At 43.0% G+C, this 72,089-nt stretch overlaps 4 protein-coding genes across 4 annotated transcripts; all 4 read left to right on the forward strand.

Moving 5' to 3' along the window:
- The first annotated feature begins 1,167 nt into the window (after positions 1-1,167).
- LOC142198647 (olfactory receptor 2G3-like) lies at positions 1,168-12,461 on the forward strand. Its single transcript, XM_075269675.1, has 5 exons — positions 1,168-1,257; positions 1,450-1,564; positions 1,631-1,708; positions 10,519-10,574; positions 11,844-12,461. The coding sequence occupies exons 1-5, from the start codon at positions 1,168-1,170 to the stop codon at positions 12,459-12,461; spliced, it is 957 nt and encodes a 318-aa protein (XP_075125776.1).
- Positions 12,462-20,039: 7,578 nt separating this feature from the next.
- On the forward strand, positions 20,040-22,333 carry LOC142198648 (olfactory receptor 10V1-like). The gene is made up of 3 exons (XM_075269676.1): positions 20,040-20,067; positions 20,582-20,637; positions 21,719-22,333. The coding sequence occupies exons 1-3, from the start codon at positions 20,040-20,042 to the stop codon at positions 22,331-22,333; spliced, it is 699 nt and encodes a 232-aa protein (XP_075125777.1).
- Positions 22,334-30,997: 8,664 nt separating this feature from the next.
- On the forward strand, positions 30,998-36,014 carry LOC142198649 (olfactory receptor-like protein DTMT). Its single transcript, XM_075269678.1, has 3 exons — positions 30,998-31,108; positions 31,301-31,559; positions 35,326-36,014. The coding sequence occupies exons 1-3, from the start codon at positions 30,998-31,000 to the stop codon at positions 36,012-36,014; spliced, it is 1,059 nt and encodes a 352-aa protein (XP_075125779.1).
- A 7,951-nt stretch (positions 36,015-43,965) lies between these two features.
- On the forward strand, positions 43,966-44,886 carry LOC142198650 (olfactory receptor 10T2-like). Its single transcript, XM_075269679.1, has one exon. It carries the CDS (start codon positions 43,966-43,968, stop codon positions 44,884-44,886), a length of 921 nt encoding a protein of 306 aa, XP_075125780.1.
- Positions 44,887-72,089: the final 27,203 nt, after the last annotated feature.

The following is a 72,089-nucleotide window of genomic DNA, read 5'->3' on the forward strand; positions in this document are numbered from 1 at the left end:
TGGTCTTTTGAATCAACACGGACGCAAGAGGTCGGGAGACAACAGCAATTTATTGTAATCCACAAAGTTAGTAGCCGGCAGCGGTCACATCAACCGTAATAACAATAAGTTCACAGAAGTCACAATCCAATGATAACTTTGGTTCCTTGGTCCTGTAACTATATCCTGGCTCTCTGCAGAGCTGTGCACAGGCCGGCTAACACATACTAACTCCTAGCTACATCTATATACTAAACTGTTACTTCCTATACCTGGGGGTGGGAAGGGCTGAGCCACAGATCCTTCCCCCCTCACCTATGCCAAGGAGAGCAGACTCCCTGTCTCTTTTGAACAATGCACAGTCCAACATCTTCTTGGAGACACGGATCAGATTATCTCCACCCATTGTCCTCACTGGTCCTCACTAGTTAGAGAGATTTGCATACAATGTGCTAACACACTAGACCCTAATCAGCCAACTACACACTGATGTTTACAACAGGTTAGAGAATACATTCCACATGAAATATATATTACACATTGCCTATAGTATAGACTCTAACCATCCCGTGACACCTCCTATATATGTGTTCTCAGCCCTCTGTTTGGTGCCTGAACAATATGACCTGACCTGACAGAAGGTTCTCCTCTGATCTGCTCTGTAATTTCATTCTTGGATCACTTCTGACTATGTAACAACTGATGTTCTTATCCTGCCTGTTACTTTTTTCTGACCTTGGCTTGATCCTGACCTTGGAACCTTTTCTACCTGCCCTGACCACCTGCTTGTACCTTTCATTCTTTTACCTGGTGCTCGGTGATTTGCCCTGGCCTTTCTTGATCCAATGGGGTAGCTGCTGTAAATTTAAGGACAACCCGAAGAGATAGCGAACTGGCAACAGTCTTGTTGCAGAAAATTCAGATCCATTTTACAGGCATTAAAGTGAGACAACACCATTAGTGGTGGCCAAGTCAAACCCGTTTGGTAGTGCAGTGTGTCCACTACCCAATAACCATGACATATATCTTTCCTTCTCATTGTAAAGGTAAACACGATGGTGGATTGTCTCCAGTTTCAGTCAATACTTCCTATGCTTAACTCAATTTCATGTTAGCCCTTAGTCTATATTGATGACTATATATATTATTATAATATTGTATCATATGATGGAGATGCAAAATCGGACCATGATCGTTACAAAATTTATTCTACTTGGATTTACGACGGACCCAAAGATAAATGCTGCGCTCTTTGTCTTATTCTTTATCATCTACCTGGTAACATTGGCTGGAAACATCCTAATAATATATCTATTCATCACCAACCCCAAGTTACGTAAACCCATGTACTTCTTTCTTTGTCTATTATCCATTCTTGACTTGTGCAGTTCAACTATAACTTTGCCCCGATTGTTGGCCGATCTCTTCTCTACTGAGAGGACCATCTCATATATGGGTTGTGCCCTTCAGATCTATGCCGTCCTTGTGGTAAATAGTTCAGAGTCTCAGATTCTTGTTGTGATGGCCATTGATCGATATATCGCCATATGTCACCCCCTTCACTACCCGGTCCTCATGCGTTGGAGTAATTGTTATAAGCTGGTGATTATATTATTCATTTTTAACTTTAGCCTTATTGTTGTCCCTTCAGTTTTGTCCCCTATTGTTCTGTGTTATAACCGGATCAACCATTTCATGTGTGAGCTCATCGCTGTAGTAAAATTGGCGTGTGAGGACATCTCTGCCAATGAACTTCAGATATTTGCAATCAGTTTTATTCTTCTCCTCCTTCCTCTTGTACTTATCTTATTGTCTTATGTTTGTATTATATGCTCCGTACTGAAGATTCGCTCTGCGGGAAGGTCTAAGGCTTTTTCCACCTGTACGTCCCATCTCGCGGTGGTGATTTTGTCTTTTGGGGCAGCAATATTGCTTTATCTTGGCCCCTCGTCCGTGTACTCTACAAACCAGGAGAAATATACCTCCACATGTTATGTTATTATATCCCCAATGCTGAATCCTCTCATCTACAGTCTCAATAACAAGGAGGTTAGAGATGCCTTTAAGAAGGCTCTTACAAACTCTTGAAACCTTACAAAGAAAGGCTCAGGACTTTAATCCATTCCCATCTATACCTTACAGTGTTGGCGAAAAGTATTGGCACCCCTGCAATTCTGTCAGATAATACTCAGTTTACTCCAGATAATGATTGCAATCACAAACTCTTTGGTATTATTATCTTCATTTAATTTGTCTTCAATGGCAAACCACAAAAAGAATTGTCAAAAAGCCAAATTGGATATAATTCCACAGCAATCATAAAAAAGGGGGTGAAAAAAAGTATTGGCACTGCTTGAAAAATCATGTGATGCTTCTCTAATTTGTGTAATTAACAGCACCTGTTACTCACCTGAGGCACCTAACAGGTGGTGGCAATAACTAAATCACACTTGCAGCCAGTTGAAATGGATTAAAGTTGACTCCACCTCTGTCCTGTGTCCTTTTGTGACCACATTGAGCATGGAGAAAAGAAAGAAGACCAAAGAACTGTCTGAGTACTTGAGAAGCTAAATTGTGAGGAAGCATGAGCAATCTCAAGGCTACAAGTCCATCTCCAAAGACCTGAATGTTCCTGTGTCTACCCTGGGCAGTGTTATCAAGAAGTGTAAAGCCCATGGCACTGTGGCTAACCTCCCTAGATGTGGACGCAAAAGAAACATTGACCAGAGATTTCAACACAAGATTGTGCGGATGGTGAAGAAAGAACCTCGACTAACATCCAAACAAGTTCAAGCTGCCCTGCAGTCCGAGGGTACAACAGTGTCACCCCGTACTATCCGTCAGCATCTGAATGAGAAGGGACTGTATGGTAGGAGACCCAGGAAGACCCCACTTCTTACCCAGAGACATAAAAAAGCCAGGCTGGAGTTTGCCAAAACTTACCTGAGAAAGCCAAAAACGTTTTGGAAGAATGTTCTCTGGTCAGAGGAGACAAAAGTAGGAAAAGGCCTCAACATAGAGTTTACAGGAAAAAAAAAGAGGCCTTCAAAGAGAAGAAGACGCCCCCTACAGTCAGACATGGCGGAGGTCCCTGATGTTTGGGGTTGCTTTGCTGCCTCTGGCACTGGACTCCTTGACCGTGTGCATGGCATTATGAAGTCTGAAGACGACCAACACATTGTGCAGCATAATGTAGGGCCCAGTGTGAGAAAGCTGGGTCTCCCTTAGAGGTCAGGGGTCTTCCAGCAGGACAAGGACCCAAAACACACTTCAGGTCAGCACTAGAAAATGGTGGTGAGAGAAAGCCCTGGAGACTTGTAAAGTGGCAGCAATGAGTCCAGCCCTGAATCCCATAGAACACCTGTGGGGGAGGGGGAGAGATCTCCTGGTGGCAGTTTGGAGAAGGCCCCCTTCACATCTCAGGGGGGACCTGGAGCAGTTTGCCAAAGAAGAATGGTCTAAGATTCCAGCAGAGCCTTGTAAGAAACTCATTGCTGGTTAGCGGAAGCGGTTGTGCGCAGTTATTGTGTCTAAAGGTTGTGCTACCAAGTATTAGGCTGAGGGCGCCAATACTTCTGTCCGCACCAGTTTTGGAGTTTTGTGTAAAATGATCAATGATTTGACTTTTTTTTCATTCTCTTTTGTGTTTTTTCATTGCAAGCAAAATAAATGAAGATATTACCAAAGAGTTTGTGCTTGTAATCATTATCTGGAAGAACACGAGTATTATCTGACAGGATTGCAGGGGGGCCAATACTTTTGGCCAACACTGTATATAATAATGGTTTCAATCAATTTCGTCCATTTTACAAGATATATATATTGGCTAAGTTCTTTGAGTTTGCAGAGACCATGTTTATAATGTGTGTTTGTAGGGTCTTGCAATTCTCCCCTTAGGACAGATGTTGGACTGTCACCTGCCTGATCCTCTCATCATTCTGATCTCAGGTTAGATAAGTCATTGTCTACTGAGAACTAGAGATGGGTGAACCGATTCGTCAAGAACTGGGTTTGACCTTAATATGTCAAATTGTTCACTTTTTAACTGAACCAAACAAATGCTGATGTGTTTCAGGAGTCATTACAGTAATGGTGGAGATAGTGAAGGTCCGGTCCAAAAAACTCCCGTGTTAACCCGGCCTAACAAACCTATTCAAGTGAATGGGTTTTAAAACTGACCACCGGGTTTCTGTCCCCTGTCCAGTTTCGCCGGGGCTGAAGATAGAAACCCGATGGAATGTACAAACTGGACACCAGACACAAGTGTGTACGCTCCTTAATGTTTTTTTACGATCTGTTTATCAATACATAGAGTGAAAGAATGTTTCATCGGAAAAAAAATTTGCTTCTTGAATGTTTTTATCGTTGCTGTTCAAGCTCCTATCTACAGTATTACAGCCCGTGCAAATTAAAAAAAAAAATAAAATAAAAAAAAAAAAAAAAACATTTTAGGTGAAATTTCCGTTTACAGTGCTGCAATGTGCTGCCGCCGCATTTATTTTTTCCCACAGTGCTTTTTTGTAGTGGGTCGTCCCAACCTTAAGAAATTTTTTGATTGTCGTTCACCCAAAATATAGGCTAACACTCCTGGGGGAAAAAAAAAAACTTGTTATTGAATGTTGAGTGTATGAGAGTGAAAGAGTGTTTAATCTGAAAAAATGTTTGCTTCTTGAGATTTTTTTGGGGGGTTTCTGCTAAAACTCTTATATACAGTATTGCAACTTGTACAAAATTTTAAAAAAATCCAAAATTTAAGAAGACTTTTTTTGTTCCTGTTCATGCAATATAAGGATTAACAAAAGGTATAAATCTAATCCTGATGGAGGGATGAATCTGAAAAAAATATATATATTTGCTTCTTGAACATTTTTTTGTATTTAAGCTTGTGGAAATTTTAAAAGAATCTGTTACATAATTACATAGTTACATAGTAGATGAGGTTGGATAAAGACATTAGTCCATCAAGTCCAACCTATAGCCCTACAATCCCCACAGTGTTGATCCAGGCAAAGTAAAAAAAAAACCATGAGGCTCATGCCAATTGCCCTATTTCAGGGGAAAAAAAATTATTTCCCGACTCCAAATCTACCAGTCAGTATAAAACCCTGGATCAGCGTGTCCTTAAATCTAGAGTCCATAACCTGTTATATTTCAAGAAAGACATCTAGGCCGTCTATGAACTTGTTCAGTGAATCCACCATCATCACTTCCTGGGGCAGAGAGTTCCAGAGCCTCGCTGTTCTTACTGTGAAGAATCCCCTTCTATGTTTCTGGTGAAACCTTCTCTCCTCCAGACGTAGAGGATGTCCCCTTGTCACTGGTCTAGGAGTAAAAATATCCTTAGAAAGTTCTTTGTATTGTCCCTTCATGTATTTGTACATTGTTATTAGATCTCCCCATAGACGTCTTTTCTCTAAGCTGAATAACCCCAAGTTTGTTAACCTCTCGTTGTCCTCCAGTCCACCCATTCCCCTAATCATTTTGGTTGCCCGTCTTTGCACTTTTTCAAGTTCACTTATGTCTTTCTTGTATATCGGGGCCCAAAATTGTGCACAAAGTGTGGCCGTACCAGTGATTTGTATAGAGGCAGAACTATGTCCTTGTCATGAGAATCTAGACCTCTTTTGATGCATCCCATCATTTTATTTGCCTTGGCAGCAGCTGCCTGGCACTGGGCACTAAAGGTAAGCTTGTGTCCACCAAAATCCCTAAGTCTTTCTCATTGACAGTCTTACCCAGTAATTTACTATTAATTACATTGTCAGACATTTTATTACGTCGACCAAAGTGCATTACTTTACATTTGTCAACATTAAACTTCATTTGCCAAGCCATTTTTTGGTTGTCATACATCCAATATACACTCTTAGTCTGCGCTAACCTGAAAAAAAATCTTTTTTTTTTTTTTTTTTTTCCGCTGTGCTCACAATACGCAAAGTGAAATAGTAGTTAATCTAAAAAAAATAGATTTTTTAAATCATTCTTTTTGTTGTCGTTGACCCAATATACAGTCTTATACTGTTAGTCTGCGCTAATCTAAAAAAACAAACAAACAAACAAACTCTGGGTATTTAATGTTCTTTTTTTCTGAGCAGCTTGCCAATACACAGAGAAAAAATGGAAAAAAAAAATTTGCTTCCTCAATTATTTTTTGGATTCCTGCTCAAGATCATATCTACAGTATTACAGCCTGAGCAAATTAAAAAAATAAATATACAAACCAAAAAAAGGCACATTTTTTGTTGTCATTCATCCAAAATATAGGCTAACTCTCTTAGCCATTGCTAAACTTAAAAAAATCTTGTCAGTGAATTTTTTTTTTCTCTGCTCACAATCCGCAGAGTGAAAGAGTGGTTTAATTATCTCGCTCATCTCAGTCAAGGAAAGGCTATTGCATTCAAGAGTGATGGGATCTTAAGTCAGGTTTCTGTATGTTCCTCCTACTCCTACCTATTGGTAGATAACACATAATTTAAGAGAGTGCCTTTCTGTACCTCAACTGTGTCTCCTTAGTTTATGGAGTCTTGAAAAAATGTATTTCTTCTAGTCAGATCAGTCTTCTCTCCCTCTTTTTGATGAACTGGTTAGTTGATAGGAAGATGGATGGAGCTAAATACAGGGCAATCCTGGAATAAAACCTGTTGGAGGTTGCAACAGAAGAAGATTCAAGTTCCAGCAAGACAATGAACCTAAACCTACAGCCAGAGCTACAGTGAATGGTTTAGGTCAAAGAAAAGTCATGTGTTGGAATGGACCAGTCACGGTCCAGACCTAAATCCCATTGAGCATCTGTGACAAGACATGAAAATTGCTGTTCACAGATGTTCTCCATCCAATCTGGCAGAGCTTCAGCTATTTTGCAAAAAAAGAGTGGGCAAAAGTGGGTGGATTGCTGTACTTGGCCAACATGGTTATCGTCATCATGATTTTTTTTTTTTTTTATAAGATTGTGAGCCCCACATAGACATGACAATGTACATTTTTTCCCCTATCAGTATGTCTTTTTGGAATATGGGATAGAAATCCATGCAAACACGGGGAGAACATACAGACTCCCTGCAGGTGGTTTTTTGCCCTCAGCAGGATTTGAACACCAGGACCCAGCGCTGCAAGGCTGCAGTGCTAACCACTGAGACACCAAGTGGCCCCTTGTCATCATGATCTTGAAGCAGATAAGGGTCAACCTCCTGCACAGGCAGTGCCTGTAAGGATTGGAGTCAGGGTCAGGCAGTGCAAAGTGACACAGCTGGGAAAGCAACACTGTGCAACTAATGACAAAAGGGGTCACAGGCCCTGCAGCTATAACTATGCTGTAATATCTGAGATGAGGCAGACCAATGCACTTCCTAATTGAAGTGCGCCTACCACGGCTCCTAACCTTCTATCCGGCGGCTAGGATAAGGGGAGAGGAGGCCCTGAAAGTCCTAGGGACTGGAGTCACGGGGGTCACACCTAAACAGAAAGCACAGTGTAAATGCAATGCAAAACAAAAGACTAAACAGCATGGAACCAGGGAGGACCACAAGTCCCTGCAAGACACAGAAGAGAAGGCGAGGTCAGACAAGCAAGAGGTCAAGCCAGGAGATATAATAAAGGTACCGAATCAAAAGACAAGGGATAGTCAAAAATACAAGCCGGGTCTAAAAACCAAGAAACAGACTGAATACAAACAGACAGGGAATCAGACTGAGCAGAGGAACCAGGAACCACAAAGTGAATGGCTGGCAAGGATCCATGCCTGGGTGGGGTTTAAATAGCAGCAGAGAACACACCTGATGGCTAATGACATGGAGACTGAAGGCAAGGAAAAGATTAACCCTTAATGACCTAAGCACACCCAATAGAACTCCTAACACGTCTCCCAGGGAGACGCCGCGCAGCAAGGAGACCGCGGCGACTCCGTATCCTGACAGTGCCTATAAGAAATCAAGGGTTTCATTCAAGGAAGAATCTTCTTCTTACAGTCTAGGTGTCTTAGTTCCTCTAACACCCTGACTCAGATATTCATTCTCCTCCATCCACCAAAAAGATGACATTGATCAAGAGGTGGAAACTTTTCATCCTCTTTCATGGGCCTAAGGGTTTCCTTACTATGGAGGGATCACATTGCTGATGCTGCAGTTATCCCTGATGACATATTTGGTGGCTTCCTCAAAGGGCTTGAGCCGACAGACTTTCCTCAAGAGACTTCAATGTATCTTGAAGCTACACATTGTCCCTATGGTCTTCTGCATGCCACAAAAAATTCATCCACCTTTTGCGGCTCACACAGATACTCCAGCATGCTTAAGGTAGAGCCAGCTAAGTAATCAGAAACATGATCTCCATTCTCAGGAAGTCCAACAATCCTGCGGCTATTGGTGGTGTAACCAAAACCAATTGCAGTGTTGCTCTTGCCACCCACCTGCTTATTGTTATTACTTGCACAAGTGTTTCCTCCTCTCCATTTTTGTGTTTGTCCTTTTTTCCATACTTTTTTTTTACTAAACACAGTGCTTACTATAGTTAATGGAAATTTGGCAACAATTCTTGTACTCTGGGTATGTCTTTTTGATTTATCAATAAAAAATTTCAATAAAGTTTTTGCATTTGTGCGACTGTTACGGGCTTCGGTTTTACGGCATTCACTGTGCTGCCAAAATGACATGTCATCTATATTCTATATTTTGGTATTATTCCCGGGATACCAAATTTATTCGGTTTTATTTACATTTTAACCCCTTAACAAAAATCCAAAACTGTGTTAAAAAATGTTTTTTTTTTTTCTAAAAATCACCATATTCAGTGAAAAAATGGTGGTTTGGCACTTTTGACTTTTTTTCCCTCTACGGTGTTTTTACCGTACAGGAAAAATATTTTAGTAGATTTGAAGAGCGGGTGATTTTGGACACAGAGATACCTAATGTGTAGGTGTTTCACAGTATTTACGTACTTTTATATGTTGTAAGCCGATGGCTGGTCAGTTAATGGAGGGGTGTACATCTCACCCAGACTACTCAGGTGGGTGAGATGAGAAAACTCCAGGAATGTTTGTTCTCAGCAGACAACTTTCATTTGCTGAGCATTTTGGTAAATGCTCAGTACTGGGCTGGATTTTTAGGAATGGCAGGTAGAATTGGTAGTGGGACCTGTCATTCCACCCCCCTCCAGTCCACACTTTGGGGATTATCCGGCAGTGACTCAGCTGCAGAGAGTCTCCTTGTCAAGGAGGCTTAAGAAGTCATCTCTAGCAGCAACACTTTGTCAGAGCTTGGCTGGAGAACCAACAGAGAGGTCATATTTTTGGAGCTGTGTCCTGAATGATTCTATTGGCTTTTTGGACTTCTGTTATTCTAGGTGAGGTAACCTATTCTATGTTTAGTTAGAGCCAAGCCAGGCAGGGAGTTATTTTTGCATTGTTTCCTTTTGTTGCTGCACTATCTTTTTGAGTAAAAACAAACTTTACATTTGTTTTGAACTAAACAAATTTGACTTGTGTGTCTGCCACCCCAGCTAGCAACCCCAGACCCTGACAATGTGTTCAAGGGAAAGGGGGTGGTTTAAACTTTTAATATTTTGATTTTTTTTTTTATTTATATTTTTACTTTTTTAAAAACTTTTTTTTAAATTTGTTAGACCCCCTAGGGATTCAATCTGAATTTAACTAAACCAAAAACTTTAAGGTGAACTAAAATATCTGCCAAGACTGGCATAGTACAGAAAATACAGAGGAGAGGAAGGATCACACTTGTCTATGACGTTGGTTGGCTTATGGCCTTTAAGTTTCATATGAGACTTGACCATTAAATAAAGACACACAAGGCATGGTTACTGACAAATCTATTCTAAGCCTTTCAGAAGACCTCAGAAGTGTTTTACAGATACATGAAGCTGGGAAAGGTTAGAAGAGATAAAAGACCTGGATGTGCATCAATACATTGCTAGAATGTACTGAGAAAGTCCCAGACTGTTGCGACACTTCCTGGGAGTCCTATTAAGATCATTACAAGAGCACAATGGGAAATCAGGAGAGAATTGTCAGATGTAAGGGTTCCCTTCAGCAATTTTTCTAATTTATGGTGAACATTAATTGATCTCCAGTGGTTAAGGCTTCCATAGAACATCTTTATAAGCCCGGGTCTCATAACAGATGTGGCCGGAGCTGGACGAGATCTGAGAATGCTGCATATATTTATTTTATGAACAGTAGATGTAATCTGTGTATTTGTCCTTTGTCTTTGCTTCATCTTCATCATATACTGTCACATAGTTTAGTTGTTTCTTTGCATTGAATGATCTTTGGACAGGAGAGTTTAAGAAAGCAAAAAAATAAAAATAAGAGCAGATGAGGTGAAAATCCCGAGGTTCTCCAGTATTGTGTAATGTCTTACCCATGACTTCAGATCTTTTATGTTAGCCCTCTAGATCTAGTCTTAAGTGTTGGCTACTTTTTATCTTTGCTCCATTAGGACACAGCTATGATTAGTGACTTGGGTTACATTGTCTGTCGGACTCCGGTGTGGTCTGAAGACCATCTCTTATCTCACTTTTTTTCTGCAGGTCTGCTTGTTCAGTTGTCATCTAAGGATGAGCACAAGCCCACCATAAGTCCAAAGGTAGGTTAGTACAACATCAGCCATATATATATATATATATATATATATATATATATATATGATAGACCTTACACTATGTTTGATGAAGGATAAGGACTTCTCCTTTTACATGGATTAGACCATAACATTTACATTTCCAAGACAAGAATTTTTTTCTTCCAGCTATTGGAAAATAATAATAAAATACTGTCTATAATATTACACTAGTGGTTCTCTGCTGCCGGCATTTTCTTCACACAGCGTGCACCAGCTCTCCTCTCTCACACTCTTCTCCTGCTCCCATCTAGACTCCTCTTCTGATGCTGCACCTATAGGGTGCCCTTACCAACTTTGTGTGTTTCCTAAAGGGTCAGTGCATTCACCAGTAATTGTGTCACCATCTAATACCTGCTGGCCATATCCTATATATGTGTGCTCAGCCCTCTGTTTGGTGCCTGAACAATATGGCCTGAGCTGACAGAAGGTTCTCCTCTGGTCTGACCTGTAATTTCATTCTTGGATCACTTCTGATTATGTAACAAACTGATGTTCCTATCCTGCCTGTTACTTGTGTCTGACCTTGGCTTGATCCTGACCTTGGAACCTTTTCTACTTGCCCTGACCACCTGCTTGTACCTTTCATTCTCTTGCCTGGTGCTCAGTGATTTTCCCTGGGTTTTTTTGAGCCAATGGAATAGCTGCTGAAAATTAAAGGACGACCCGAAGAGATAGCGAACTGGCAGTCTTGTTGCAGAAAATTCAGATCCATTTTACAGGCATTAAAGGGAAACAACACCATTAGTGGTGGCCAAGTCAGACCAGTTTGGTAGTGCAGTGGGTCCACTACCCAATGACCATGACACATATATTTTTCCTTCTCATTGTAAAGGTAAACACGATGGTGGATTGTCTCCAGTTTCAGTCAATACATCCTATGGCTTACTTAATTTCATGTTAGATCTTGTCTATATAAATACTATTTATATGATGGAGATGAAAAACTGGACCGTGATCATTACAGAATTTATTCTACTTGGATTTACGACGGACCCCAAGATAAATGCCGCACTCTTTGTCTTATTCTTTATCATCTACCTGGTGACATTGACTGGAAACATCCTAATAATATATCTATTCATCTACAACCCCAAGCTACGTAAACCCATGTACTTTTTTCTTTGTGTATTATCCATTAATGACTTGTGCAGTTCAACTACAGCTTTGCCCCGATTATTGGCCGATCTCTTCTCTCGGGAGAGGACCATCTCATATCTGGGTTGTGTCCTCCAGATCTATGTCTTGCTTTTGGTAAATAGTTCAGAGTCTCAGATTCTTGTTGTCATGGCTTATGATCGCTATATCGCCATATGTCACCCTCTTCACTACCCGGTCCTGATGCGTTGGGGTAATTGTTATAAGGTGGTGACTCTAGTCTTCATTTATAACTTTATCTTTAGTGCTGTCCCTTCAATTTCCTCCCCCATTGCTCTGTGTTATAACCGGGTCAACCACTTCATGTGTGAGCTCACTGCTGTAGTAAAACTGGCATGTGAGGACATCTCTGCCAATGAACTTCAGATATTTGCAATCAGTTGTATCACTCTCCTCCTTCCTCTTGTACTTATCTTGTTGTCTTATGCTTGTATCATACACTCACTACTGAAGATTCGCTCTGCAGGAAGGTCTAAGGCTTTTTCCACCTGTACGTCCCATCTCGCGGTGGTGGCTTTGGCTTTTGGGACAGCCATGTTATTATATCTTGGCCCCTCGTCCATGTACTCTACAGACCAGGAGAAATATACCTCCATGTGTTATGTTATTATCACTCCAATGCTGAATCCTCTCATCTACTGTCTCAATAACAAGGAGGTTAAAGATGCCTTTAAGAAGGCTCTTACAAACTCTTGAAACCTTACAAAGAGAGAGCTCAGGACTTTCATTTTAATCCATTACCATCAATTTGATCCATTTTGCAACATATATATATATATATATATATATATATATATATATATATATATATAAAGTGCATTGAGTTTGCAGAGACCATGTTTATAATGTGTGTTTGTAGGGTCTTGCAATTCTCCCCTTAGGACAGATGTTGGATTGTAACCTGCCTGATCCTCTCATCATTTTGATCTCAGGTTAGATAAGCCATTGTCTACAGAGAACTAGAGATGGGTGAACTGATTCATCAGGAACTGGGTTTGAGCCGAATATGTCACATTGTCACTTGCAATATTTAGGAATAGGAGGAGAATTTAGTCATTAGCTGCTTGCTAATACAGAGAGAAAAAATGAAAAAAATACTTGCTGCTTCAATCATTTATTTTGGTTGCTGTTCGAGCTCGTATCTCCAGTATTACAGCCTGTGCAAATTAAAAAATAAATATACAAACCAAAAAAAGGCACTTTAAGCCATTTTTGGTTGTCATTCGCCCAATATACAGGCTAACACTTTTTGCTGTTGCTAAACGGAAAAAAATCTTATTGAATGTTTTGTTTCTGCTCACAATCCGCAGAGGGAAAGATTGGTTTAAGTATCTCACTCATCTCAGTCAAGGAAAGGCTATTGCATCCAAGAGTGATGGGATCTTGAGTCAGGTTTCTGTATGTTCCTCCTACTCCTACATATTGGTAGATAACACATAATTTAAGAGATTGCCTTTCTGTACTGTCAACTGTGTCTCCTTAATTTATGGCACCTATTGAAAAATGTATTTCTCCTAGTCAGATCAGTCTTCTTCCTCTTCTTGATGAACTGGATGAGAAATCAGCAAGTGTACAAACAGAGGAAAAAGACATGATGCTTGTTGGGGGTGGAGGTAGAAGTGGCAGTTTTCCACAAGCCATAAAGGGGACACAGCAAACATGTTGAAGAAGATGCTCTGCTCAGATGACACCAAAGTTGAACTTTTTAACCTAAATGTAAAGTGCTATGTGTGATGGAAAAGTAACACTGTAAATCCCCCTGATCACACTATCCCCACTGTCACACATGGTGGGGGCAACATCATGTTGACCAGGGACAGGGAAACTGCTTAGTTTATGGGAATATGGATGGAGATAAATGCAGGGCAATCCTGGAAGAAAACATGTTGGAGGTTGCAACAGAAGAAGATTAAAGTTCCAGCAAGACAATGAACCGAAACCTACAGTCAGAGCTACAGTGGATGGTTTAGATCAAGAATATGCATGTGTTAGAACGGCCCAGTCACAGTTCAGACCTAAATCCCATTGAGCATCTGCAGCAAGACATGAAAATTGCTGTTCATGGACATTCTCCATTCAATCTGACTGAGCTTCAGCTATTTTACAAAAGTGAGTGGACAAAAATCTCAGTGTCTAGATGCGGAAATCTGGCAGAGACCCCAAAAGACTTGTAGCTGTAATTGCAGGGAAAGGAGGCTGTACAAAGTATTGACATAGGGGGCTGAAGACTTTTGCACGTCACACTTTTCACATTTTATATTGTATGTACAGTGGCATAACTAGGAATGGCGGGGCCCCGTGGCGAACTTTTGACATGGGGCCCCCCCGACACCGAAGATCTCGACCGAGTCCCTCCTACACATTCCTGCGCGCTCTATTATGTTCCATAGTGGCCCCTGTACACAGTATTATACCCAATAGTGGCCCCTGCACACAGTATTATACCCAATAGTGGCCCCTGCACACAGTATTATACCCCATAGTGTCCCCTGCACACAGTATTATACCCAATAGTGGCCCCTACAGGACTAAATACTGTCACGTCACCCGCTGACCGCTATACCAGGACAAATTGTGGATAAAAAATCTGGTCATGTGCATTACAATTTAGTAACTCCATGTGCCTCATATTAATAGCAGTTAACCCCATCATCTCCCTCACATTAACCCCTGTGTGCCTCACCATAAGAGTTACTGATGTGTGAGAGACATGGAGGTAATAATAAAGTATCTTCATTACTATTACCCCCATATGTCTCACATATCAGTAACTCTTATGGTGAGGCACACAGGGGTTAATGTGAGGGAGATGATGGGGTTAACTGCTATTAATATGAGGCACATGGAGTTACTAAAACACAAGTAATCACCCCATATGCCTGACATTAATAAGTAACCCCAGTACGTACCTGTGTAGCTTTAGTTTCACTTTCCTTCTTCCTTTCTTCCTCCAGTGCAGACGGCAGGAGCTCGGCAGGGATAAGCCCCGCCTCCTCCTCTCATTGGTGGGCAGAGGACAGCAGAGAAAGGGAGGGGGGAGAGAGGGGGAGAGGGAGCGTCCTGAAGCGCTGACAGGAGCCAGACCTGCAGCTCCTGTGTCTCAGCCGTTGCTGCAGCTTCGGGGCCCCCGATCATTATACTCAGGGGTCCGAAAAGACCTCCGAGAATAATGATAGCAGCGGTAGCAGCTGTCACCGGGCCCCTAATGTCCCGGGCCCTGTGGCAGCTGCTACCGCTGCTATGGTGGTAGTTACGCCACTGTGTATGTATCATTTTCCTTCCACTTCTCAATTATCTGCTACTTTGTGTTGGTGAGAAATGAAAATCTCAATAAATTACATTTAAGTTTGTGGTTGTAAGGTGACAAAATGAGAAAATGTTCAAAGGGGATGAATACTTTTGCAATCCACTGTGAGTGCTTTTTTGATCTCTTGTAGATCTGGAAATAGGTGGATTGAAAGGAGTCTGACAATTGGGTTTGTGGACGTTAATTAATTGAAAGTAATAATGATTTGAGAGACCATCTGGTCCATGAGGTTTCCCCACGGGGTGGGATTTGCGAACATCTGCTACCTACAATATGATGGTCCAGGTCAAAGGACATGGAAACTGTAGAAACATGTGTTGCACTTCAGCAGGGTATAATATGATGGAACAGGCCACAGAACATGTCTGTCTGAGTAGTGGCATTGGTGGTGGTAGGTGGTAGGCACTGGTAGGCGCTGTGTGGCAGTCCAGCAGGACATAAAGTGTTGGACCCGGCTGCAGGATATGTTGCTGAGTGGTGGCAATGGTGGTAGTTGTGGCAACATATGTGACAGTGTGGGAGGGTGTAATATGATGGAACAAGACACAATAAATGTCTGGCTGAGTGGTAGCAGTGGTGGTAGCTGTGGCAAAATGTGTGGCAGCGTGGGAGGGCACAATATGATGGACCAAGACACATGACATGTTTGCCTGAGTGGTGGCATTGGTGGTGGTAGCTGTTTAGGAGTAGCAGTCAGAAGTACAGTAAATGGAAGATGATGATCAAAGGACATAATGACCCTGACCCGGATATTCATCCTCCTCCATCCACCAACAAGATGACATTGATCAAGAGGTGGAAACTGTTCATCCTCTTTCATGGGCCTAAGGGTTTCCTTACTATGGAGGGATCACATTGCTGATGCTGAAGTTATCCCTGATGACATATTTGGTGGCTTCCTCAAAGGGCTTGAGCCGACAGACTTTCCTCATGAGTCTTCAATGTATCTCGAAGCAACACATTGTCCTTATGGTCTTCTGCATGCCATAATCATTCACCACCCTTTGCTGCTCACACAGCTACCCCAGCATGCTTAAGGTAGAGCCAGCTAAGTAATCAGAAACATGATCTTCATTTTCAGGAAGTCCAACAATCCTGCGGCTATTGGTGGTGTAACCAAAACCAATTGCAGTGTTGCTCTTGCCACCCACCTGCTTATTGTTATTACTTGCACAAGTGTTTCCTCCTCTCCATTCTTGTGTTTGTCCCTTTTCCAGACTTTTTTTTTTTTTTTACTAAACACAGTGCTTAGTTATAGTTAATGGAAATTTGGCAACAATTCTGTGGGTATGTCTATTTGATACATCAACAAGATATTTCAATAAAAGTCTTTTTTTTTTTTCTTTTTTTTTTACATTATCTCAGGCTAGACTGTATTGAATGAACACACCAAAAAAAAAAAAAAGATATATATATATATATATATATATATATATATATATATATATATATATATATATTAAGATTAACAGAGGCTGCACTATTGTGTTTGTCTAAATGTGCAGTTGTGCATACAGAGAAACGCTTAAGATTTTTTTTTTTTTTCGGATTTTCAGATTAACAGCCATGATCATGCAGTGTATTTGGCCACCAGAAGGGAAAAACAACCCATGAAATTACAAGATTATTTTTTACTAGCTTGCAAACATGCAAGCTAGTCTGTATTTTTGATAAACAACAAAAATAACGTGTATATAATGCAGGCAAAATCAGCAATTTGCTGTTACAAAAGAAGTATGTATTTAACCCCTTCCTGCCGATGGTATTTTTTGATTTTCGTTTTTCGTTTTTGACTCCCCTCCTTCTAAACCCCATAACTTTTTTATTTCTCTGCTCCTAGAGCCATATGAGGTCTTAACTTTTGTGGGACAAATTTTTTCTTCATGATGCCACCATTAATTATTCTATATAATGTACTGGGAAGCAGGGAAAAAAATTCAGAATGGGGTGGATTTGAAGAAAAAATGCATTTCTGCGACTTTCTTACGGGCTTTGGTTTTACGGCGTTCACTGTGCAGCCAAAATGACATGTCCCCTATATTCTGATACCAAATTTATATAGTTTTATTTACATTTTGACCCCTAAAAAAAATTCCAAAACTGTGTTAAAAAAATTTTTTTCTAAAAGTCGCCATATTCCGACGGCCGTAACTTTTTTATACGTAAGTGTACAGGGATGCATAGGGCGTCTTTTTTTGTGGGGCTGGGTGTACTTTTTAGTTCTACCATTTTCGGGAAATGTTATTGCTTTGATCACTTTTTATTCAAATTTTTATCAGAATCAAAACATTGAAAAAATGGTGGTTTGGCAGTTTCGACTATTTTTCCCGCTACGGCGTTTACCAAGCAGGAAACATATTTTTATAGATTTGTAGAGCGGGCGATTTTGGACGCGAAGATACCTAACATGTATATGTTTCACAGTTTTTAACTACTTTTATATGTGTTCTAGGGAAAGGGGGGTGATTTGAACTTTTAATTCTTTTTATATTTTTTTATATTTTTTTTAATTTTTATTTTTTCATTTATTAGACCCCCTAGGGGTGTTGAACCCCAGGGGGTCTGATCACTAATGCAATGCATTACAATGCTAATGCATTGCAATGCATTGCAAAAAAGCATCCTTTCTTTTGCAGGCTGCATAGACCAGCCTGCAAAAGAGAGGATTTGCAGACAAGCCTGGGAGCCTGTACAAGGCTCCCGGCTGTCATGGCAACGGGACGTCAGCCCTGGAGCATGCTCCAGGAGCCAACGATCCCAGCCAAAATGGCGGCGCCCATGCGCTGCCGGGAAAATGGCGCCTCCGGTCCAGGGACCGATCGGAGGCATTAGAGCCGGTTGTCTACTGCTTAAAGCAGTAGACACCCGGCGGCTACGGCGGTCGCCATAGTTACAGACCCGACATGTGCCGTACTATTACGGCCCATGTCGGGAAGGGGTTAATGAAAAAAATGTAAACTCTCGCCCCAAAAAATCCTTAACAAAACATTTTTTACTAACAATATTGTCTTTGTAAAAAGGATGTATAAAGGATGTGTATAGAGAAGAAGCTGCTCTTTTGCACAACAGACAGACAAAATTAGATTATTGACAATTAAAGGGTTAACGGCACAATCTTTTATACTCTAAATGGCATCAGCACTATAAGATCCACCTACCATTATCTATTGGTTGAGAGGATGTCAGGTGTTGCTTCAGTGTCATAGTGACTCACAGACAGTGTCTGAGTGATGAACAAGTCTTCTCTGTATTTCCTGGTCGACATGTCATGTCCATGTTCTTGTAGTGTGGCCATTTTTCATCTGTAGCGAATTGCCATTTGTTCAGTTTCGTTGAAAACTGTACAATTTGGAATATTCAGGGCAAACACCTTCATGACAAGGTAGTTCACCCACTTCTGGTTGTCATCTCCATAATGCACAGCACCAAGCACACCATTAATTTTCTTGTGACATTCTCAAAAAGTTTAATGTGTCGCATGATCCTCTTCTCTTTGAAAAAACTAAAGTTGGTTCCAAAATGGCCACCATGGTCACCACCCAACTTGAAAAGTTATGCTAGTGTACCACAAACAGGAAGTTGATATCAGCAACCATTCCAATTTTATTTAGATGTATCCATATAAATAGCCCACTCTGAAGTTATCTGTTCCTTAAAATGGCCTATATAAACTCAGAGCACATTCAGACCCACGCTTGAGTATTGTGTTTAATCCCAGTCTCTAGCTCTGAGGAATCCTGCTCTGAGTATATCCTGCTCAGATTACCTTGGCTCCATCTGCTTACCCGCTTGTGTACCGACCTTGGCTCCATCTGACTACCCGCTAGTGTACAGACCACAGACCAAGTCTTCTACTCTGCGGAATATGCCGTCCTTCCTGGCTAACAAATTCCAGCTGTATATCACCAGTATCGTAACGGTTTCAGTCTTTACTGAAATTTTAGCAATTCATCTCAGACATGATGAGATGGTCATCACAACATGTAACATGAAGTATGTAAGTGTCAGCTTCTGGAAAGACCTGTTTTCATTGCATAATCTAAAGCAACTTCTGCTAATACATCACTTGTGGATAGAGATGGGCAAACCAATTCCTCACAAGACGGATTAAACCTGAATTTTCCTAAAGCTTTGTTTTTTAACTAAACCAAAACCTTTAAACTTAACTAAAATGGCTGCCATGACTGGCATAGTACAGTAAAAATACAGAGGAGAAGAAGGATCACACTTGTCGATGACACTGGTTGGCTTCTGGCCTCTGGGTTTTGTTAGGGGCACAAGACCCCTGACGTATGCTGAAGCAGGTCTAATTTAAATATGCAGGCCTGGAGAAGTCTCACACACACACACACACACACACAGCGTAGTCTATTACATGAGTTCTGATTTATTGTTACAAAAGAGGTAGTTTTATACAGACAAAGGCAGATTGGGACATAGTTGGCCTGACATGATTGGTTAAGGCCTAATGTAATATACCTCACAGTCATTCTAGATGTATATCTCAAGGCCCGGTGCCAGTCTGGGGGCTAACATTTCAATAGACATCCTGTGTTCACATCTTCCTTGGAGACAATTAGTGTTACCATTCTATTTCCTTATCACCTAAAGAAGGGATTCTCTTCTTTGATCTTTTGTCTCAATAGTACACAGCCCATAGCGTCTCCATGTTAGTCTAACCAATTCCTTTTTTAGACAAAACTACTTATCCTTGATAGGGACAAGATGGCTGACAAAATACAAAGATGGAGGATGTGATCATAACAGTTTCATATGAGACATGACAATTAAATAAAGACACACAAGGCATGGTTACTGACGAATCTATTCTAATACATGAAGCTGGGAAAGGTTAGAAAAGATAAAAGATCTGGACGTACATCAATACAATGCTAGAATGTACTGAGAAAGTCCCAGACTGTTGCGACACTTCCTGGGAGACCTATTAAGATCATTACAAGAGCACAATGGGAAATCAGGAGAGAATTCTAAGATGTAAGGGTTCCCTTCAGCAATTTGTCTAGTTTATGGTGAACATTAATTGATCTCCAGTGGTTAAGGCTTCCGTATAACATCTTTATAAGCCCGGGTCTCATATCAGATGTGGCCGGAGCTGGACGAGATCTGAGAATGCTGCATATATGTATTTTATGAACAGTAGATGTAATCTGTGTATTTTTCCTTTGTCTTTGCTTCATCTTCATCATATACTGTCACATATTTTAGTTGTTTCTTTATATTGAATGATTTTGGACAGGAGAGTTTAAGAAAGCAAAAAAATAAAAATAAGAGCAGATGAGGTGAAAATCCCGAGGTTCTCCAGTATTGTGTAATGTCTCACCCATGACTTCAGATCTTTTATGTTCGCCCTCTAGATCTTGTCTTAAGTGTTGGCTACTTTTTATCTTTGCTCCATTAGGACACAGCTATGATTAGTGACTTGGGTTACATTGTCTGTCGGACTCCGGTGTGGTCTGAAGACCATCTCTTATCTCACTTTTTTCTGCAGGTCTGCTTGCTCAGTTGTCATCTAAGGATGAGCACAAGCCCACCATAAGTCCAAAGGTAGGTTAGTACAATATCAGCCATATATATCTTCAGTCCCATTTCACATGATGGTAATATCAGCATTTTGTTCAACCTAGCAGAGCGTGCACCAGCTCTCCTCTCTCACACTCTTCTCCTGCTCCCATCTAGACTCCTCTTCCGATGCTGCACCTATAGGGTGTCCTCACCAATTTTGCGTGTTCCTAAACAGCCAATGCATTCACCACTAATTGTGTCACCATCTAATACATGTTGGCCATATCCTATGTGCTCAGCCCTCTGTTTGGTACCTGAACAATAAGACCTGACCTAATCTAAGGTTCTCCTCTGATCTGCTCTGTAATTTGACCCTTTGATCACTTCTGACTATGTAACCAACTGATGTTCCTGTCCTGCCTGTTACTTGTGTCTGATCTTGGCTTGATCCTGACCTTGGAACCTTTTCTACCTGCCCTGACCACCTGCTTGTACCTTTCATTCTCTTGCCTGGTGCTTGGTGATTTTCCCTGGTTTTTCTTGAGCCAAAGGGCTAGCTGTGTAAATTTAAGAACAACCCAAAGAGATACCGAACTGGCAGTCTTGTTGTAGAAGAATCCAGATCCCCTTTACTGGGATTAAATGGAGACAACACCATTGGAAGTGGCCAAGTCAGACCAGTTTGGTAGTGCAGTGGGTCCACTACCCAATAACCATGACAGATATATCTTTCCGTCTCGTTGTAAAGGTAAACACGATGGTGGATTGTCTCCAGTTTCAGCCATGTTAGACCTCTGTCTATATTAATACTATTTATATGATGGAGACAAAAAACCGGACCATGATCATTACAGAATTTATTCTACTTGGATTTACGACGGACCCCAAGATAAATGCCGCGCTCTTTGTCTTATTCTTTATCATCTACCTGGTAACATTGACTGGAAACATCCTAATACTATATATAATCATCTACAACCCCAAGTTACATAAACCCATGTACTTTTTTCTTTGTCTATTATCCATTCATGACTTGTGCAGTTCAACTACAACTTTGCCCCGATTATTGGCCGATCTCTTCTCTACTGAGAGGACCATCTCATATCTGGGTTGTGCCCTTCAGATCTATGCCATCCTTGTGGTGAATAATTCAGAGTCTCAGCTTCTTGTTGTCATGGCTTATGATCGCTTTGTCGCCATATGTCACCCTCTTCAATACCCCATTCTCATGCGTTGGGGCAATTGTTATAAGCTGGTGACTCTAGCATTCATTTTTAACTTTATCCTTATTGCCCCTTCATTTTCCTCCCCCATTGTTCTGTGTTATAACCAGATCAACCACTTCATGTGTGATCTCATTGCTATAGAGAAACTGACATGTGAGGACATCTCTGCCAATGAACTTCAGATATTTGTAATCAGTTTTATCACTCTTCTCCTTCCTCTTGTACTCATCTTATTGTCTTATGCTTGTATCATATTCTCTATATTGAAGATTCACTCTGCGGGAAGGTCTAAGGCTTTTTCCACCTGTACGTCCCATCTCGCGGTGGTGGCTTTGTCTCTTGGGACAGTCATGTTGCTATATCTTGGCCCCTCGTCCATGCACTCTACAGACCATGAGAAATATACCTCCATGTGTTATGTTATTATAACCCCAATGCTGAATCCTCTCATCTACAGTTTCAATAACAGGGAGGTTAAAGATGCCTTTAAGAAGGCTCTCACAAACTCTTGAAACCTGTATATGCTAAGTTGATTGAGTTTGCAGAGACCATGCTTTTAATGTGTGCGACTTGTGGGAATCTCCTACCTTGGTCAGTCTGCTACCTGTGGTGCTCTACGGCAGGTGGCTGTGGTCAGTGCGGCCCAGTAAGTTACTATGAGCATACGATACGGTCATTGTTGTTTGTGTTTGGTCTTGCAGTGCAGTAACTGCAAGTCTTTAGAATTCATTTAAGCAGCTGCTTTGTTCTGCAGTGGCAGATTCTCTGTGTAGTTAACAGAGTAGCACCTAGTTTGTGGTGTAGCCCAGCAGTGAGGTTAACTTTCGGGCCTTATTCACACCAGTGCACCCTGAAGTTCAGAGCCCAGTTGGGCTCTGCAGACTTTTGTTTATTTTAGTTTTTTTAAATAAGCCCGCTGACCGTAACACTACCATTTTTTCTACACTATATTGTACAGTGAAGACTTGGTGGTAAAAGCTACACCAATCAGGAGTCTGCACCAATCAGGGGTATTAACTCTTTCATTATTGCTCCCAAAGTTAAAAAAAACCTACACAACCTGTAGTGCCTCTGTGCCTCCGAGTCTTCTACCAATATGGCTTCTGAGTAGGGTTGAGCGATCGTGTTCGGAAAAGATCGGATTCCGATCGGCAATCGAAAAAATTTAATGATCGCGATCTGAATTCCGAACACAATCTTTTTAGGTGGAATCGAGATCGGTGATTATTTCCCAATGCTTTGCTACTGGCCAAGCATTGTGGGAAAAGCTAACAATGTTAGCCTTCACACTGAGTATACGCTCTGCTCATTCTGAGCGGAGTGTATACTCAGTGTGAAGGCTCCGCTGCGCTTCCATAGGAATGAATGGAAGCAGCCGGCACACAGCCTTAACCCCCTGCGCGCCGGCTGCGTCCATTCATTCTAATGGGAAACTAGCTAACATCTCTAGTAGCTACTTACCTGCAGAGATGGCTGGTCTGGTGCCCGGTGTTCTTGGTCTTCTTTGCCTCGCTGCCCCCGCCTCCCAGGTTAGTGTTAAAGAGCTAGAGAGAAGGCAGGGCTTAAGGCTTGTGGCTTCGGAGAGTGTGGGTGAGTACAGGGCAGGGAGATGTGACGTCTCCCCGCCCAGTACCCGCTCACACTCTCCTAACCTAGGAGGCAGGGGGCAGCGAGGTGAAGGAGAACGAGAACACCGGGCACCGGACCAGCCATCTCTGCAGGTAAGTGGACACCAGGGGGAACTAAGTAGCCAGAGGGTTAAAAAAAAATCCTCTGGTTACTTAGTGATTTAAAAAAATCACTACACAGCGTGGATTCTAACAATTAAAGTGTTCAATTGTTAGACTCCATGCTGTACAGTGAATAGGATTGTTTTTAAAATCCGATCTCCGATTAGTAAAAAAAATCCCATTGACTTGCATTGGGATCGGAATTGGGATCGAGATCGGGTTTGAATGAAAAATGATCGGAAATCGGATTTCAGAATCGATCCTGAAAAGTCAAGATCGGCTCAACCCTAATCCTGAGATTGAGAGAGCCGTCCAGTTGTAATGACAGCGAGTAGCCTTCTAAAGACTTCCATGTCTGTCTTTACTATATGCCTATTGAGGCTTGCCTGTAGATGAATGTGGGGGGGGGGGAGTATTTTGGGGAAAATATAAGTATTTTGTTTTTTTTTAAATGAAAAACAAAAAATATAAAATTAAAACCTTCCCCTTTCTTTAGATCTAAAATAAAGATACACAAAATAAAACATAGTAGCAAATTATGCATCCAAAATTGCCTGGTCTACAAACATAAAAAAAAACAACAACACATTTTTCCCATACGAAATACGCTCTAACGAAAAAAAAATATTATTTTTTTTTTCATCATTTCACCCCTAATTTTGGTATGTGGAATCATAGCGACCTACAGAATATTACAGATGATATGTCATTTTGGTTGAACAGTGAACCCCATAAAAACAAAGCCCAGAGGAAAGTCATATAAATAGTTTTCCAATATTGCCAGATTCTGAATTTTTATTCCATCTTGTCATTACATCACAAATAGCGCCATTACAATATAGATTTTGTCCTGCAAACATTAAGCCCTCATATGGCTCACTGGATATTAAAACACAGGGAGTCGAAATCAAAAAATGCTTACGACGGGAAGGGGTTAAAAAATACTTATTACTGGAATATTTCTGTTGCTGCTCAAACTCCTATATACAGTATTTCAGCATGTGTAAATTTAGAAAAAAAAAATGTGACTTGAGCTGTTTTTTGGTTGTTTTCACCCAATATACAGTCTTACCCTTTGTTCACATCATCGTTTTCATTCTGTCCAGGCATGAGGACTCCCCCAAACAAAACACCAAACGCAAGTGCAAGCACTGGTACAGTAAAACCACACAGACCCCAGAGACTACAATGGCGTCCGTGCGCTTGCACCATATCTCCGCAGGGATCTTGCGGACAGGAAAGAAGTTCACCATCTACTTTCCTGACCACATGATTCATGCGGGCAGCATGCGGAAAGCACACGGACCCCATTATAGTCTATGGGGTCCGTGTGGTTTTACTGCACAGCACTTGCAATTGCGTTTGCATTTTGTCCAAGTGGAGACCCCCTGGACAGAATACAGGGGTGACACTATTAGTCTGCACTAACCTGAAAAAAATATAGTTTTTCTTCGTCTGTTGTCCTCATAATAAGCAGAGTGAAATAGTTGTTAATGTAAATATATATATATATATATATATATATATATATATATTTTTTTTTTTTTTTATTGAATGTTTGTTTCTTCTGCTCACAATCCGCAGAGTGAAAGAGTGGTTTAATTATCTCACTCATCTCAGTAAAAAAAAGGATATTGCATCCAAGAGTGATGGGATCTTGAGTCAGGTTTCTGTATGTTCCTCTTACTCCTACGTAATGCTACATAACACATCTTTCTGTACTGTCAACTGTGTCTCCTTAATTTATGGCACCTATTGACAAATGTATTTCTCCTAGTCAGATCAGTCTTCTTCCTCTTCTTGATGAACTGGATGAGAAATCAGCAAGTGTACAAACAGAGGAGGATTGTTGGGGGTGGAGATAGAAGTGGCGGTTTGCCACAAGCCATATAGGAGACCCAGCACACATGTTCAAGGAGCTCTGTTCAGATGACACCAAAGATGAACTTTTGAACCTAAATGCAAAGTGCTATGTGTGATGGAAAAGTAATACTGTAAATCCCCCTGATCACACCATCCCCACTGTCACACATGGCGGGGGCAACATCATGTTGTGGGGAGGCTTTTCTTCACCAGGGACAGAGAATCTGGTTAGTTGATTCAAAGGTGGTTGGAGCTAAAGGCAGGGCAATCCTGAAAGAAAACCTGTTGGATGTTGCGAAAGAAGAAGATTCAAGTTCCAGCAAGACAATGACCCTAAATCTACAGCCACAGCTACAGTGGAATGGTTTAGATCTAGAGATGAATGAGTACTATTCAAAACGGCCATTTCGAATAGCACATACCCATAGGAATGAATGGAAGCGGCCGGTACGCAGACTTTGCCGGCGGCCGGCCGCTTAACCCCCCGCATGCTAGCTACGTCCATTCATTCCTATGGGTGCGTGCTATTCGAAACAGCCGTTTCGAATAATACTCACTCATCTCTATTTAGATCAAAGAATATTCATGTGTTGGAATGGCCCAGTCACAGTCCAGATCTAAATCCCATTGAGCATCTCTGCCAAGACATGAAAATTGCTGTTTATAGACGTCTCCATCCAGTCTGATGGAGCTTCAGCTATTTTCCAAAAAAGAGTGGGCAAAAATCTTAGTGTCTAGATGTGGAAAGCCAATAGAGACAGATCCCAAAAGACTTGTAGCTGTAATTGCAGTGAAAGGAGGCTCTACAAAGTATAGACATAGGGGGCTGAAGACTTTTGCACGTCACACTTTTCACATTTTATATTGTATGTATCATTTTCCTTCCACTTCTCCATTATCTGCTACTTTGAGTTGGTGATCAATGAAAATCTCAATAAAATACACTTAAGTTTGTGGTTGTAAGGTGACAAAATGGGAAAATGTTCAAAGGGAATGAATACTTTTGCAATTCACTGAGTGCTTTTTGGATCTCTTGTAGATCTGGAAATAGGTGGATTGAAAGGAGTCTGACAATTGGGTTTGTGGACGTTATTTAACTGAAAGTAATATTGATTTGAGAGACCATCTTGTCCATGAGGTTTCCCCACGGGGTGGGATTTGTGCACATCTGCTACCTATAATATGATAGTCCAGGTCAAAGGACATGGAAGTTGTGGAAACATTTGTTGCACTTCAGCAGGGCACAATATGATGGAACAGACCACAGAACATGTCTGTCTGAGTAGTGGCATTGGTGGTGGTAGGTGGTAGGCAGTGGTAAGTGCACTGTGTTGCAGCCCAGCAGGACATAAAGTGTTGGACCCAGCTTCAGGATATGTTGCAAAGGTGGTAGTTGTGGCAACATGTGTGGGAGGGTGTAATATGATGGACCAAGACACAATAAATGTCTGGCTGAGTGGTAGCAGTGGTGGTAGCTGTGGCAAAATGTTTAGTAGCATGGAAGGGGACGACACACAACATATTTGCCTGAGTGGTGGGATTGGTGGTGATAGCTGTTTAGAAGTTGCAGCCAGAAGTACAGTAAATGGAAGATGATGATCAAGGGACATAATGACCCTGACCCGGATATTCATTCTCCTCCATCCACCAACAAGATAACATTGATCAAGAGGTGGAAACTGTTCATCCTCTTCCATCCTTCATTGAATGGGCCTAAGGGGTTTCCTTACTATGGAGGGATCACATTGCTAATGCTGCAGTTATCCCTGATTACATATTTGGTGGCTTCTTCAAAGGGCTTGAGCCGACAGACTTTCCTCATGAGCCTTCAATGTATCTTGAAGCAACACATTGTCCCTATGGTCTTCTGCATGCCATAATCATTCACCACCTTTTGCTGCTCATACAGATACCCCAGCATTCTTAAGGTAGAGCCAGCTAAGTAATCAGAAACATGATCTTCACTCTCAGGAAGTCCAACAATCCTGCGGCTATTGGTGGTGTAACAGTTGTGCAGAAACAGAAATGCTTAAACAATTACATTTCCTTCAGATTAACAGCAGCACTCTATCATGGATGTCAGGTGTAGCTACAATGTCATAGTGGCTCATAGACAGTATCTGAGTAATGAGCACATCTCTGTATTTCCCGGTCAAACATGCCATGACCATTTTCTTGTAGTGAGGCCTTTTTTATTCGTCCATAGTAAATTGCCATTTATTCGGTTTCATTGAAAACTGTACAATTTTATTATTTGGATCAAAAACCTTCATGACAAGGTGGTTCAAACAGTACCAAGGACACTGCAGAGAGATCTGGGAAGATAGTATTCAGCCTAAGGGTAAGTTCACACAAGTTTTTTGGGTCAGGATTTTGAGGCCAAAAAGACGGCTCCCATTGAAATCAATGGGAGCCAGTCAGGTCTCTTTTCCGGGAGCCGTTTGTTCAGGTTCCCAGAAAAAGAAGCAACATGCTCATTCTTCAGGTCAATTTGCCTCGCGATGCAGTGCATCAAAAGTGTTATTGGAGACCTGGGACAAAATAAATATAATCCATGAACCTACCTCAGAAAATGATTTGGGAGGTCAATTGACTATTCTCTGTAAATATTCGGTGCCCTGCTAGCAAGCCAGTAACAAATAGGCATCAGTGGGGGTACAACGGCGCCACATCTGGTTATATGAAATGTAATAGTAGCACAATGAAGTTCAGTGTTTCAAATTATGTGATCTCCAAAAAATAATCCACATCTCATAAGTCAAACACAAGGAGAATTTTGCAGAATAGAGATGATCAAGCTAATGTATAATGAACCTGTTCTGTTCCATAGTTTGTGAAAGTTTCAGTCTCTGTTGACATTTTAGCAATACATCTCAGACGGGATGAGATGGTCATCACCACATGAAACACAAAGTAGAAGAGTGGAGGAGGAGGATCATATGGTTTCGGTGACCTAGGAGGCCATCTTGTATCATCTATTGGCCTCTCAGCCAGTCATGAGTGGTAGGTGAAGCAGATACAGCGCTGATATTATGTCAAAGAAAGACATAGGGATATTTCATGACAGTGCAAACTTCTGGAAATACCTGATTTCATTAAATGATCTAAAGCAATTTCTGCTAATACATCACTAATGGACAGAGATGTGAAAACCAATTCCTAACAAGATGGATTCAACCTGAATTTTCCTAAAGTTTTGTTTTTGTTAACATGGCTGCCACGACTGGCATAGTACAGTGACAATACAGAGGAGAGGAAGGATCACACTTGTCTATTACGTTGGTTGGCTTCTGGCCTCTGGGTTTCATATGAGACTTGACCATTAAATAAAGACACACAAGGCATGGTTACTGACAAATCTATTCTAAGCCTTTCAGAAGACCTCAGAAGTGTTTTACCGATACATGAAGCTGGAAAAGGTTAGAAGAGATAAAAGACCTGGACGTACATCAATACAATGCTAGAATGTACTGAGAAAATTCCAGAGTGTTGCGACACTTCCTGGGAGTCCTATTAAGATCATTACAAGAGCACAATGGGAAATCAGGAGAGAATTCTCAGATTTAAGGGTTCCCTTCAGCAATTTGTCTAATTTATGGTGAACATTAATTGATCTCCAGTGGTTAAGGCTTCCGTATAACATCTTTATAAGCCCGGGTCTCATATCAGATGTGGCCGGAGCTGGACGAGATCTGAGAATGCTGCATATATGTATTTTATGAACAGTAGATGTAATCTGTGTATTTGTCCTTTGTCTTTGCTTCATCTTCATCATATACTGTCAAATAAAAATAAGAGCAGATGAGGTGAAAATCCCGAGGTTCTCCAGTATTGTGTAATGTCTTACCCATGACTTCAGATCTTTTATGTTCGCCCTCTAGATCTTGTCTTAAGTGTTGACTACTTTTTATCTTTGCTCCATTAGGACACAGCTATGATTAGTGACTTGGGTTACATTGTCTGTCGGACTCCGGTGTGGTCTGAAGACCATCTCTTATCTCACTTTTTTCTGCAGATCTGCTTGCTCAGTTGTCATCTAAGGATGAGCACAAGCCCACCATAAGTCCAAAGGTAGGTTAGTACAATATCAGCCATATATATCCTCAGTCCCATTTCACATGATGGTAATATCGGCATTTTATTCAACCTAGCAGAGCGTGCACCAGCTCTCCTCTCTCACACTCTTCTCCTGCTCCCATCTAGACTCCTCTTCTGATGCTGCACCTATAGGGTGTCCTCAACAATTCTGCATGTTTCCTAAACGGCCAGTGCATGCACCACTAATGGTGTCACCATCTAATACATGTTGGCCATATCTTATGTTCTCAGCCCTCTGTTTGGTGCCTGAACAACATGACCTGACCTGATCTAAGGTTCTCCTCTGATCTGCTCTGTAATTTGACCCTTTGATCACTTCTGACTATGTAACCAACTGATGTTCCTGTCCTGCCTGTTACTTGTGTCTGATCTTGGCTTGATCCTGACCTTGGAACCTTTTCTACCTGCCCTGACCACCTGCTTGTACCTTTCATTCTCTTGCCTAGTGCTTGGTGATTTTCCCTGGTTTTTCTTGAGCCAATGGGCTAACGTCTGTAAATTTAAGAACGACCCAAAGAGATACCGAACTGGCAGTCTTGTTGTAGAAGAATCCAGATCTCTTTTACAGGGATTAAATGGAGACAACACCATTGGAAGTGGCCAAGTCAAACCAGTTTGGTAGTGCAGTGTGTTCACTACTGTTAGGATTGTGCAGTAACTGCGGCCATGATATGGGCGTCGCTGTCTGTTCCTCTGCACAATCCAGGGTTGCAGGGGTTAACCTGCCTTGCTACAGCTGGGTGTTGTCGAGTCTTTGATGGACTGGTGTATCGACCTATGGATGCTCAGATTGGGCAGTTGGGTATCTGCTGGTGACCGCCCCTTGCCTATATAAGGGGGCTGGTCTGGACGTCCGGCGCTCTATGATCACATTCTGAAACCTGAAATAATGTGTGTGTGTATGTGTGTGTGTGTATGTATGGGTTCCAGCCTGTAAACTAGAATTGCCCTAGCTAGTAAATTACCCCTGAGGTAGCAATGCCATGGTTAGTCAGGCAGCATGCTGCCTTGTATGTGTGTGGTAACACTCAGTAGGGTCAGTTAGCATTCCTTCTCAGACAGGGTGACTGGGAGTGGGCTTGGCAGTAGTTGCCTGGGTGGTTGGGTGGAACAACTACACACAGGGTTTACTTGGTCTCTGGCTTGTCCTGGAGTTCAGGCTAGCCAGTTTGGTTATTTGTGCAGTTGCTCTGACTGCACAAGTCTCTGTGATTGGTAACAGAGCAAACCTGGTTGTTTAATTTAGTTGGCAGTGACATTAACTGTCAGACACTGTTCACACCAGGTTTTTAGCAGTCAGTAGCCCAGAGGGCTCCGCAGGGTTTTTCAGTTAAGTTTTTTTTAATAAACCCTGCTGACCATACCAACTACCCAGTGACCATGACACATATATCTTTCCTTCTCATTGTAAAGGTAAACACGATGGTGGATTGTCTCCAGTTTCAGTCATGTTAGACCTTTGTCTATATTAATACTATTTATATGATGGAGACGAAAAACCGGACCGTAATCATTACAGAATTTATTTTACTTGGATTTACTACGGACCCCAAGATAAATGCCGCGCTCTTTGTCTTATTCTTTATCATCTACCTGGTGACATTGACTGGAAACATCCTAATACTATATATAATCATATACAGCCCCAAGTTACATAAACCCATGTACTTTTTTCTTTGTATATTATCCATTCACGACTTGTGCTGCTCGACTACAGCTTTGCCCCGATTATTGTCCGATCTCTTCTCTCGGGAGAGGACCATCTCATATCTGGGTTGTGTCCTCCAGATCTATGCCGTCCTTGTGGTAAATGGTTCGGAGTGCCAGCTTCTTGTTGTCATGGCTTATGATCGCTATGTCGCCATATGTCACCCTCTCCACTATCCGGTCCTCATGCGTTGGGGCAATTGTTATAAGCTGGTGTCTCTAGTCTTCATTTATAACTTTATCTTTAGTGCTGTCCCTTCAATTTCCTCCCCCATTTCTCTGTGTTATAACCAGATTAACCACTTCATGTGTGAGGTCATCGCTGTAGTAAAACTGGCATGTGAGGACATCTCTGCCAATGAACTTCAGATATTTTCCATCAGTTTGCTCATTCTCCTCCTTCCTCTTGTACTTATCTTACTATCTTATGCATGTATCATATACTCTATATTGAAGATTCGCTCTGCAGGAAGGTCTAAGGCTTTTTCCACCTGTACGTCTCACCTCGCGGTGGTGACTTTGTTTTTTGGGACAGCCATGTTATTATATCTTGGCCCCTCGTCCATGTACTCTACAGACCAGGAGAAATATACCTCCATGTGTTATGTTATTATATCCCCAATGCTGAATCCTCTCATCTACAGTCTCAATAACAGGGAGGTTAGAGATGCCTTTAAGAAGTCTCTTACAAACTCTTGAAACCTTACAAAGAGAGAGCTCAGAACTTTAACCCGTTCCTATCTATACCTTATATAATAGTATTTTTCATCATTTTTGTCCATTTTACAACCCGTCACTGAATATTTTAAAAATGAAGACAAATCCTAAGTGTATACCCAAATATGCAAATCAAGGTGATGTATTGTCTAAGTTCATTGAGTTTGCAGAGACCGTGTGTTTGTAGGGTCTTGCAATTCTCCTCTTATGGCAGATGTTGGATTTTGACCTGCTTCATCCTCTGATCATTTTGTTCTCAGGATAAGCCATTGTCTACTGAAAACTGGAGATGGGCGACCAAATTCATCATGAACCAGAATTGAGAGGAGACTGTGAAATTGTTCACTTTTTAATTGAACCAAACAAATGCAGATTCGTCTCAGGAGTCATTACAGTAATGGTGGAGATAGTGAAGGGTCTGTGATTCATCTCACTGCATCATACAGAGCACTCAGTTCTGAAAAGTTTACAATCACGTGCGATGGTTTGGAATAGGAGGAGAATCTTTTCACCATTTCATGAAAAAGTAAGTTAAAAAGCACGACTTCTCTGTATTTCTTGGTCAAACATGCCATGTCCAGTTTCTTGTAGTGTGGCCACTTTTTTTAGTCCGTAGCGAATTGCCATTAGTTTGGATTCTTTGAAAATTGTGCAATTTGGAATATTTGGGTCAAACACCTTTATGACAAAGTGGTTCACCTACCTCTGGTTGCCATCTACACAGTGCACAGTACCAAGGACACTGCAGAGAGATCTGGGAAGATTGTACTCAGCCTAAATGTGTCTTATGTGCATTGTCAGCTTAGTGTAGTGGGAAGCCCTTTCAACCCGACAAGAGACAAATTATTATACTCCTAAGATTAAATTGATCCCATATAGTATAATTGAGTACTTTCTAGCTGCTTGTAGTCTGTAAACAGTTTAAACCTATCAATATATCTGGGAAGACAGGTATGTCCCAGCCAGGCAGCTAAAGGGTGTTTGGTAAAGACTCACACCAGGGAGGTCAGCTGACTAATCACGCCCTAATAACAGTCTGAGTGTGAAGACTAGCAGGGCCCCACCACACTGACAGAGCTGACCTGTCCAGACCAGACCTCCAAAGCAGGTACTGTGCCACCTGTTGTTGTTGCCAAGGTGGGAGACTGGTAGCCAGTCTCCTTTTTAGTCAGGGAAAAGTTTCCTTACATTTAAGTTAGTTTTCTGAGCCAAGAAGGATTTTGTTTTGTTTATCCTGTGGCTTTGCAAACACAGTATATGTGCTACATGTGAATAAAGCCTGAACTTTTGTGCAATCCAGTGTCTGTGTCTCTGTTTCCTGCACTGCTACCGAGCATCTACCTGAGTGATTCCCCACAATACGTAGATATTGTCTTTTAGGATTACCTTTGTTCAAACTCAAGGGATGACGTATGACCCCGTGAAAAGAATGTTAGCAGTCGTAGGTCTCCCAAAAGTACTGATATAGACACTACATTGACGATTTTTCTGAATCATCAGATCCAATAAAGAAATCCGGTCGTCATGAATTATATAGATCTCTCTCATTTAGGTTCCATTCTGAAATGAAGTTTATAAAAGCGTTATTGGAGACCTGGGACAAAATAAATATAATCCATGAACCTACCTCAGAAAATGATTTGGGAGGTCAATTGACTATTCTCTGTAAATATTCGGTGACCTGCTAGCAACCCAGTATTAACCCATTTTATGATAGTGTAAACTTCAGGGAAGACCTGATTTTATTGCAATGATCTAAAGCAATTTCTGCTTATACATCACTAGTGGATAGATATGTGAAAACCGAATTCCTAACAAGACGGATTCAACCTGAATTTTCCTAAAGCTTTGTTTCTTTAACTAAACCAAAACCTTTCCGGTGAACTAAAATACCTACCAAGATTGGCATAGTACAAGGAAAATGCAGAGGAGAGGAAGGGTCACACTTGTCTATTACGTTGGTTGGCTTCTGGCCTCTGGGTTTCATATGAGACTTGATCCTTAAATAAAGACACACAAGGCATGGTTACTGACAAATCTATTCTAAGCCTTTCAGAAGACCTCAGAAGTGTTTTACAGATACATGAAGCTGGGAAAGGTTAAAAGAGATAAAAGACCTGGACGTGGATCAATACAATGCTACAACGAACTGAGAAAGTCCCAGACTGTTGCGACACTTCCTGGGAGTCCTATTAAGATCATTACAAGAGCACAATGGGAAACCATGATAGAATTCTCAAATGTAAGGGTTCCCTTCAGCAATTTGTCTAATTTATGGTGAACATTAATTGATCTCCAGTGGTTAAGGCTTCCGTATAACATCTTTATAAGCCCGGGTCTCAAATCAGATGTGGCCGGAGCTGGACGAGATCTGAGAATGCTGCATATATTTATTTTGTGAACAGTAGATGTAATCTGTGTATTTGTCCTTTGTCTTTGCTTCATCTTCATCATATACTGTCACATATTTTAGTTGTTTCTTTGCATTGAATGATCTTTGGACAGGAGAGTTTAAGAAAGCAAAAAGATAAAAATAAGAGCAGATGAGGTGCATTCACCAGTAATTGTGTCACCAGATAATACCTGCCGGCCATATCCTATACATGTGTTCTCAGCCCTCTGCCTGGTGCCTGAGCAATAAGATGTTTAGCATTCTAGACCTGATGTAAGGTTCTCTTCTGATCTGACCTATAAGTTGACCCTTCATCACATCAGACTATGTTCCTGTCCTGCCTGTTACTTGTGTCTGACCTTGGCTTGATCCTGACCTTGGAACCTTTGCTACCTGCCCTGACCACCTGCTTGTACCTTTCATTCTCTTGCCTGGTGCTTGGTGATTTTCCCGGGTTTTTCTTGAGCCAATGGTGTAGCTACTGTAAATTTAAGGACGACCCGAAAAGATACCGAACTGGCAGTCTTGTTGTAGAAGAATCCAGATCCCTTTTACATGGATTAAAGGGAGACAACACCATTAGTGGTGGCCAAGTCAAACCAGTTTGGTAGTGCAGTAGGTCCACTACCCAATAACCATGACAGGTATATCTCTCCTTCTCATTGTAAAGGTAAACACGATGGGGGATTGTCTCCAGTTTCAGTCCTTCCTATGCCTAGCTCAATTTCATGTTAGACCTTTGTCTATATTAACACTATTTATATGATGGAGACGAAAAATCGGACCATGATCGTTACAGAATTTATTCTACTTGGATTTACGACGGACCTCAAAGTAAATGCTGCGCTCTTTGTCTTATTCTTTATCATCTACCTGGTGACATTGACTGGAAACATCCTAATAATATATATAATCATATACAGCCCCAAGTTACGTAAACCCATGTATTTTTTTCTATGTCTATTATCCATTCACAACTTGTGCTGTTCGACTACAGCTTTGCCCCGATTATTGGTCGATCTCTTCTCTCGAGAGAGGACCATCTCATATCTGGGTTGTGTCCTCCAGATCTATGCCATCCTTGTGGTGAATAATTCAGAGTCTCAGATTCTTGTTGTGATGGCTTATGATCGCTATGTCGCCATATGTCACCCCCTTCACTACCCGGTCCTCATGCGTTGGGGCAATTGTTATAAGCTTTTGACTCTAGTCTTCATTTATAGCTTTGCCCTTAGTGTTGTCCCTTCAATTTTCTCCCCCATTGTTCTGTGTTATAACCGGGTCAACCACTTCATGTGTGAGCTCACTGCTGTAGTAAAACTGGCATGTGAGGACATCTCTGCCAATGAACTTCAGATATTTTCCATCAGTTTCCTTACTCTCCTCCTTCCTCTTGTACTTATCTTCTTGTCTTATGCTTGTATTATATACTCTGTAATGAAGATTCGCTCTGCGGGAAGGTCTAAGGCTTTTTCCACCTGTACGTCCCATCTTGCGGTGGTGACTTTGTATTTTGGGACAGCAATGTTGCTGTATTTTGGCCCCTCATCCATGTACTCTACAGACTACGAGAAATATACCTCCATGTGTTATGTTATCATATCCCCAATGCTGAATCCTCTCATCTACAGTCTCAATAACAAGGAGGTTAGAGATGCCTTTAAGAAGTCTCTTACAAACTCTTGAAACCTTACAAAGAGAGAGCTCAGCACTTTAACCCCTTCCTATCTATACCTTATATAGTAATAGTTTTAATCAATTTTGTCCATAAATGAAGACAAATCCCAAAAATGCAAATCAAGGTGATGTATTGGCTAAGTTCTTTGAGTTTGCAGAGACCATGTTTATAATGTGTGTTTGTAGGGTCTTGCAATTCTCATCTTATGGCAGATGTTGGATTGTAACCTGCCTGATCCTCTGATCATTTTGATCTCAGGTTAGATAAGCCATTGTCTACTGAGAACTGGAGATGGGCGACCAAATTCATCACGAACTGGATTTGAACCGAATATGTGAAATTGAACCAAACAAATGTAGATTCGTCTCAGGAGTCATTACAGAAATGGTGGAGATAGTGAAGGGTCTGTGATTCATCTCACTGCGTCATACAGAGCATTCATTTCTGAAAAGTTTACAGTCATATGCGATAGTTAGGAATATGGTATGTCTCTATCGCATGAACATATAACTTCAGTCTCACTCCTGTGTCCAGTCTAACTGAATTTCTACCTATTATTATCAATCAATCATTCTGTTGGTATGTGTCTAAGCACTTTGTAGCCATTATATCAGTTGTGATACCTGTCTGTACACCCTGCTTGGGCTCCCCCTGGTCTCATTTCTTTTACTTTGATTCTGGCCTGATTGTGTCTGCTTATATGCACACCCCATTCACACCTGATAGACATCATACAAACCTTGGCTTGTATAAATGTAAGGCCTCTGGTCATTTGACCTTGGTCATTTGTGCTATCCAGTGTGCAATCCAAGTGTGCAACTAAGTGTAGCTTCAGAATTATGCCAGAATTGAACCAGAGGGGAACAGAAGGTAACATAATCCAACTGCTATAAACTGCTCTAACAGAAATGCTTCTCATCTTAATCACTTCCAATCCTTGTAAAAACCACTTTTCCACCCCAAACTAGCCTTGTCAGTAAAGAAATCCTCATCTCTCCCTCTCTCCTACCCCACCATATAACTTTCTCTGCACAGCTCCTCACAAACCTGCAGGCTTTCCACCCCAGATACATACAACCCCCCCGCAGCCTCTCCTACCTACACCTGCTGTCACTCTCCCTGCTCCTCCTTACTTCTGGTGACATATCTCCTAACCCTGGACCTCCCCAGCAAATCCCCACACCTGGCGCTAGCACACGGAACCTCCGAAATCTCAAACCAATCACACTCACCCCTCCCCCTCCCCCTGCCCTTCCTGGTGCACTATGGAATGCCTGCTCCGTATGTAATAAACTTGCCTACATTCACGACCTTTTTATTCTTAATAAACTTACATTTCTCTGTCTCACAGGAACATGGCTGACACCCTCAGACACAGCCTCCCCCGCCGCCCTCTCCTATGCACGCCTCACATACTCCCCGCCCCAACAACAAACCTGGTGGAGGTGTAGGCGTCCTCCTGTCAGACAAGTGCTCATTTGCCCCTATCCAGGCACTACCTGTCCTCACCCCCCCCCCTTTGAAGTGCACTCTGTTCGTATCTACTCACCCTCCAACCTCCAACTGGCCGTCATATATCGACCGCCGGGACCTACCGCTGCCTTTATCGACCACTTCACCACCTGGCTCACACACTTCCTATCCACAGACACCCCCACCATCATCATGGGTGACTTCAACATCCCCATTAACACAGACCACCCCCCTGCTTCCAGTCTCCTGTCCCTCACCGCCTCCTTTGATCTCTCCCAATGGTCCTCCTCTGCCACCCACATAAAGGGGGGCACAATAGACCTAATATTCACCCGCCTCTGCTCCATATGCAACCTCTCTAACTCTCCATCCACGCTCTCGGACCACAACCTGCTGACATTCTCTGCCCTCTCCTCTCCAATAGACACCCCAACCTCTAAACCAACATGCCCCCGCAGGAACCTCAACCGCCTTGACACCTGCACCCTCTCAGACTCTCTCCTACCACTCGCTGACATCTCCTCACTCCAGGACACAGATGCTGCTGATGCCTTCTATAATACCACCATTGCCTCAGCCCTGGACTCTGTAGCCCCCTACACATACATCAGAGCCCGACCGATTAATAGACAATCCTGGCACACTGACCTGACTAAAAAACTGAGACGTGCCTCGCGGGTTGCAGAACGCCTCTGGAAGAAAAGCCACTCCAAGGAGGACTTCCTCAGGTACAAAGAAGCAGTTCTCTCATTTAAGAACGCACTCACCGCCGCCAAGCAGGTCTACTTCACCACACTCATATCCGCACTCTCTCGCAACCCCAAACAGCTATTCTCCACCTTCAACTCCCTCCTCCGTCCTCCCGCCCCCCCTCCGACATCACTTATCTCAGCTGACGACTTTGCCTCTTACTTTAAAACTAAAATTGACACCATCAGAGACAGTCTCACCCTACTCCCCCGACAACCCCTCTACCCAACTACTTACTGCTCCTCATTCCTGACCTGTTTCTCCTCCATAACTGACGAAAAACTGTCCTCCCTAATCTCCAAATCCCACCTCACCTCCTGCGTACTCGACCCGATCCAGTCACATCTCATCCCCAAACTCGCTGAAGTCAATACTCCAGCCCTAACCCATCTCTTCAATCTATCCCTAACCAATGGATCCTTCCCCTCAGCCTTCAAACACGCCACTGTCACTCCTATACTTAAGAAACCGTCCCTCGACCCGTCCTCTCCTGCCAACTATCGTCCCATCTCACTGCTCCCGTTCGCCTCAAAACTTCTTGAGCAGCATGTCCACTCCGAACTCTCCTCCTATCTCTCGTCCAACCTGCTCTTTGACAGACTTCAGTCAGGCTTCAGACCCTGGCACTCCACTGAAACTGCCCTAACAAAAGTCACCAATGACCTGCTAACCGCCAAAGCCAAGCGCCATTACTTTGTCCTCCTCCTCCTCGACCTCTCCTCTGCCTTTGATACAGTCGACCACTCCCTCCTGTTAGAAATTCTCTCATCCCTTGGTATCTCAGACTTGGCCCTTTCGTGGATCTCCTCATACCTCACCGACCGCACATTCAGCGTCTCCCACTCGCACACCACCTCCTCACCTCGCCCTCTCTCTGTAGGTGTCCCCCAAGGCTCCGTCCTAGGACCCCTCCTGTTCTCCATCTACACCCTTGGCCTGGGCCAACTCATAGAATCTCATGGCTTTCAGTACCACTGCTATGCCGATGACACCCAAATCTACATCTCTGGACCAGACATTACCTCCCTGCTGGCCAGAATTCCAGATTGTTTAGCAGCCGTAGCCTCCTTCCTCTCCTCCCGCTTTCTCAAACTCAACATGGAGAAAACAGAGTTTATCATCTTCAGCCCATCCTGTATGGCCCCTCCACCTGACCCATCTATCAAAGTTAATGGAACCACAATTACCCCTGTCCCACAGGCCCGATGCCTTGGGGTAACCCTGGACTCTGAACTTTCCTTCAAGCCACATATTCAAGCCCTCAACACCTCCTGCCGTTTCCAGCTCAAGAACATCCACCGAATTCACCCCTTCCTCACCCAGGAAACTACCAAGATGCTCGTCCAGGCCCTCATAATCTCCCGCCTAGACTACTGCAACACCCTTCTCCATGGACTCCCAGCAAACACCCTCGCCCTCCTCCAGTCCACCTTAAACTGCGCTGCTTGCTTAATCCACCTCACCCCTCCATCTTCATCGGCTGCTCCCCTCTGCCAGTCCCTCCTCTGGCTACCTATAGCCCAGCAAATTGAGTTCAAGCTACTAACGCTAACATACAAAGCCATCCACACCCTGTCCCCTCCATATATCTCTGACCTCATCTCCCGCTACCTGCCCACACGTAACCTCAGATCCTCCAATGACCTCCTACTCCGCTCTGCTCTCATCCGCTCCTCACACAACCGTCTCCAAGATTTCTCCCGTGCATCCCCCATACTCTGGAGCTCCTTACCACGACACATAAGACTGACCCCCACAATCACAGGATCCAAGAAGGCGCTGAAGACTCACCTATTCAGGAAGGCCTACAACCTCCAATAACACTATCACCGCACCGCCATCTGTACAGTCTCCCCCTCTCCTTCTGTCTCTACCCCCTTCCCTCATAGATTGTAAGCCCTCGCGGGCAGGGCCCTCTACCCCACTGTGCCAGTCGGTCATTGTTAGTATTATATCTACCTGTATATTCTGTGTATTGTATGTAACCCCCAAATGTAAAGCACCATAGGATTAATGGTGCTATATAAATAAATAATAATATAATAATAATAATTAAGCATTTGGAGTCAAAATTATGCAATTACAGACTAGGGTTGAGCGATCGGGATCAGAAAAGATCAGATCCCGATCGGCGATCGAGCAAATTTCAGGATCGGAATCAGCTGGAAATTATCGGAAATTGGATTTTGAAATATCAAGATCGGCTCGACCCTAAAAGTGACATTTCCCATAGATAAGTATTGACTAGGGTTGAGCGATCGGGATCGGGAAAGATCGGATCCCGATCGGCGATCGAGCAAATTTCACAATCGACATCAGGATCGACTGGAAAATGATCGGAGATCGGATTTTAAAATCAATACTGAAATCTCAAGATTGGCTCAACCCCATTACAGACAGATTAAGGATCATAGATCATAAATCGCTGTTTTTTCACCTGTCATGAAAAAGTAGACTTAAAAACCAAGAGACATTCCCTACAATTGTATATCTAAAATGTGCGTCTGGGATTGCAAAAAAAAAAAATCCCCTAGGCATCACCATACATGGAAAAAAAAGTGATGGGTCTCCGAATATAGTGATTCCAAAAACAACTTAGCATTTTTGATTTGAGGAACCATGGTCATGTGATTTACGATCCATGGTCATGTGATGAGGACACAGGTGTACAGATGATTACCAGGCAGCTGTCTGATTGTTATGCCGTGACTGTAACGAGCGGCACGTGCGCTCATCACATGACCATGGACCATAAATCACATGACCATGGTCAGGCTTCTATCCACTAGAAGTAACAGAATGAATGACAGCAAGCCGAAATCTAGAAAACCGTGAGGAATTGATACAGAAAGTATATTTGGAAATTGTATATCCTTTTATTGTACATTTGTTTGTCAATATTGGTGTGAAAGAGGCCAACCCCTTTAAAGAAGTTGATCGACAGGAAACTGGATCCTCCAGATGCCTACTCTCTTTAGGAAGTAACTTTCTGTAAGCCCTATTAGCTTGGGAACTCAGCATATTGGTAAGCCAACACACCAGGGTGACCTGCACGTCCATTGCATTATCGAAGTCTCTGGTATAGCCATCTGGTGCGGGTACCTTTGTAGTAAGGAGACGATTATTGATTGCACCTCTGGGGCTGATACAGGGGTATTAAAGTCACTCAATTGGGTCTCGGTAAGTGTAGGGAAAGTCATCTTGTCTAAGAAGATGTCCATGAGTTGGATCAAGTAGAGTGCATAGTATGCAACGAATATTGCGTTGACTCCGTTGATCACAGATGGTCATTTCTCCATAACAAATTTGCCAGATGCCTGGCCCATTTATCCCCAAAGCAGTGAAAATTTCTGATAAAACTCTCTACTTTCCACTGACACATTGCTTTGTTGATAGTCCAATTTAGTTTGTGATGATGGGGCACATTGATACCATGTGAAGGCACCGTGTTTGGTAGCAAACACCTTACGGCAGGTTCACATCTGCGGCCCCGGTCTCCGCTTTCAGGTTTCCGTCTTCTGCCCGAGAAACTGGACAGGAGACGGAGACCTGGCAGTCACTTTTCAAACCAAATCATTTGAATAGATTTGCGAAGTGTCTGCCCGTAAGCACCGGTGAGCATTTTGTGGTCTCTGCAGCAAAATCGGACATGCAGGACTTTGTGTTCGGTTAAAAAAAAACGGTTTTGCCATGGAGACCGCAAAACGCTCACGGGCGCTCATGGGCGGACACTATCTGCTGGGTTTCCATCTTGTGCAGGCAGAAGATGGAAACCTGAAAGTGGAGACCGGGGTGCAGATGTGAACCCGCCCTTAGTAAGTTGGATAGCCTTGATCTTTCTCAACAAATGGACATTGGATATTATCCTGCCCGCAGAAGTAGCTTTTGCTGTTTCCCATGTGTCTGGGTCATGTCAAAATATTTTAACCACTAACTTGATGAAGCCTTCACCTTGAGCAAAAAACAATGGAAATCTCCATTATGCGCCTGATCCTTTGCTCGTTATTCCATTCATGGCCAACCTTCTAGAGTTTCCTCATGAGAGTCTGTCAAGAGTACACTGAGAATTGTAAGGGCTAGTTCACACGGACATAGAGGGGGCGGATTATGGCGCGTAATCCACGTCATGATCGGACTCCTCAAAATGGTGGTCTATGTAGACCGCTAGGTTACTTTTTTCTGTGAGCGGCATGTTGCTCATGGAAAAAAGAAGCGGACTGTCCTTTCTTCAGGCAGATTCTAAGGCTCGTTGAGCTGCGGCGTACGCCTGGCGGCAACAACTTCCGGAGTCGGCCAATTCGGAAGAATTAAGTTTTTGACCCGAGAGTGATACTGCTCCCCGCGTCACTCTCGGTGCCAAAATCCGGGCTTCCGCTATCCGTGTGAACTAACCCTTACTTCTTCATTTTGTCAACTGGAAACCACTGACAGTATACTTGTGGATACGTTTCTGAAATAAATAAATAAAATGCTCATTATTTACAATTGTCTCATAATTTCTCTGGATTTCCTTCAATGATTTGTCTCATTTATGTAGAACATTAATTGATCTCCGGTGGTTAAGGCTTCCTTATAAAATCTTCATGCGCTTGGGCCTCAAATCACATGTGGACGGATTTACTAAGAACGTTCCACTCCTGTATTTTATGCTCATTTAATCTGTCTCTGTTATATCTAGACCTTCATTTTCATTATTTGTTGTCACATATTGTTTCGTATGATCTTCGTTAAGAAAGAGAAACCTAAGAGCAGACGCGGTGGAGAGTTTTCGGACCTTCCGATATGTCAGACACGATCACGGTTCTGAAAGCAAGCCTCCAAGTATTTTGAAGTATCATGACCGTATTTTCAATTATATTACACCTTTGGTTATATTCTATTCTATTACGTTACATTATATTATATTATGCTGTGCATAGAGGTGCGGTGTATGGTTTTCTTCATGTTGGCTTCTTTCTAACTCTGGTCTATTAGGAATGGACGGCTAGAATCATTGACTTAGGTTTTTTACTCCAGTTTACATTTGTAGGTTAGTCAAGGCAAATCCAGATTGTGCGTTGTCCCCAGTTCTGGTTATTACATCCAGTATCACGGTAGACCTTACACTATGATATAGCCTATGGGGGGCCAAGCTAGAGGAAGGGTACAGAGGTAGCAATTGGTACTAGATCCTGGAGCCTTAAGGTGATCAAAGGGAAGAGGGAGCCCCAAAATATAGTTTGCTCGGGAGCTCAGGACGTTAAGGTAATGCCGCTTCGTAAGATGAAGGGTAAGACCAGATCAACAACATCACCAAATTCATCTTACTTGGATTGACCCTGGATGAGATGAATACTGTGCTATATCCTTCTTTGTATTATATGATCTTGAGCTTTTTATGGATTAGACCATAACATTTCCATTACAGAGATAAATTCAATAATCATCAAAAATGAAGAAAATGTGTAAACAATCTTAAAGATTGTGAAGGTAACTAAACGCCACAATGGTAAAGTAAGTCAAGCTGCTGCTACTGGTGCCTGTCGGGTGAGCCAAGGTTCCTGGTGTTGTAGACTTGCACAGTGTTCCCAGAGCTGCAGCTCAAACCAATTTGGTAGTCCACTTGGTCCACAATGTATTTCTCTCGTTCCCTTTATATAGATAAAAACAATGCATTGTCTCCAGTTTTAGTTACTATCACCCAACACTATCTTAATTTCACATTGGACCTTAGGCTATGTTATTATTCTTCATATAATGGAAACCAAGAACACGACCGCCATCTTTACAGAATTTGTTCTACTTGGATTTACTACGGACCCCAAGATAAATGCCGCGCTCTTTGTCTTATTCTTTATCATCTACCTGGTCACATTGGCTGGAAACATCCTAATAATATATATAATCATCTACAACCCCAAGTTACATAAACCCATGTACTTTTTTCTTTGTCTATTATCCATTCTCGACTTGTGCAGTTCAACAACGGTTTTGCCCCGATTATTGGCCGACCTCTTCTCTACTGAGAGGACCATCTCATTTATGGCTTGTCTCCTTCAGATCTATGCCATGCTTACTGTGAATGAGTCCGAGTGCCAACTTCTTGTTGTGATGGCTATTGATCGCTATGTCGCCATATGTCACCCTCTCCGCTACCCGGTCCTGATGCGTTGGGGTAATTGTTATAAGATGGTGTCTCTAGTATTCGTTGTAAGCTTTATCTTTATTGTTGTCCCTTCATTTTTCTCTTCTTCTGCTCTGTGTGCTAACCAGATCAACCATTTCATGTGTGAGATGATTGGTGTTGTAAAATTGGCATGTGAGGACACGTCTTCTAGTGAACTTCAGATATTTTCTATCAGTTTTATCACTCTCCTCCTTCCTCTTCTGCTCATCTTACTATCTTATGGTTGTATCATATCTTCTGTACTAAAGATTCCATCGGCGGGAAGGTCTAAGGCTTTTTCCACTTGTACGTCCCATCTTGCGGTGGTGGCTTTGTCTCTTGGGACGGCCATGTTGCTGTATTTTGGCCCCTCGTCCATGCACTCTACAGACTACGAGAAATATACCTCTATATGTTATGCTATTCTAACCCCAATGCTGAATCCTCTCATCTATAGTCTCAATAATAGAGAGGTTAAAGATGCCTTCAAGAAGTTCTTCACAAGCTTTTGAAACCTTAAAAAGCGAGAGATGAATGTGGATAGAAATCGTTCATATGTACACCTTATATAATATTGGTTTTCATCAATTCTGTCCACTTTTTCAATTTCACAATAGACAATAGTTAAAAAAGAAAGCAAGGCCAGATCATCTCCAAGCAAGCAAGACAAGGTTACAATGCTGGGATATGTCAGATTGGAAAACATGGCTGGCTTCTTCTTCTCAAGAAGTGACATCGCATCCTTCGATCACTCCATTGCATTATTGCTACATAATTCTTGTAAATGAGGATGGCATCTGTTCTATAGTTTAGAAGGTGGGAGAGGTTAGTTGTTGTCCATCGACCCTTAGCCAGCCCTAGCAGGTAGCATGGATTTAGCTGGAGAAGAGTCCAGGCTAGGGTTGAGCCAGTCTTGAGATTTCAGGATCGTTTTGAAAATCCGATTTTCGATAATTTTCCAGCTGATCCCAATCGCAATTGTGAAATTTGCTCGATCGCCAATCAAGATCCGATCTTTTTCGATCCCGATCACACAACCCTATTCCAGACATTTTGAAGAGCAAGACTAGTCTTTTGTTATTGGCAGTTCATAACCCCGAGACATTGGCCCTCAACAATGGCCCTCAGGAGCTCAGAGGAGACACATTTTTTAGGCATTTCGCAATAGTAGTCCCAGACAGGACCAAGTTAGTGCACTGGCAAGTAATTGTGCACATGAAGAAGGGCTTGTGGATCTCGAAACGAGTTGTGAACTATGTTTTTGTCCAATAAAGGTCATATATTTTATTCACCTTTAGGACACCCCAATCTGTGGACCAGAGAGCACAGATGTCCATCTACAGCCACTGGCCTCCTTCTTTCCAGTGCCCTGGAAAAGGGACATAGAGCTTGGGTTGGGATATATTTGCCATAGTGTAAAAGGACAGACAAATTGCGTTGTGCATAACCATCATGCCATTTCCAGAGTTTACGCTACACAGGACTCTGCGGAGAGATTGGGGAAATAGCACTTGGCCAAGAGGTGTCTCATGAAGATGACATCTTAGAGTGTAATTGTAAGACCCATTCAACCCAACAAAAAGCAAGTTTACAGATGTTATATGAAACTTCTCATTGGTCTCATGATTAACTTGATTCCATATATTGATATATATAATATAATTCCCTATCTGCATTTTGTGATCTGATCTGAGTACTACCATCTCTGCTATGTAACAATCACCCTTAATCTGTTCCTTAAAATGGATTTATGGGGATATACCTTGTCGAGAGAATTATGGGATTCAATGTATTAGTACTATGGTCATTCATGTGTATTTGTTGTGTTTTACTGTATATATGCTACTCTGATACAGCTCGATCAGTTGTTGGATACATTACTGCTTTGGGTGTATTAAAAACAAAAACTATACCTTTTGTGCCAATGTTTTGCATGTACTGTAGTCCAGGTATATCAGCCCCAGGTTTCTGATCAATGTGTGGTCCAGGGCAGATCTGGAGTAGCTTTCAGCCCAGGTGTGGGTCATAGGTTCATTGCTGGCCCATAAAAGGCTGAAGAGCCTGCACTTCAGGGCAGATCCAGGGAGTGAGAGGAGGCGTCTGGGTCTGTCCTGATACTCTGAGTCCAGCGAGTTAGACCTTGTATGTTACAATCTGTCTTCTGTAGGCTTGCTTCTCTGATCTTTATCCTGCAAGTCCGCACATTCCCTCACACCATATTCAATGGGGTAACCTGGGTCCCTGATTGGTAAACCTCAGGGATGCTGTAGACTCTACCAGTTAGATCACAGGTAACTTGTTTTGCTTGATGCTTTTGATCTTCTAGTTTTCTGCAGTCCATTTGGAAATTGCATAAAGAGTCATTCCATTACTGGGGAATTGGCAATTCTGTAACAAATATAGCCTTCAAAGTAGAAAGACGTAGCCACAGATTGGTTTAGGGGTTATTTGCCCATCATAATTTCATAATTGAAAAGCATTTTTTCTAAGGAGGCATGCAAGAAATAATTCTGTGGACGTTGCTATCAAAATTTCCTGATAAATGTGGCTTATATGGTATATTTTGTGTGTCGTTTGTATGTAGTTTAAATACTATGCTGAAAAAGCCCCCCCCCCTCGGCTTATACTCGAGTCAAGCAAAAAAAAAAATAATATTTTTTTTTTTTGGAGGGGGGGGGGGTCTATAACCAGCCGCAATAGTAATGTATAGAATCTCCCATAAAAAATAGTGAAAAAAAAGAAGCTTTAAAAAAATATATATAATAAAAAAATAAAGTAAATAAAAGTTGTAAATCCCTCCTTTCCCTAAAATACATATAAAAGTAGGAAATTACTGCGAAACACAAACACATTAGGTATCCCTGTGACTGACACTGCTCGGTCTGCTGAATATAGGGGATCTGCAGTGCTCCTGTTCTATCGGGAAGGGGTTAATAGGAGTACTGCAGATCCCCTATATACAGCCAGTGGGGGGAAAAAAAACAGTCCTCAAGCTCAGGGAAGGGGCAGACAGACAACCAAAACACCCCCCCACCACCCCCTTCCCCAGCAACTACTGCACCCAAAAACTCCGACCATTTTAATTTAATTTTTGGAAATTTTCCAGTAGCTGCTGCATTTCCCCCCCTCGGCTTATACTCGAGTCGATATGTTTTCCCATTTTTTTTGTGGTAAAATTAGGGGCCTTGGCTTATATTCGGGTTGGCTTATACTCGAGTATATACGGTACATTTCACTGTATAAGAATGCTGGCATCCACTATGGCATTCCAGTATAGGTACAGTCTATTTATGGTTGTGTTGTTTTAGAAACCTAGTAAATGAAAAGTGAAGTTATATTGGCTGATACACGTCATACTACTGAAGGTCCTGTGAACTGCTTGTTAGGATTGGGTCCTGCAGGTTTCTATCATAGCGCACAGCGCCACCTGCAGGTCAGTCTAACCGTCCAGCATTCACCTTACTGAGCATGCTCAGACATATTGGAACTGCTCACAAGCTAAGTGCCATTTCTCCCCTATTGAGCATGAGCGGTGAGGTCATCACCACCACCCCTATTGGGCGGGGACTTCCCTTTAAATAGTGTGAGCCGACGCCCACCGGCTGCTCACACTTCCACTAAAATATCCTCAAAGTCCATGGAGTGAATGACACTAGTTTTCAGGGATAGGCTCCAGTACTCAGGCAGGTTTCAGACTAGGCCTCTGTGTGGGGTTCCTCTGCTTCTCCTGGGTGCTGTTAGGTAGGACCTGTAAACCCTGAACTGCTAGATCAGGGGTAGGGAACCTTTGGCTCTCCAGCTGCTGTGAAACTACAACTCCCAGAATGCTCCATTCACTTCCATAGGAGTTCCCAGAACAGCAGAGCCAGTATGCATGCTGGGAGTTGTAGTTTTGCAACAGCTGGAGAGCCGTACGTTCCCTACCCCTGTGCTAGATCTACACCAGGGCTAGGAGCGGTAGACGCTGTTCCATCTTGTAGATCTGCGGCAGGTATGGTCTCTGAGATAGCCTATGTGTACTGTCTGTTTTGATGTATGGCTCCCAGCTGTGTGCGGGAGTATGCAAACCCCCCTGCGGGCTCCAAGCTGTGTGCGAAGCGTGGGTGTGTGATGTCACCAAGCTGTGTGCCAGAGCATGTTCTAAAACGTCCGTGGTGGCCCCTAGCTCCTCGCAGGGGTAAGTGTGTGTGTTTGATGGCCTGGGGTGAGTGTTAACCCTTGGCAGCCTGTGTGTTTCACTTGTACTGGTGCACCTGGCCAGTGAGCTAAACTGGCAGGGTTTTAGTTGCACCTTGTTCACATGGAGTGTCGCACAGTACACACTGTTCACATTGAGTTCAGGCTGCAGTGTTCTACAGTAGTTCACATTTAGTCCAGGCTGCAGTGTTCTGCAGTAGTTCACATTGAGTTAGGCTGCAGTGTCTTGCAGTAGTTCACATTGTCTTTTAGGCTGCAGTGTTCTGCAGTAGTTCACATTGAGTTAGGCTGCAGTAGTTCACATTGAGTTAGGCTGCAGTGTTCTGCAGTAGTTCACATTGAGTTAGGCTGCAGTGTTCTGCAGTAGTTCACATTGAGTTAGGCTGCAGTGTTCTGCAGTAGTTCACATTGAGTTAGGCTGCAGTGTTCTGCAGTAGTTCACATTGAGTTAGGCTGCAGTGTTCTGCAGTAGTTCACATTGAGTTAGGCTGCAGTGTTCTGCAGTAGTTCACATTGAGTTAGGCTGCAGTGTTCTGCAGTAGTTCACATTGAGTTAGGCTGCAGTGTTCTGCAGTAGTTCACATTGAGTTAGGCTGCAGTGTTCTGCAGTAGTTCACATTGAGTTAGGCTGCAGTGTTCTGCAGTAGTTCACATTGAGTTAGGCTGCAGTGTCTTGCAGTAGTTCACATTGTCTTTTAGGCTGCAGTGTTCTGCAGTAGTTCACATTGAGTTAGGCTGCAGTGTTCTGCAGTAGTTCACATTGAGTTAGGCTGCAGTGTTCTGCAGTAGTTCACATTGAGTTAGGCTGCAGAGTTCTGCAGTAGTTCACATTGAGTTAGGCTGCAGTGTTCTGCAGTAGTTCACATTGAGTTAGGCTGCAGTGTCTTGCAGTAGTTCACATTGTCTTTTAGGCTGCAGTGTTCTGCAGTAGTTCACATTGAGTTAGGCTGCAATGTTCTGCAGTAGTTCACATTGATTTTCACGCTGCAGAGTCTTCTCAGTAGTTCACATTGAGTTCAGACATACAGCCGCCCATCATTGGGCCTGTGGACCTCGCTGCAGTGTCTTGCAGCTAAGAGGTTCTGTTGTTTCAAAAAAAATATTTATATATACACACAGAACCGTAACACTGCTATTGACTAATACAAGTCCTATATACCTTGCTTGTTCTGGAAACCTTGTATAAAGCTGTGTGTATGTCAATACTGAAGAATCTGTGAGTTTTCATTGGTCCATAAGCATCCTATGATCATGTGTATCACAGTTTGGATATGAGTTAAAAAACCTGCGATTGGTTGTTATGGAAACCTGGAATAAAACTGTGTGAATGTGACCTTGTGTAACAGTGTCATCCACTGTACCCTGCCCCTTTAAACCTGAGGTACAGCAGTGAAGAAAAATGGTGGGGCTGTTATGGAAACCTGGAGTAAAGCTGTGTGCATGTGGAGACTAAGCACCTGCGAGCTTCTATTGGCTGATTAGGGACATGCGACCATGTGTATGGCAGTCAGTATAGTATACTGACTGCTGTTATTGTACAGCCACCTTGGGCAGTCTAAGATAACGGTAACTCCAGATCACATCCTTGTTGTTAGAATTTCTTTGCAGATACTCAGCTGTTCTGTGCCTTGATTCTAGCTCTAACACTACTATTTCCATAACAACACGTGACTCCTTTCAGGTGTCACTTTTTTTTTTTTTTTAACCCTTTGTGTGTATTACTATGTTATGCATAATTTTTTTAGTGGTTAGTGGCAGCTAGCTTTAGTGCAAGGGGTTTTTTTAGTTGTTTGTTTGTTGTTTTTTTTTACTTTATTACATTTTATGGTATGTTGAGATTCAGAGCCGAATTTGGAGAAGAGGGCCTCTGTATTTTTCCATTATCGGGCAGACACAAATTCCTAATTCCGCTCGGGGATTTGACAAATTCCACATCCTGTCTACACAGATTTACCTTTCAACCTCTGTTATCAATTTCTGGTAAATAATAAATGAATGCAATACCTGTGGGGTCCAAATGTTTATTATGCCCCTTAATAAATTATTAAGGGGTCTAATTGCCATTGGGTGTTTCCATGGTTTTGGCACTTCAGCGGCCCTGCAAATTTGACATAGTGCTTGAAAACTTTTATAATAAAATCTGCCCTCCAGATAATTTCCACCAGTTTTGCATTGGTGGATTTTGTATTTCATTTGTTTGTCTGTCCATAAGCGTCATGCCATCATGTGTATCTCAGATTGGATAATAGTGAAAAACCTGCGATTGTTATGGAGACCTGGAGTAGAGCTGTGTGAATGTGACCTTGTGTAACAGTGTCATCCACAGTGCACTACCCCTTTAAAGCTGACCTACAGCAGTGAATAAAAATGGCTGGGTTGTTATGAAAACATGGAGTAAATCTCTGATGTGTAATACTGTGTGCTGAGCTGTGTATCTAATCCTCTGATGTGTGATACTGTGTGCTGAGCTGTGTATCTAATCCCCTGATGTGTAATACTGTGTGCTGAGCTGTGTATCTAATCATCTGATGTTTGTTACTGTGTGCTGAGCTGTGTATCTAATCCCCTGATATGTAATACTGTGTGCTGAGCTGTGTATCTAATCCTCTGATATGTGATACTGTGTGCTGAGCTGTGTATCTAATCATCTGATGTGTGATAGTATGTGCTGAGCTGTGTAACTAATCCCCTGATGTGTGATACTGTGTGCTGAGCTGTGTATCTAATCATCTGATGTGTGATAGTATGTGCTGAGCTGTGTAACTAATCCCCTGATGTGTGATACTGTGTGCTGAGCTGTGTATATTTTTTCTTTCTTTTTTTTTTTTTTTTTCTTTTTGGTAGAGTTGGAAGGGACCTCAAGGGCCATCGGGTCCAACCCCCTGCGAGTGCAGGTCTTCCTAAATCATCCCAGCATATGTTTATCCAGATTCCGCTTGAAGATCTCCATTGATGGAGCGCCCACCACCTCCCGTGGCAGCCTATTCCACTCTCTCACTACCCTCACTGTCAGAAAGTTTTTCCTAATGTCTAATCTGTATCTCTTTCCCTTTAGTTTCATCCTTCTAATCTAATCCTATCTAATCCTAATCCTATCTAATCCTTCGACATGTGATAGTATGTGCTGAGCTGTGTAACTAATCCCCTGATGTGTGATACTGTGTGCTGAGCTGTGTATGTAATCCTCTGATGCATGTATCTCAGTTTGGATATCAGTGTTGGATATCAGTGTTGGATACTCTTGCAGTAATGCTGTGTGTATGTTGAGTGATCGTGTGTACGCAGGTCATTATCTTGGGAATACTGTATCTCAGGAACGGTACGTCAGAGAGAGTTGAGGCCTAGTCTAAAACCTTCCCGGACACCTGATGCATCTGTGTGCCAAATTTGGTGAAAATCGGTCCAGTTGTTTGGTTAGGCATAGGAGGCATACAGATGGACAGACAGATAGAAACTCATTTATATATATATGAGATATCACAATGATATGGAGGAGTTATTGGAGTTGTCCTTTGCTGAGAAGTTCCCTTATGTCTCCACCAATTACTTTGAATGAGACCTAGTTATTGGTGCTAGACCAGCCAGGTTCAGGATTTCATACATGGCCATCCTTCTAGTTTTTTCTCAAGCAAGGTTTTCGAGATTCTACCTAGAATTGTTATTTTTTCAACTTGTCAATTGTAACCCACCGACAGTATATTTGTGTATACGGTTACTAATGGGAGAAAAACTAATTGGCTATTATTTTTGATGGTCTAAAAAAATTGTCTTGTGATTTCCTTCAACAATTTTTCTAATTTACGATGAACATTAATTGATCTCCAGTGGTTAAGGCTTTCTTATAACATCTATATAAGCTCGGGTCTCAAATCAGATGTGGCCGGGTCTGTACGAGATCTGAGCATGCTGAAGATGTTTTAATTATTATTTTACTCTCAGTTTATTTCATCTGTGTATTGTTACTTTGTTAGATTCCCCTTCATTGTATACCCTACGAGTGGTAACCTAGTGGAACTCCAACAAGTTTCTTTGTGCTGAGAGATCTTTTGGGAAGGAGATTTTGGGAAAAGAGAAAAATAAAAATCAGAGCAGGTGAGGTGGGGATGCTTAATCTAATACCTCCAACCACTGTCCTAATGTCATGATATTATCATATTACTATGTGACTATGTTTCATATGATGGAGTATGAGAACATTTACATTACATTGACAGGTCCATTTTGTCTACAATTGGTGTCTTCTGGCTTATTGAAAATAAAAAGGAAAAAAAAAAAACCTTAGTTAAAAATCTTGTGTATTGTGAACATGACTTACCGCTGCCTTTGCAAAGTAAGGTAAGGGATATGAGTACCATGATGTTGTGCCGCTGGTGGTCGGCTGCTGGCATCTTGTATGTCCCAGGACAGAACCTCACTTGACCTAGTCTATCTCTCTCTTTCCATCTGGTCTCCACTTTTGATGTTGTGCCCTCTCATGGACTTTATCTGACCTGACCTGTGACCTGACCCTTGGTTTGCTTCTGGCTATGTACCTTTATGCTGTTCCTGGTCTACATGTGCCTGACCTTGTCTTGATCCTGACCTCTGAACCTTTGTCACCTACCCTGACCACCTGACCAGCAATTTGTTTTTTCCAGAACAATGTCTGTGCCTTATCTTGATCAATCCCTGGTGCTTTGCAGCTGTAGCTCTCGAGCCCTCTGAATGAACTGTTATCAATACCAGGACCACCTCAAATGGTAGCAACCTTGAAAATTCCTCACAAAAAAAAGTGGGGTTTAAAAACACAGGAGTGAAAGGGAGGTCACTTAAGTAACAACCTTAGAGGTGGCCAAAGTCAAACCAGTTTAGTAACACAGTGGGACCACTACTCGCTGACCATGACAGATGTCGATTCTCTCCAGCCTCATACAACACTTCTATTGACTATTTTAATTCTTATGTTAGATCCTAGATTATCATTGTCTATATGATGGATTCCAAGAACAGGACACAACACCCATCATTACAGAATATATTCCACCTGGATATACTACAGACCCCAATATAATAGCTCTGCTCTTTGTCTTATTCTTTATCATATACCCAACCCTCTATTTGGTGCCTGAGCCGTAAGGGTTTTAGCATCCTACCCAGACCAGTCAAAGTGGGATTCCAGCCCAACAGAGAACTTCCACCTGGAGTTCTGCAAATACCTGCTCCATGTCCATCGCAACACCACCAACATGGCCTGCAGGGCAGAGCTAGGCAGACTCTCCCTATGGCTCACCATACAGAAGAGGGCACTAGCTTTCCAGGCACACATCCAGGGGAGCAAGCCTGACTCCTACCACCACCAAGCATGGCTAAGCCACCTGAGCAAACCAGACACTCACCAACCAAACAACAGCCAACCACCAAACCAAAAACACCAACAGATGATAACCAAGGCCGAAATAAAGGCGACCACGGAGGCAAACAGAGAGCGGTACATTGAAGAATGGAGAAACGAAATAAATAACTCCAAGAAACTCACCGTGTACCAATCCCTACAAAGGGACTACACCATGGCCACCTACCTGGAGAGAATACGCCACCCCAAGCACAGACAGACCCTGAGCCGGTACAGACTGAGCGCCCACAACCTAGAGATAGAGACGGGGCGATACAGGCAGACGTACAAGCTACGGGAGAACAGACTGTGCCAGCACTGTGACCAGGGGGCCCTAGAAGACGAGACCCACTTCCTGCTACACTGCACCAAATACTCAGCTGTGAGGGCCATCTACTACCAAAGACTCTCTGCCCACATCCCAGACTTCATATCTGCAGACGAGAAGAGGAAACTCTACATCCTACTGGGAGAAGAAGAGGCCACTGTGGAGATCGCTGCCCAATACGTGGCAAGCTGTCACCAAACAAGAGGAAGATGAGACTCCACGGACTGTTATATTTATCCCAAAACATCCGCCCCACCCCACCCCACCTCCCCATATAGCAGTCACCAACGAAGAGGAAGATGAGACTCCACGGACTGTTATACCCCAAACCAACCGCCCCGCCCCACCCCACCCCACCTCCCCATATAACGGTCACCAACGAAGAGGAAGATGAGACTCCATGGACTGTTATACCCCAAACCACCCACCCCACCCCCACCACTCGCCCACCCGAGTCCAACTCCCCCACCCCCACTTTACTAGCTTTGGCAATGCCAAATATCTATTCGGACATGCCAATAAAGCTTTTTTGATTTGATTTGATATAAGGTGTTCCTGTTATCTAACCTGACCCTGGGTTTGCTCCTGACTACGTACCTTGATGTTGTCCCTGTCATGTCTGACCTTATTTTAATACTGACCTCTGAACCTTTATTGTCTTGTACAAATACCTGACCATAAATTTGTCTTTTTTCATAAACCTGTTCTAATCTGATCTTGCCTGATCCCTGGTGTTTCGCACCTGCATTACTAAGCCCACCGAGTGAGCTGCTACCATTATCGGGACCACCTCAAAAGGTAGCTACCTGGCAGATTGACTACAAAAAAGACCAAGGGTTACACACCAGGGATTAAAGGGTGAATGGCTACTTAGATAACAACTTTAGAGGATGACCAAAGTCAATTCAGTTGGTTCCACCACTCACTGACCATGACAGATGACTACTAGAGATGAGCGAACAGTGTTCTATCGAACACATGTTCGATCGGATATCAGGGTGTTCGCCATGTTCGAATCGAATCGAACACCACGTGGTAAAGTGCGCCAAAATTCGATTCCCCTCCCACCTTCCCTGGCGCCTTTTTTGCACCAATAACAGCGCAGGGGAGGTGGGACAGGAACTACGACACTGGGGGCATTGAAAAAAATTGGAAAAAGTCATTGGCTGCCGAAATCAGGTGACCTCCATTTTAGACGAATAGTGGATTTCAAATCCGGGTCATATGAGAATGTGAACTTTGTGACTATGAGACAGGGATAGCTGTACAGGCAGGGATAGCTAGGGATAACCTTTATTTAGGGGGGAATGTTATTAAAAATAACTTTTTGGGGCTCTATCGGGTGTGTAATTGTGATTTTTGTGAGATAAACTTTTTCCATAGGGATGCATTGGCCAGCGCTGATTGGCCGAATTCCGTACTCTGGCCAATCAGTGCTGGCCAATGCATTCTATTAGCTTGATGAAGCAGAGTGTGCACAAGGGTTCAAGCGCACCCTCGGCTCTGATGTAGCAGAGCCGAGGCTGCACAAGGGTTCAAGCGCACCCTCGGCTCTGATGTAGGAGAGCCGAGGGTGCACTTGAACCCTTGTGCACCCTCAGCTCTGCTACATCAGAGCCGAGGGTGCGCTTGAACCCTTGTGCACACTCTGCTTCATCAAGCTAATAGAATGCATTGGCCAGCGCTGATTGGCCAATGTATTCTATTAGCCTGATGAAGTAGAGCTGAATGTGTGTGCTAAGCACACACATTCAGCTCTACTTCATCGGGCTAATAGAATGCATTGGCCAGCGCTGATTGGCCAGAGTACGGAACTCGACCAATCAGCGCTGGCTCTGCTGGAGGAGGCGGAGTCTAAGATCGCTCCACACCAGTCTCCATTCAGGTCCGACCTTAGACTCCGCCTCCTCCGGCAGAGCCAGCGCTGATTGGCCGAATTCCGTACTCTGGCCAATCAGCACTGGCTAATGCATTGTATTGGCTTGATGAAGCAGTGCTGAATGTGTGTGCTTAGCACACACATTCAGCTCTACTTCATCGGGCTAATAGAATGCATTGGCCAATCAGCGCTGGCCAATGCATTCTATTAGCGTGAACTGAGTTTGCACAGGGGTTCTAGTGCACCCTCGGCTCTGCTACATCAGATTGCTACATCTGATGTAGCAGTGCCGAGTGTGCATCAGATGTGTAGTTGAGCAAAACTGACTCAGCACTGCTAAGTCTGCATTCGCATAGGAATGCATTGGCCAGCCTTCGGCCAATCAGCGCTGGCTCTGCCGGAGGAGGCGGAGTCTAAGGTCGGACCTGAATGGAGACTGGTGTGGAGCGATCTTAGACTCCGCCTCCTCCAGCAGAGCCAGCGCTGATTGGCCGAATTCCGTACTCTGGCCAATCAGCACTGGCTAATGCATTGTATTGGCTTGATGAAGCAGTGCTGAATGTGTGTGCTTAGCACACACATTCAGCTCTACTTCATCGGGCTAATAGAATGCATTGGCCAATCAGCGCTGGCCAATGCATTCTATTAGCGTGAACTGAGATTGCACAGGGGTTCTAGTGCACCCTCGGCTCTGCTACATCAGATTGCTACATCTGATGTAGCAGTGCCGAGTGTGCATCAGATGTGTAGTTGAGCAAAACTGACTCAGCACTGCTAAGTCTGCATTCGCATAGGAATGCATTGGCCAGCCTTCGGCCAATCAGCGCTGGCTCTGCCGGAGGAGGCGGAGTCTAAGGTCGGACCTGAATGGAGACTGGTGTGGAGCTATCTTAGACTCCGCCTCCTCCAGCAGAGCCAGCGCTGATTGGTCGAGTTCCGTACTCTGGCCAATCAGCACTGGCCAATGCATTTCTATGGGGAAAAGTTAGCTTGCGAAAATCGCAAACTGACAGGGATTTCCATGAAATAAAGTGACTTTTATGCCCCCAGACATGCTTCCCCTGCTGTCCCAGTGTCATTCCAGGGTGTTGGTATCATTTCCTGGGGTGTCATAGTGGACTTGGTGACCCTCCAGACACGAATTTGGGTTTCCCCCTTAACGAGTTTATGTTCCCCATAGACTATAATGGGGTTCGAAACCCATTCGAACACTCGAACAGTGAGCGGCTGTTCGAATCGAATTTCGAACCTCGAACATTTTAGTGTTCGCTCATCTCTAATGACTACTTCTCCTTCTCTTTGTAAAGATAGGCAAAGATGTTAGTTTCTCTCTAGTTTTATTCAATACTTCCATTGACTATTTTAATTCTTATGTTAGACCCTAGACTATGTTATTACTCATCATATGATGGAGACCATGAACAGGACGCCCATCATTACAGAATTTATTCTACTTGGATTTACTACGGACCTCAAGATAAATGCCGCGCTCTTTGTCTTATTCTTTATCATCTACCTGGTGACATTGACTGGAAACATCCTAATAATATATCTATTCATCTACAACCCCAAGTTGTATAAACCCATGTATTTTTTTCTTTGTGTATTATCCATTCTTGACTTGTGCTGTTCAACTACAACTTTGCCCCGATTATTGGCCGATCTCTTCTCTATGGAGAGGGCCATCTCATATCTGGGTTGTATTCTTCAGATCTATATTATCCTTATAACGAATGGGTCAGAATTTCAGCTTCTTGCTGTGATGGCTTATGATCGATATATCGCCATATGTCACCCCCTTCACTACCCGGTCCTCCTACGTTGGGGTAACTGTTATAGAATATTGACCATAATGTTCATATATAGCTTAATACTTAGTATTGTCCCTTCAGTTTTGTATCCCCTTCCTCTGTGTTATAACCGGGTCAACCACTTCACATGTGAGCTCATCGCCGTAGTAAAACTGGCATGTGAGGACATCTCTTCTAGTGAAGTTCGGATATTTTCCATCAGTATGGTTTCTCTCCTCCCTCCTCTTGTACTTACCTTATTGTCTTATGCTTGTATTATATCTTCTGTACTAAAGATTCGCTCTGCAGGAAGGTCTAAGGCTTTTTCCACCTGTACGTCTCATCTAGTAGTGGTGGCTTTGTCTTTTGGGACAGCCATGTTACTATATTTTGGCCCCTCATCCATGTACTCTACAGACCAGGAGAAATATACCTCCATGTGTTATGTTATTATAACTCCAATGCTGAATCCTCTCATCTACAGTCTCAATAACAGGGAGGTCAAAGATGCCTTCAAGAAAGTCCTCAAAAACTCTTGATACAAAGTCAAGTAAGAGATGACTTTGGAATTTAAGTGGTTCCATGTATTACTCATATGGTCTCCACCAATTTTTTGGATTTTACAATTTATCACTCAAAACAAATAAGACACCTCCTGGATATGTCTCCAAACTAGCAAGTCAAGGTCTTACGGTGTTGAAAAATAACTTTTCAGTACAACACAACTCATTGTCATCACTTTAAGGTTGCTAAGCCTACCAGTGAAACTCTGGCTGGGTCTGCAGCCAGTTAGAGCTTTGAGACGTTAAGCCAATCAGTGTGTAGCCTTATTGTCCAATCCTGGGCTGAGGCGGGGTACTTATATTCTGGTGAAGACTATTCAGATGCCTGCTATTATAGTAGTGGAACTTTTTCTAGTTCTCAGTTTAGCTGTTTATTTGCTTTCCTGGTAATCCAATGCCTTCTCCCTAAGGAGAAATAAGAAGAAATATATGTGTAAACGTCTCTGCCTGTTCAGGTCACTGCTCACATGCGGCGGTGCAGGAGGCGTGTGCAGTTTAGTTCCTTGCTTAGAGTTTTTGGTTACACTGTGTGAACACGGCTTTAGTTCTTTAATTGAATTTGCACCACACCCGTCTTCTGCCCTTTTCTGCCCCTGTCCATTAAGTAGTTAAATTTGGTCTTGCCCTGTGATTGACAGCCTGTCTTCCTGACAGGTCCAGGGCGGGTTCATCCTCCTCTATTTAGTCTTGGCTCACATTCACACTGGTGCCTGTTATTGCCTCATGCTTGCTGGCTTTCTCTTTCTGTTTTGTTACTTGTGCTCTTAATCCTGACCTTTGGCTTTTCCTATTGACTATTCTTTTGGACTCCGATTTGGCACTGCATTGCTTGACTGTTACCGACCCCTGGCTAGCTGACCTCCCTTTGTTTTTGTTCGTCTTGTCTGCGTTTTGTGTGTCTCATATATAGGAAGGGATCATCTCCAAGTTGCCGCCTATTACGTAGGATAGGGCCTGACAAGAGGAAGGGACAGTGGGGGCTTCAGCTTAGGGCCCACTGTCTCTTGTGCCCTGCCTCCAGGGTTCTCCAGCAGCTACTGGGGAATTGTCATCTAAGCAATTCCCTAACAATATGTGTGGATGACAATAGCAAACCTAACTGGCACCTAGGTTCACAACTAACTGGGAATACAAGCAATGGGCAGTCCAGTGGTTGGCACTGTAACCTTTCAATGCTGGAGTCCAAGGTTCTGGTCCAACCAAGTCCGACATCTTCATGCATTTTGCATGTTTTTCCCCTCGTTTCTGTAGGTTTCCTCCTTTTACTCTGGTTTCCTCCATTGTTCATTTAGATTGTGAACCTTATATGTGACAGTGCCTAAAAAAGTCTGTAAATTACCATGGAGTATGTTGGCACTATACAAGTTATACGGCATTAACAATTGCACCTTGACCTGTCCGTTGTGATTCTGCCTAAATCCCTGGAAAAACCTCATGGGGACGACTTGCCGGCAGTCAGTTTAAAAACCCATTCATTCAAGCAAACCATGAGTGTCTGTATGCAGCCTCTCTGCCATGAAACCGTTTTTTTGTTTTTTTTTGCATGGACAGGAAATACTGCATGTCCAACTTTTTGTCCGTGCAAAAAAGGTCTCTCGGCAGAGAATCTGCATATGGTCACAGGCCATCCCCAAGCCGCTTTTTTGGGGGTTTAGGTGGAATCACAGCGGATAGGTCAAGGCGCACGTGTGAATGCCGCATATGAAAAATAAAAAAAATTAGAAATAAATGTGTGGAGGACGATATAATACATTTCCTGATAAGTGTTTTGTATAACAAAAAAAACAGGGTGCACTCTGCTGATTCTGTGAGCTAAAAAAAGTGATTTGTCACGCAAAGGGTGACCTGGCCCATTAGACTGTAATGTAAAACTGTAAACAGTCTCAGACTATAATGGAGCATTGATAGCAGGTCTGACAATGTGAGTATTAAAAAAAAAAAAAAAAAACAACTGCAAAAAAGTGCTTAAAGAGGACCTTTTACCATCTGGGGCACATGTGGTTTTATATACTGCTAGAAAGCCGACAGTGCAATGAATTCATCGCACTATCAGGTTTCCTGTTCTGTGCCCCGGGTGAAGACATATTGGTGCCGTTACCGTAGCTCTTCACTGTCAGAAGGGCGTTTCTGACAGTCAGTCAGGAATGCCCTTCTTCACAGTAGTGCCTATGGAGATATACTGTGAGAGCGGTGAGGATTGCCTCCCCTATTCCTGATAGTGCTCGTCCATAGACAAGTACTAGGAAGGGAGGGGGGGGCGTTCCTCACCGCTCAGCATTATCACCGGGCGGTAAGCATTGCCCCCTCTCGCAGTACAGTACAAGAGAGACAGCAAGAGTATTGATATAGGGAATGCAAAGGTAACAATTGCTACTAGGCCCAGGGGCTTCAGAGAGCCCAAAAACATCTCTACAACATAGGAAGAAGGCATCTAGGCAATAAAATCCCATTACACTATTGCTATTTTAAATACCATGGCCTTGGACTTCAATTTCATCGATATTTGGTGCTATCATTATTGAAATTCACTCATTACTCTTATTCCTGGTCCTCATATTTTTTTTTATTATTGTTTATTTATATAGCACCATTAATCCCATGGTGCTGTGCATTATTATATTAATCCCATGGTGCTCTGTACATTATTATATTAATCCCATGGTGCTGTACATTATTATATTAATCCCATGGTGCTGTACATTATTATATTAATTCCATGGTGCTGTACATTATTATATTAATCCCATGGTGCTGTACATTATTATTATTATTATTATTATTATTATTATTATTATTATTATTTATTTATATAGCACCATTAATTCCATGGTGCTTTACATTTGGGGGTCACATACAATACACAGAATATACAGGTAGATATAATACTAACAATGACTGACTGGCACGGTGGAGTAGAGGGCCCTGCCCGCGAGGGCTTACAATCTATGAGGGAAGGGGGTAGAGACAGAAGGAGAGGGGGAGACTGTACAGATGGCGGTGCGGTGATAGTGTTATTGGGGGGTGTAGGCCTTCCTGAATAGGGGAGTCTTCAGGGCCTTCTTGAAGCCTGTGATTGTGGGGGTCAGTCTTATGTGTCGTGGTAAGGAGTTCCAGAGTATGGGGGATGCACAGGAGAAATCTTGGAGACTGTTGTTAGAGGAGCGGATGTGGGCAGAGCGGAGTAGGAGGTCATTGGAGGATCTGAGGTTACGTGTGGGCAGGTAGCGGGAGATGAGGTCAGAGATATATGGAGGGGACAGGGTGTGGATGGCTTTGTATGTTAGCGTTAGTAGCTTGAACTCAATTCGCTGGGTTATAGGTAACCAGTGGAGGGACTGGCAGAGGGGAGCAGCTGATGAAGATCGGGGGGTGAGGTGAATTAAGCGAGCAGCGCAGTTTAAGGTGGACTGGAGGGGGGCGAGGGTCTTTGCTGGGAGTCCATGGAGAAGGGTGTTGCAGTAGTCTAAGCAGGAGATTATGAGGGCCTGGATGAGCATCTTGGTAGTTTCAGGGGTGAGGAAGGAGCGGATTCGAAAGATGTTCTTGAGTTGGAGGCGGCAGGAGGTGCTGAGGGTTTGAATATGTGACTTGAAGGATAAGTTGGAGTCCAGGGTTACCCCAAGGCATTGGGCCTGTGGGACAGGGGTAAGTGTGGTTCCGTTGACTTTGATAGATGGGTCGGGTGGAGGGGCCATATGGGGTGGGGTGAAGATGATGAACTCAGTTTTCTCCATATTGCGTTTGAGAAAGCGGGAGGAGAGGAAGGAGGCTGAAGCCGTTAAACAATCTGGAACTCTGGCCAGCAGAGAGGTAATGTCTGGTCCAAAGATGTAGATTTTGTTGGGTGTTCATCGTTGCACCATTCAGAGTGCTGAGATCCAACAACTGCTCATTTAAGATTATGTCTTAGTCACACTCTCTCACTATCTGATGGCTATAAAAGGGGCACTAACTGCATGCAACAATTTCAGATGAGTATACCTTCACTAACTCCCTCTCAAAAATTATAGATGAACTGTAGTGAGAGGAGGACCTACCAATAAAGTTAACTGAATGGGTTCATTAAATCAAAATGTTGAGGTTTTCCAGTCTCCTCTACCCATCCTTTACTGTTTAAGCTAAAAAACATAGATGTTGAACAGTGTCTTTACTTGGTTCTTGTGGCGGTGGAGGAGAATCGGAATAGCACTAAGCAAACTAATGTTCCTCAGGCACTTAAGTGGCTTTAACTTCTTAAATCTCAAGTGATAAGGTTTAGTGGCCCTAACACTGCCAATAGACCATAGACTGGATCTATAGCACTTCATATTTCTCTAACCCTCACCTAAAAGTGGCCTTTTTGGCCCCACATGATCTGGTAGCTACCCTACATAACACCTACAGTAACTTACCCAATACAGTGAATACCTACTCAATCGAATACCACTCACTCATCTCTACCACCTATGGGTAGAACCTGCCTTGGAATTGTATGTTCTTCCTATTCAATTTCTTCTTCACTCAGGGTTCCATGGCTAATACCCCAGTTGTCCACATCGCACTACTAGTAGCCAGCCAACATCTTTTGACCCACTTGATAAAACCTACACTCCCCACGCTGACTGAGATTATTGATAGTATAAACCAATATCTCCTTGAAAATAGGAAAGAGTCAGAGAAATGAGAACCTCACACTTTGGGAAGTGGAGGAGATGATTTATACGACAGTAATAGGAGCTGTGATCAGTGGAGGGCCAGGTTTTAGATCCTCAAAGAATAGGAAATCAATATTTGACAAAAACAGATTTGCCAGTAACCACGCCTTGGGTGTCTTGATAAAACCTACACTCCCCATGCCGACTGAGATTATTGATAGTAAAAACCGATATCTCCAAATGAACAGGAAAGAATCAGAGAAATGAGAACATCACACTTCTTTGAGAAGTGGAGGAGATTCATCTCAACTGCTCAGAAATATTGGTACATGTGAAGTCTATGGGACAGCGTTGCAATACCTAAAGCTGCCACTACAGTTTGTACAGCATGTGACAAGCACAGCCTTCAGTGTGTAAACATTAATACCCTGTTTTCCCAAAAATAAGACATCCCCTCCCTTTACCTCCTGGACCACCTACAAACTGCAGTCATCCGCTAAGGAAGCGCCGGCATGACTGCCGATTGTCCCCCACTCCAGCATAAGACATCCCCCGAAAATAAGATATAGGTCATATATTCCGGAAGAGAATTTCATATAAGACACTGTCTTATTTTTGGGGAAACAGGGTAGGAGATGTAATGACCTAGAGCAGGTGATCAATGGAGGTGTCAAAGAATGGGACATCAGTATAGGAAAATGGATAACCCCTTACACTAAGCATTTTTTTTGTTGACAAGAACAGATCTGTCAGTAACCATGCGTTGGGTGTCTTTATGTAATGGGCAAATTCCCCGTGAAACCTACACCACCAATGTCACCTTCTTAATAGTTCTTGGGGACGTCATTAACAGAGGGGTTCACTTACTTCCCCACCAATGGCTTTGAATTGAAGCGGTCATCAGTAGAGATGAGCGAGTAGTGTTCGATTGAGTAGGTGTTCGATCGAATACTACGGTATTCGAAATACTCGTACTCGATCGAACACTAGTAGCTGTTTGAAGTTTAAGGTCCGATGCAGAACCAGCGTTGATTGGCAGAATGCTATACATTCTGCCAATCAACGCTGGTTCTTCTCTTACCTTTCCAAAGTCTTCTCCGCACTGCGTCCCCGCGTCTTCTTCTGGGTGGAATTCACTCTGCCTAGGCGTCCGACCTAGGCAAAGCCGACTGCGCATGCACGCGCATGTGCAGTCGGCTCTGCTCAGGCGTCGAGCCTGGGCAGAGCCAACTGCGCATGCGCATGTATGCCCGCGCATGCGCAGTCGGCTCTGCCTAGGCCGGATGCCTAGGCAGAGTGAATTCCACCCGGAAGAAGACGCGGGGACCCTGCGCTGGGAGAAGACGTCAAGCAGAATCCAGCCCGACCATCACTTGTGGACTTGGTAAGTATGATTTTATCGAATTTTGCATACCCCTGAAACGAGAATTTCCCCCCCATAGACTATAATGGGGTTCGAAATCTGTTCCAACAGTCGAACAGTGTGCGGCTGTTCGAATCGGATTTCGAACCTCAGACATTTTAGTGTTCGCTCATCTCTAGTCATCAGTGCTAGACTAGCCAAGGTCAAGATTTCGTATATGGCCAAGGGTGTCAAGAGTATACCAAGAGTTGTCACTTCTTGTACTTGTCAATTGGAAACCACTGTTATTTTCGTGATTATGAAGACAAATTTTTGAAACAAAAAAACATGTTTATCATTTACCATTACCATAAAATAATTTTTTCTTAATTTCCTTCAGCAATTTGTCTAATTTATGGTGAACATTAATTGATCTCCAGTGGCTAAGGCTTCTGTATAACATCTTTATAAGCCCGGGTCTCAAATCAGATGTTCCCGGATCTGTCGGAGATCTGAGAAAGCTGCACATTTTTATTTTATTTATTTAATCTGAGTATTTTTTCTTTACCTTTCTCAGACCTAAACCTTATCTAAGGGAAGAAGATTTTGAGAAAGTGAAAAATAAGAGCAGATGAGGAGGGGATTCTTCAACTCTTTCAATATTAGAGGTTCAGAAAACAAGATCTCGAGTACTCTGTTCTATAGTGACCATGATTTTAGGTGTGATTTCTATTGTCTTAGTGATTTGGGGGTCTGTTCTTGTCTTAAGTTTTCGCTTCTTGTTGACTCTTCTCTAATAGAACACAACTATAACAATTGACTTAGGTTTAGCTACATTGTCTGTTGGACTTTGGGGTAGTCTGAGCTCCATCTCCTATCTCACCTGAGGGTCCGACTGCTTGGTAGGCTACTGTGGATGAGCTCAATCCCACCGAAAATCCATAAGAAGGTTAGTACAATGTCAGCCATCGATATCTTCAGTCCATACAGACATGGACTACCTACTTTTTCTTGCTACTATTTACAGTCGTAGGTTACCAAAGACAAATTCAGATTGTACATTGTCTCCAGTTCCAGTTAAATACTTCCAACCACTATCCTAATATCACGGTAGACCATAAGATTGACATGGCAGGGACAGGTTCTCTTTGTCAACAATTGTTTCCTTCCAACATACCAAAACAAAAAAAATTGTAAAAAAGAACTTTGGAAATAAGGTCAAATATTGTGAACAGAACTAAATAGGCCTTAATAAAGAAGGTCAAGGGAGATGAGTACCATGATGGTGTAACGGCTGGTGGTGGGTTGATGTTGGCATCCAGTATATCCAAGCACCTGCCATCTCACCTCACACACACTAGTCTGTCTCTCCAATCCTCCTCGTTCTCGTCTTGCCTCTTCTTCTGAAGTTGCGTCCATAGGGTGCACATACAGACTGTCTATGTTTCCTAAATGGCCAAATTGTGTCCTATATATGTGTTCCCAGCCCTCTAGCATTTTAGACCTTATATAAGGTGTTCCTGTTATCTAATCTGATCTTCGGCTTGCTCCTAAGTATGCAACTTTGTGTTGTACCCTATCTCGTTCTGACCTTACCTTGATCCTGACCTCTAAACCTTTACGGCCTGCCATGACTACCTAACCAGCAATTTGTTTCAACTTGATCTTGCCTCATCTTTGGTGCTTCACATCTGCACCTCTAACCTCACTGACTGAGCTGCTACCATTACCGGAGACACCTTAAAAAGTATCTACCTGGAGACAACCCACGGCAAAGTCCAGAGGATAAACACAGAGGATAAAGGGTGAGTGCCCAGGAGGCTACATAGGCAACATCCTTTGACCAGTTGGTCGTACAGTGGATCCACCACTTGCTGACCATGACAGATGACTACTTCTCCTTCTGTTTGTAAAGCTAAGCAAAGATGTTAATTTATCTCTAGTTTCATTCAATACTTCCATTGACTATCTTAATTCTTATGTTAGACCCTAGACTATGTTATTACTCTTCATATGATGGAGAACATTAACACGACCGTAATCATTACAGAATTTATTCTACTTGGATTTACGACGGACCCCAAGATAAATGCCGCGCTCTTTGTCTTATTCTTTATCATCTACCTGGTGACATTGGCTGGAAACATCCTAATAATATATCTATTCATCTACAACCCCAAGTTATATAAACCCATGTACTTTTTTCTTTGTCTATTATCCGTTCACGACTTGTGCTGTTCAACTACAACTTTGCCCCGATTATTGGCCGATCTCTTCTCAACTGAGAGGACCATCTCATATCTGGGTTGTGCCCTTCAGATCTATGTCATCCTTGTGGTCAATGGGTCAGAATTTCAGCTTCTTGCTGTGATGGCTTATGATCGATATATCGCCATATGTCACCCTCTTCACTACCCGGTCCTCCTACGTTGGGCTAATTGTTATAAGATAATGACTGTCATATTTATATATGCCTTTATTCTGAATGTGGTCCCTTCACTTTGCTCCCAGATGCCTCTCTGTTCTAACCAGATCAACCATTTCATGTGTGAGTTCATCGCTCTGGTGAAACTGGCTTGTGGGGACATCTCTACTGGTCAACTTCAGATATTTTTTTTCAGTATGCTTTCTCTTCTTCCTCCTCTTGTACTTATCTTATTGTCGTATGCTTGTATCATACACTCCATACTGAAGATTCGCTCTGCAGGAAGGTCTAAGGCTTTTTCCACCTGTACGTCCCATCTAGTGGTGGTGATTTTGTCTTATGGGACAGCAATGTTGTTGTATTGTGGCCCGTCATCCGCGTACTCTACAGACCAGGAGAAATATACCTCCATGTGTTATGTCATTATAACTCCAATGCTGAATCCTCTCATCTACAGTCTCAATAACAGGGAGGTTAAAGATGCCTTCAAGAAAGTCCTCAAAAACGCTTGATAAAACCTTACAAATCAAGAGACTAGTCTGGAATTCAACCGGTTTCCATCTATGCCTTATGTAATAATTAGCGTTGAGCGATCGGCATCGGAAAAGATTGGATTCCGATCAGCGATCGAGTGAATTTCACAATCGTGATCGGAATTCCGATCCCGATCTTTTCCTGCGGGATCGAGGTCGGAGGTTATCTCACGATCGGCTCAACCCTAAAAGTGAAGCATTGACTAGGGTGGAGTATCGGGATCAGAAAAGATCGGATTCCGATTGGCGATTGAGTAGATTTCACGATCACAATCGACTGGAAAATGATCAGAAATCAGATTTTAAAATCGATATTGAAATCTCAAGATCGACTCAACCCTAGTAATAATGGTTTCCTCTAATTTTGTCCACTTTACTTTTTATAATCTCTTGCGCTAAAAAAGAAGACACATCCTGGCTACATCCCCGAATTAGCAAGACAAAATAAGCTAGAGCCTCTATTGATGGTTGAATATTACAATAACCATAGAATTGCGTTACATATTCATGCAATTCATTGATTCTGCAGGGACTACAGATGAGCGAATATGCTCGATTGAATATCGTCCACATAGCTCCCGGTGCAAAAACACTTCCGAGGCTTTGAATTTTTACTGCCCCTTCCACCGAGAGCTAAGGGCCAATCATACTCGCTCATCTCTAGCAGGGACGAGTTCTTAATTTATATGGAAAATTCCAAACTTACCACGCGCCTTTCATTACTGGTATATTTTATGTGGCAGAGGGTTCTTCGAGTTACCTCTGGGACTAGGATTGAGCCAATCTTGAGATTTCAGGATCGTTTTTAAAATCCGATTTCTGATCATTTTCCATTTGAACCCGATCCCATTTCCAACCCTAATGCAAGTCAATGGGATTATTTAATCCTATTCACTACAAAGCACGGAGTCCAAAAAATGGAACGCTTCAATTTTTGGACTTCACGCTGTGTAGTGATTAAAAAATCCCCCGGCTACTTAGTCCCCCCCCCCACCACTTACCTGCACAGAAGCACTGCCGCTCCACGTTGTTCTCAATCCTCTTCTCTATAATTCACGTGCCTGCAGAGCACTGTGCGCGCCCCTGCCTCCCTAAGCTAGTGTTACCGATGCTGGGAGTAGGCGGGGCTTCTTGTGGTTTAGGAGAGTGTGGGCGAGTACAGGGCGGGGAGATGTGTAACACTAGCCTGGGAGGCGGGGGCGCGCACGCACTCTGCAGGCATGTGAAGTAGAGAGAAGAGGAGCAAGAACAATGGGGAGCGACAGTGGCAGGGCTTCTGTGCAGGTAAGTTGAGCAATCTGGATTGGAATTCCGTTCCCGATCTTTTTTAGGCTGGATAGGAAACCGATCGCGATTGTGAAATTGACTCAATCACCAATCGGGATCCGATCTTTTCCGATCCCGATCGCTCAACCCTAACTGAGACCATTCCTGATCCTTGATTCTGGACTGTTTCTTGCCATAATTGCCCAATTATCTCCACCCTTGGACTTCCGATTTATGTTAGGCCTCACCACTTCCTCCTTGCCAGATTATTGGGCTTACCTATGTACTGAATCAGGACTGTTACCTGACTACTGCTCCTGCCTCACACCACAACCATTGCTTTAACCTGAGTACTGAACGTGGACTGTTATTTATTTTTTGTCAAATCTTTGTATAAGCAATGAAAAGAGAACAAATTTATACATAAGCAGTGAATAATATCGACACCCCACACAGTGGTGTCGAAAATATATCAACAATTTTACAGTCTTTTTTGAGAAACATAGTTCTGGGTGAGGGGGAGAGGGGGTAAGAAAGGGTAGGGGGGAAAGAGGGAAGGGGAGAGGTAATAAAACACAGAAAAAGTCAAATATCTAAAACAATGGGGACATAAAATACAGATAATTGAACAGAAATACAGAACGCACCTGTGCAATATGTATGAGTGCAAATACAAGAGGAAAAGCGAGGGGGGGGGGGGGGGAGATGGTCATGACCAAAGGTTATATAACCAGAAGAGAAGGAGGGAGTCCAGTTTAAGTTAAGTTTGGCATACTGGATCCACAAGGTCCAGACTTTGGCAAAATTGTTACGCTTACCCGAGTCCCAGCCAGAGAGCTCCTCAAATTTGCAAATCTGGTTGACTTTAATAACCCATTCTGAATGTGATGCGGCGGTGGTTAGCAACCATTTCTGGGGAACGAGGAACTTCGCTGCTGCGAGCAGATGGGTAACAAGGTCACTTTGGAGGGAGTCAGGTGAGCATCAGGGAGGACGAGTGCTATCTGGGGGAGGGAGACTTGGAAATTATATTTAAAGGGATTCTACCATTAAAAGATGTTTTTTTTTCTACTGACCATGTCGGAATAGCCTTCGTCTCCTACCTTTTGATGTGGTCTCCACCGCGCCGGTCATCCGAAATACCGGTTTTTCCCGGTATGCTAATGAGTGTCCGGCAGCAATGAGGGCGGGCCCCAGCGCTAACACGCGGATGGAGGCGTCCCCATTGCTGCCGGAACTGCCAAATCCTGCGCCGCCTTCTTCGTGATCTGCGTCCTCCCCTTCTGTGTCCTCTTCTTTGGTCGTCATGGATGACGCATGCGCAGTAATAGGGTCTCGCAGCCAGAGCCAACTGCGTATGCGTCATCCATGATGACCAAAGAAGAGGACACAGAAGGGGAGGACGCAGATCACGAAGAAAGCGGCGCAGGATTTGGCAGTTCCGGCAGCAATGGGGACGCATCCATCGGCGTGTTAGCGCTGGGGCCCGCCCTCATTGCTGCCGGACACTCATTAGCATACCGGGAAAAACCGGTATTTCGGATGACCGGAGCGGCGGAGACCACATCAAAAGGTAGGAGACGAATAGCCTTTCTTAAGGCTATTCCGACATGGTCAGTAGGAAAAAAACATCTTTTAATGGTAAAATCCCTTTAAGTAGAGATGAGCGAGTAGTATTCAATCGAGTAGGTATTTGATCGAATACTACGGTATTCGAAATACTCGTTCGATGTAGAACCAGCGCTGATTGGCCGAATGCTATACAGTCGGCCAATTAACGCTGGTTCTTCTCCTACCTTTAGAAGTCTTCTCCTCGCTGCGTCCCTGCGGTGTCTTCCGGCTCTGAATTCACTCTGATAGGCATCGGGCCTGGGCAGAGCCGACTGCGCAAGCCTGTGCTACAAGAGAATGGCCGCTTTGACTGTAAGCGGCCATTTTCTTGTAGTGCGGGCATGCACAGTCGGCCACGCTCAGGCCCGATGCCTATCAGAGTGAATTCATTGCCTGATGACGACGCGGGGACGCTGCGCGGAGAAGACTTCTCGGAGAATCCAGCCCGACCCTCACTCGTGGACTTGGTAAGTTCAGTTTGATCGAATGTTGCCTACCCCTGAAACGAGCATTTACACCCCATAGACTATAATAGGATTCGATATTCGATTCGAGAAGTTGAATATTGAGGGGCTACTCGAAACGAATATCGAATATCGAGTATTTAACTACTTGCTCATCTCTAGATTTAAGTATTACTTTCCACCGATTCCAGTATGTGTTCAGGACCAGACAGGACCACCATATAGGCGAATGAGAGTCAACTGCTTGACCGGGTTTCTTACATTTCCATACGAAACGAAAGAAAAGTATCCATATTACTTTAAAAAAGGATGCGGGTAAAGCTATAGGTACTATGTTCATAACATAGAAGCTTGGGCATGACGTAGGTTTTCAACAGGTTACCGCTGTCCATCCAAGAAATCAGAGGGATATCGTACTCCTCCAGCAACTTAGTGATGGTGGATAGCAGCGGGGTATAGTTAGTGTCATACCGGTGGGATCGCAACTGGGGTACCGAGACTCCTAGGTAACGACCAAGACCAAGAGAAAGGAGTAAGCTGCTTCAGTCTAGCGACCAGGGAAAGTGAGTAATTCTGACTTGCGAAAGTTAACTTTAAAATTGCTCAAGGTGGCGAAAAATTCTAGCTGGCGAGTAAGAGCTGGGAGGGACCCTTTGGGGTTCGAGATGAAGACTAGAAGGTCATCGGCAAAGGCTGTTGCTTGAATACAGACATCCCCAATCCGTATGCCTGCTGTGTCATCGTCTTGTCTAATACTCTGAAGTAAGGTCTCTAGCACCAAAATAAAAAAGTCGTGGATAAGGCGCAAACCTGTTGTGTCCCATTAGATATTCCAAATGAGGGGGAAAGTGTACCATTCATTTTCAGCCTCCGAGAAGCGGCAGCGGTTCTGTGCAGGTAACTAGGGTTGAGCGATCGGGGTCAGAATTCTGTTCTCGATCTTTTTTAGTCGGGAAAGAAGAGAGAGAGATGTTTCTGAGCGGCATCCACACCTTCCACCAAGTCCAGTAGGGTCTCGTTCAGGCCATTCCCTAGGAGTCAGGTGGGGCAGGACGAAGGACATGGAACAAGGTGCGTGATCTGAGACTGTGATGTTGTCTATAGATGTCTGTTGTACAGGTGGCATAAGGGTAGCCAAAACCAATAAATAGTCTAGCCTCTGGTACGTGGCATGTGGGGCAGAATAAAAAGAGTAGTCTCTCTCATCTGGGTGCAGGGTCCTCCAACTATCCACTATGTTAAGGTCCAGTAACTTAATATGGAGATTCCTTAAGGCTGCCTGAGAGAATACAGATCTCAGTGTAGAGGCCTC

The sequence above is a fragment of the Leptodactylus fuscus genome, chromosome 3 (genome assembly GCF_031893055.1).
Source record: "Leptodactylus fuscus isolate aLepFus1 chromosome 3, aLepFus1.hap2, whole genome shotgun sequence".
In the NCBI taxonomy this organism is placed as follows: Eukaryota; Metazoa; Chordata; class Amphibia; order Anura; family Leptodactylidae; genus Leptodactylus; species Leptodactylus fuscus.

What these genes read in the sequence shown, in the direction of transcription:
- LOC142198647 (XM_075269675.1), top strand. Translation starts at nt 1,168, where the DNA reads ATGATCGTTACAAAATTTATTCTACTTGGATTTACGACGGACCCAAAG. An exon ending in TATTCTTTATCATCTACCTG is followed by an intron (nt 1,258 to 1,449) that starts GTAACATTGGCT and finishes TGTGCCCTTCAG; the next exon opens with ATCTATGCCGTCCTTGTGGT. An exon ending in AGCCCACCATAAGTCCAAAG is followed by an intron (nt 10,575 to 11,843) that starts GTAGGTTAGTAC and finishes TGTGTCCTCCAG; the next exon opens with ATCTATGTCTTGCTTTTGGT.
- LOC142198648 (XM_075269676.1), top strand. Translation starts at nt 20,040, where the DNA reads ATGGGAAATCAGGAGAGAATTCTAAGAT. An exon ending in TCAGGAGAGAATTCTAAGAT is followed by an intron (nt 20,068 to 20,581) that starts GTAAGGGTTCCC and finishes TTTTTTCTGCAG; the next exon opens with GTCTGCTTGCTCAGTTGTCA. An exon ending in AGCCCACCATAAGTCCAAAG is followed by an intron (nt 20,638 to 21,718) that starts GTAGGTTAGTAC and finishes TGTGCCCTTCAG; the next exon opens with ATCTATGCCATCCTTGTGGT.
- LOC142198649 (XM_075269678.1), top strand. Translation starts at nt 30,998, where the DNA reads ATGGAGACGAAAAACCGGACCGTAATCATTACAGAATTTATTTTACTT. An exon ending in TATTCTTTATCATCTACCTG is followed by an intron (nt 31,109 to 31,300) that starts GTGACATTGACT and finishes TGTGTCCTCCAG; the next exon opens with ATCTATGCCGTCCTTGTGGT. An exon ending in CGCTGTAGTAAAACTGGCAT is followed by an intron (nt 31,560 to 35,325) that starts GTGAGGACATCT and finishes GTTCGACTACAG; the next exon opens with CTTTGCCCCGATTATTGGTC.
- LOC142198650 (XM_075269679.1), top strand. Translation starts at nt 43,966, where the DNA reads ATGGAAACCAAGAACACGACCGCCATCTTTACAGAATTTGTTCTACTT.